We start from the raw sequence: 72,089 nt of genomic DNA, 5'->3' as shown, positions 1-72,089 counted from the left end.
CAATTTACTATGATTCATCATAACCCATAACCCAACTTCTGCTAAACTTCAGTCACAATTATTCCTCATTTTGGGAAGCTCTGGAATTCATTTTTCCTTCAGTAATGGCTGTTTCAGCTCCTTCATACATCCTTCACAGTTAGTATATCGTTTTTATGTCAGCAAATTGTGTGCTCTTTAAATCGAACATGCTGCTTAATGTTCTTCCCGAACAATTCAGCTTTTGTTTGATCAGTCCTTTATTACATTTTTCCAGCAGTTCTGCAGATTGTAAAGGTACATTTTTTTGGCTGTTTTTTTTTTTCTTTTAAGAGCATAAACTTGCGTTCAAATACTTTCATCCAGTAGACTTACTGTATGATGAGTTCGGTTTTGGCATTTTCTTGTGGGTTCTTCTTCCCCGCCGAGAGTTTTCAATCTATTAAACCATTTACAGCACGTGGACTTGGTGGTGTGGTCGTCCTTCCCAAACTTATGTGGATCAAATAGTCTTCCTCCTTCTTGTGAGGCGTAGTTCACATCAACAGCTACTTCATGTGAACAGCAAACTTTACTTTATTTTACCAATCAAAGCAGCTCTAAACAACACCTTGAAAATATTTCAAGGTGTGTACACCTGAACTCCAGGTGTTTAAACTGCTGACTCCAATTGGCTTTAATTGGACTTCCAATTAGTCAATGGCTTCACTTACTTTATCCTCCGACACTGGCCATGTTCAATGAGTGTATCTCCACAAAGACCCAAGACATATTTTTTTTAATGTGTTATCATCCTAAGCACATTGTATTTTTCTTTTACTGTGACTTAGATAAAGATAAGCTCACATTTTATGCCAAATATTAGCAGAGACCCAGTTAATTACAGATGAGTCTTTGTGTCATCTTTTCACTGTACGCTACAGTCAAAACACTCCCATTCACCCACAAACTGCTGCACGGAGAAAGTGTTACTGTCAGCCCGACCGTCGATAGACTGTGTTTTCTTTCAGAGACTTGCGTCCTTCTATTGTATTGTTCACTTTAAGAGTTTTTACCAAAATTTCCTGGCATGTTTACCATGTTTACTCTACTTTCATCCCGCTGCGATCAGGATGTGACACTGCCATGACTCTGTTTCAAGACGTCTCCTCAGCTTGAAACCATCATGGTTGTCAAACCCTGGCGATCTGTCTCTCAGCTGCTTGCACACAAAGCTTGAAGATATTCTCTTCAGAGAGATGCATGTCTGTGTCTGTGTGTGTGTGTGTGTGTGTGTTGGTGGATATATGTGTGTCTCTGAGAGACAGAAAAGGGGGTGCTGGGATATGAAGTGGAAGAGCTTTTATCAGCCTCTGAGATGGAAGTCTTTGAGGGCCTTCTCAGAAGCTCAGCATTTCTTCCATTGTTCTATTTCCATCTCTCGCTTCACTCCTGTCACATGTAAAATTATAAAAGGCCCCCATACCCCACCACCCCCACTTACACTGTTCCCCTTGCCTCGTATCCCACCCCTTTCCCCATGTTCCAACGTCAGAGGCACATAACCCACTTAGATTATTCTCAAAATACTTCACAACTTTACAGTTTCCCTACCGCAAATTGGAGTTCAGGCAAAGAAGTGGAACTAGAAAGCCCAGGTTGTGAACTTCTGTTGTTTTGAAGCGTAAAACAGATCTCCTAATTTAACCCCAGCCATTCCCTCATACAGAAGACAGCAACACTCCTTTGTACTGTAGTTACACTGTGCCACACACTGCACACACGATAACAGTTTAATAGGAGGTTTTCTCTTCTTCTCACCTTGAACCCCCTCCCGCCTTTAAGTCAGTTATTGTAAATATGACAGATAGACCTCACAAACTAAAAGTCTAACCTGAGAAAAAGGGGTTGGAGGGTGGGGGAGTCTTCCAGGTGTCAGAACATCATCCTCCGGCAATATGGGGTATTCAGCAGGTATGGTACGGTGAAATCCTATCACAATGTGAGCAGACTTCCATCTTTCCCTCACAAACGAGCACAGACTCACACACTGATACCTGAGACCTTGAACACTCTGCCTGCAGGCCTGCAGCCGTTAACAGGTGGTGCCGTTGTGACATCTCAGCCACACAATCTCCTTCCAATGCTCTCCCTTCCCTTTTTAGTCTCATCTCGGCTGCATTCTTTTCTTTTGCTTTTTGCATCCATTCTTTTTTTTCCCTTCTGTCCTTGCCGTCACCCTCCATTTGTGTGCCCCGAGGTCTGCTCCAACATCAGGTTTCTGTGGTAGATGAAGGAAGTAAAGGATTAGCTGCCCATTTCCCTAAACATAAACTGCAGCAGGTGTATTGGAAATCCCCAGGTCTTGCTTTTGTGCAGCAGAGATCACCTTTGATTTTTGAGACGCATGGCCTGAGACCAAATGCATTTCTTACATTGCTGCACGTTAGACATCAACATCGCCAGAGGTGCGGTACCTCAAGAGTTCGCCCCCCGTTCCTCCCTCCCTCAACGAATCCACTGTAATCAAATATGACACCAGCTTGTGCAAACAACAACTCAGCCATGTAATCTGTGCCATTTCCCTCCCCTCTCTCCCCCTGCTCACCCAGCTACTTTTACTTCTCCATTCCTTCACTGGAGATAACGAGAGGCGGTTTCAAACCATCCACATTCAGTTGTTGCCGGGGAGCTCGTTCCTCTGCATGTCAGCGTGTGTTGCGAGAGCTCACGTGTGTGTATGTGTGTAAGGTGAATAAAGGTATCATTGTTGGTGGCAGGTGTGTGCTTGTGCCAGGCAGGCTTCAGTTAAGGTTCCTGAGAACAATGGCTCTCTGTTGGAGAACACACCTGAGTCAGAGCGGGGAGGTGAGAGGGCCCGATCGCTGGAAGATTGCACAAGAGCAGAGTTCATTAAACCTGAGGGGTGGGGGGGGGCGGGGGGTGGCAACAAAGGGATGGAGGGAGGGGGGAGAGATAAAAGTGTTCAGGAACGTAGACGGAGGAATGAGAAGAGAGAAGAACAAAAAGGGAGGGACAGAATGTGGAAAATGGGGAAAAGAGCTTGAAGTGGGCTGAACGTTGAAAGAAAGCTAATGTAAGAGTCTGCAGATGGTGTGGTCAAGGTTACGATGGATCCACAAAAGGTGCAAGTTAACATGGCAAGCATTGTTCCTCTGTTTACTTTCTGCAGGAAGAAAGTAGCTTTGTGCACCGGAGCACCCTGACATAAAAGTAGGATTTGAATTTAACCCAGGACTCCAGGCCATGGAAGTCCTGCACATGAAAACCAAGTAACTCCTTGTACTGTGGTGTCCAAACCCTCATTCTGCAATGATTTTACAATCCAACATAGGCATAAGGTAACAACGCATATGTACTGTAGTTGTTCATAAACATGGAGTGGTCTTTTTGTATTTTCCAATTCGGGAGTTGATCTGATTGAAAATGTTCCATCATTTTGGATATTTGTACGGTATTTATAGTGTGAGGTTAGCTCTGCCATAATAAAATCCTGTTTCGTTGGTATGTTACACAAAATGTAGTGGAAATGATGCTCCCTTTAAATGACCGGTGTGATGGAAATCTGTTATTGCAGCTATTCTGTAATTCTTTTCCTTCATGAGTTCTTGTGTGAACACACAATGAACACAGGACACAATACTGGTCTGAACTGTCTTACACAGCTGCAAGGAGGGTGACTTGAGAACTAAACGTTACTTTGTATAAAACCACCTCGCACCCACCTCGTAAAACTTTTGTCGTTGGTTTCCCAGTGTCCATTTCTTCATCAAACCGCGAGATTAATGTTTTGACCCCTTTGCATGCAAATAATAATTAAAACCTAATGAAATTTATATTGCGATTGATTGCACAGCATGCACTGTGTAGTCGTTCACAAGTGTCCTGGCAGCCGCTGTTCACACTGCTTCTCTAAAAATATGCTCCAAGTTTATCTTGACGCTCAATCGCTGGTGAACCGCGTCGATTTACACTCAGTAGATCAAGCTGTACGGAAGTCAGTCATCCGAAGAGCATAGAGATTGGTGAATTTTTAAAATAAACACCATGAGTAGGGTGTCGACAGACATACACAGGCATTACATTATGATGGGGAGGCTGAAGTTAAACAATTCATAGGGTTTTAGTAAGGATTTGAACCACATATGAGAAGAAGATGAGTTTAGAAGTCGAAAAGCTAATTTCTTTTGACACCATCTTTAAGCTGATCTGATCTTTAAGCTAAAACTAACTGAGGAGGCAGCGCTAGTAAGCGCCCCACTTTTGAAATGCTCCCTGTGGGTCTTTGGTCGTGGACGGAGACGGAGCAAAACCACTGAAATACCGGACCATCCTTTCCACTCCCTGTGGGACCCTGCCCAAAGTCTCCTCTCCGTTTAGTTCAGTGCTAATTCGCAACCAACAGGGATCTCAAGGCACGTTGCAAAATAAATCCAACAACTCTGTTTCAGCAAGCATTTGGGGGCAGTGGGGATTAAAATGCCCCGCAGAACCAGACAATAAAGGTGGCAAAAGACAGATACTCTGTTCAGAAAGAGGAAAGAATCCACCAATATTACACTAAAGGGCTTTATCTGAATGTGTACTGAATGTTACGGGGGCACAGCTCACAACACGGCAACGCCTGCGGTGAAGCGTCAAAGGTTGGAAAACACCCAACTGTTGACAGAAGTAACAATCCCTTTGCAACGTACAGAATGCACAATTCATTTCAGCAGCACTTGAACCTCTTCAAAGTGAGTGAATGACATTCTTCAAGACGCTCAAGGCACATACGTGTGATAAAGACATAGAGAACACCCCCCTATAGATACTGTAGATATACAGTACAGAGACAGCACTTTGATGTGTAAAGGAACTGTGCTGTCTATAATTAGCATTATAACTTTAGCGTACATAAAAGATATTAGCATAATTTGGAACCAATAGTTTAGCATCCTTATCAGTCCAGAAGAAACATTCCCAGTACACTTTATATTTCATCCCTGTATTGGGTAGGCATTGTCTTTATTGGGGAAGATCGATGTTGACTCTTGGTTAGCCTCTTTTTAATCATTCTTTCTCTTCATCTCCAGATGTGTGGGTTTTTTTTGTTTTGTTGTTTTTGACAGGAGAAGATGGTGGCGGTTGTGAGGCAGTCGATTTGCCCGTAGTGTTTGTGCATTATTTACAGTGCGCTGTGACTGAGGTCATATCCTATACAATCTGACAGCAACTTGATAACTCAGTTGGTCTCTCAACCACTTTCATAAACAAACATATGCCGGAAATGAGGCGTAACCGCACGCGTAACATGATATGATGTTTATCTTTAAATGGATTGAAGGAAGAAACAGCGGTGCGAGATGTTTGTGCTATGATTTGTTCACTACACGGAATGAAAACACAAAAGGCTGCAAATGTGTGTAAAGGGTTAGCACATGTGGGCAACAGACTGTCCTTCAGGGAACAGGTTGAGTTGAAATTGTTTGGAATGAATGAAGTAGTTACATACCTGAATTCTGCTAGGATATCTTGTGTCATTAAGTTCAAGGTCCCTTCCTCGCTCCCTGCGATTCCCTGTCTCGTGGTGATATACCACCCATTCCCTGCTCTTTCATTGGTTGTAGTTCATATGGGGATTCTCTAATAGCTCCAGATACTTGGCATGCTGGGATATCCCTTGGCAGTCAGAGATGGGTCTGTGAGATACTGATGAGTTGTTCAAACTTAACAATCAAGTACTGACGGGTACTTGCCAACTACTTACTCATCTGCCCTGCGGCTACTCTATGAATTCAACCTAAATTATCTCTGCAGTTGGTTCTTTGAACATGATTGACCTGGAAGGAGAGTCCTGCATGTTTTAGATGTTTCCCTGCTTACACACACCCTAATACAAACGGCTGTGTAATTTACAGGCTTGTGGAGACCTTGATGACAAGCCGACGACGAGCATTAGCTTGAATCAGGTGTGCTAAAGCAGGGAAACATCTGATACATGCATCACAGGGGCTCCCGAGGACCAGGATGGAGAAACACTGCTCTCGAGCTGTCTGTTTGATATTAATGTGTGAGTCGTGGTCGGCATTTTAATGGATTTAAAGGTCTGTTTGAGCTGGAATATCTTCTCTCTTTTGCTGTAATACAAAAAAAGGTGTTTGTCTGAAAGCAAAAAGAGAAGACAACAAATATTGGGTTAGACGGCCAAGTAAACACAGATTTGAAACGTGCAGCTCCACAGGTTTATAGTTGTTTATAGTTTTATTTGGATCCCCATTAGCTGCAGCAAAACTGCAGCTATTCTTCCTGGGGTCCGACACATAATATACAATACAAGACAAAAATTAAAAGCAAACCTAAAGAGGTTGTAGAAGAAAAAGAAAAGAAACATAGAAAAGAACAAAAGTAAAAAAAAAGGAAATTCTACTACAAAATATATTCTAGATTTCTGTCAAATAAGACCAGTGCTCCTTTTGAGACTCACATTAAGGTTACAGTCATTCCGAAACATTTAGATATAATGCATTTACAATACAAAATCCTACCTTCTTTAAATAGCATCAACCAATTCAAACAATGTATAGTCATCGACAATGCGTTTAAGTTATAATCACTTATCGTAACTTGAACCCATGACCATTTTTAGTAAACCAATAACCAATAGGTTACAACCAGAATGCATGATGGAGTGAAACCCAAACAATTACCATGCATCAGTATCTTCACAATCTTCAGACCCCCCGTTAATGTTCCCCACATAAAGCTTTCACATAACCCATAAGAAGCATGGTATGCCTGTCAGGAGGGAGTCGTTTTACCACTTCATCCATCAAGGAAAGTTTAAAGGAGAGACAGTGCGGCGCCACCTAGTCAGCTGTTTATAGTAGTTTAACGCAGGACTGAAGGAAACTGCTGTGCAACTGTCTGAGTTCAGCTGAGGGAATCTTGTTCCTGCTAATGTTATCTCACACGTTAGTCAGAAAAGATACCAGCTAATGTGTCTTTTGGCATGTCAAGCATATAACGAAGTAAGAGACATGAAAAATAGTCAGCTCCGTTGAATTGCAGTCAGATATTACAGAAAAACAGAGGGAATCTTATTCAAAGGCTTTTGTCGTTAATTTATGAGATTTTCACTCTAAAGTTGGATAAGGAGGAGGAGAAGCGCGACGAGATGACAAAAGAAAATTGTACCGGAAAACTTTGAGAGTCATTTGAGTTCTCGTCTTTCTCCCTCTTCCATCCTTCCATATTTCTCCCTGCAAGTTCAGAAAGTCAAAACATCCCACTTTCACAAAGGATGAACGCTGATTCTGTCTGAACTCCTCAAACATGAAACGCAAATGGTATGTAAATGTCCTCTTTGATTCTGTTTAATGTATCCAGGGTACAGGGGGCAAAAGAATAAAAGAGCTGTCTCCTCTCTGCCTATAAAGCATTGCCATACACCTTAACAGGACAGTGGACTCCCTGCTGTGAGGATAATAGGAAGAAATTGTTTTGCAATGAGATGAAGTGATAAAGGGAAAAGTATGATTTTTCAAAGACTTTTCAAAAACCCTCCATGTGCTACTTTTGTAGTGCACAAGAGGAAAGATGGTCTGGCGCTAATTGAGCGATAGCTGATTGCTGAAGTGTTCATCTTTGATGTTTTTCTCTTTTTTCTGTCAATATAAATGAAACATCAAAACGTGGCAAATGTTTTCCAAAGAATTGGGTTGAAGCTGGAATTTGAAGGGGGATGTTTGCTTTTATGCATGTGTATGTCCGTGGCTGTGTGTGTCTGAGTGTGTGTTTTTATCAAATGAGGTGGGGACACAAAAGACAACTGTGTAAACGACGATGCATTAGTTGACCCATTTCGCATAAAAAACTTACTAAAACAAACTAACTGAAGTATTATTAGCAGTTGTTTTTTGGTAAATAACCCTGAGAAACTGTCTACATACCTAAATCACCTAAAGACTGTATTTCTGAGGGTTTTCATCAAATGTTTTCATCAAATGTTTTCAGTTGGTTAAAGGTAAAGTTGATCTATAAATGACTGAATGTGGTTTAGCATTGTCTTGTTGAAAGCTGTAATGCCTTCCCTAAGGAAGACATTGTCTGCATGCAAGTATGTTGCTCTGAAACCTGATTCCTGATTTTTGATTTTGAAACACCAATGCAGCCGCCATCAGAAATACAGGGTTTTACAACTGATGTTTTTTGACCACAGGACTGTTTTTTACGACGGAGTATTAGGGCCAAACTAAGACAAAAAAAATAATTGGAAATTACGAGAATAAAGTAATAATATAATGAGAATAAAGTCGTAAAATTACGAGAATAAAGTCGTAATATTATGAGAATAAAGTCGTAATATTAAATATATTATAAATATATAACATAACACAAGATGCTCAATATTCCTAATTTTAAAACAGGGAGAAGACTGCTCTTCCTGTTAGAGTTCTCATAAATTACCACTTTATTCTCATAAATTACCACTTTATTCTCATAAATTACCACTTTATTCTCATAAATTACCACTTTATTCTTGTAATTTTACGACTTTATTCTCATAAATTACCACTTTATTCTTGTAATGTTACCACTTTATTCTCATAATATTACCACTTTATTCTTGTAATATTACCAATTTATTCTCATAAATTACCACTTTATTCCTGTAATTTTACGACTTTATTCTCATAATATTACGACTTTATTCTCATAATATTACGACTTTATACCCACAACATTATGACTTTATTCTTGTAATTTTACGACTTTATTCTCATTATATTATGACTTTATTCTCGTAATTTCTTTTTGTCTTTTTGTCTTAGTTTGGCCCTAATACTCCGTCGTAGTTTTTCACTTCACATCAGTCTAGTTTTAAAGGGCCTTTGGCCAGGAGATGGCAGCAACATTTGTGGATCAGGTTCCCATATGGCATGACACAAGTTGAACCTGCATTTGTGTATGGCACGAGGAACTGTGTTCTTAGACTGTGATTTCTGGATTGGTCCCTGAACTCATGTAGAGATTTCCCTTACAGGATCACGTCTGATTTTCAGACAGTGCTGCCTGAGGGCGCCAAGATCATGGGCATCCAGACGTATGATAGACATGGAGTTTCTACAAGTTATAAACACAGGTTAATTTGTAATGTGAGGAAAGAAAGCAGAGTGCACTTGCATTTATACATTTTATACATTTACAATGTGTATTTTAAAGGTTTAAACCAAACAACCTTTTGAAGATGATCAACAAATAGGTGGATGAGACTGTAGTATTACTCTTATATTTGCTTCTATGTCACAAGTTTATACCTGATGGTTGTTAGCCCAATTAACATTCTTATAATTATTCTGAACATTAAAAAAATGGAAGTCCTAATTCTAGTTCTCATCCAAATAACATATTTGTGGATGTGTTACATACTTATATAATGATGGAGGTGGCTGACTGTGACGGAAAGGGATAGAGGGCAATAGAAACACACATTGGTGGAAAAAAATGTTCAAAAGCATTATCTAATGTTTTGTTATTAACTCCAAAATATATCAAATCAGTGCAAACAACTGATTAAGTAGTACTATGTGATTTTCTTTCTTCCTTTTTTTTGTTGTTCCATGTTAAAACCACTCTAGGTAGCAATGCCACTTCTGACCACATGGGGACTGCATATCACATGAACATTCATGTGTCAGCCACTGGTCTAAATAAGCATAAAGAAGGCATAAAGAGGTCCACCTATAGTGGAACCAAGCACCAACCCTCTCACATCTGGGGCGATGCTCACGCGTGACTACGTTTCATTGCAGTTCCTCAACTGGCCGATAGAGGCTTCAAAAACAAGTCAATCTCCACTGACTCCCACGTTAAGATGTCTAACTTTAGAGCAGAAATAAATATATTTACAACCGGGTTAAGATAAAATCTATTTCTGTCTCAATCATTCGGTTTCACGTCCATGACCACACCAGGAGAGTTTATGGAAAGCATTACATTTATTTCTAATATGACTGACTGACAGTAGGCTCAGCCAATTACCAGTCAGCGCTTCCTCATCTATAATCTTCATGGTGAGCAAAGCAAGCAGCTGTTTCTATGAACCCAGTATTGGGATTTTCGATGTCGCCACCGGGGAACGTGTTGAACGGCATTTTCTGTTGTACCGTGACTGTACAGACCTCCCAATATTCAAATCCATCCATCCATTATCTATACCCGCTTTATCCTTTGCAGGGTCACGGGGGTCTGCTGGAGCCTTTCCCAGCTATTTTCACTCACACTCACACCTACGGGCAATTTAGAATCATCAATTAACCTAGCATGCATGTTTTTGGACTGTGGGAGGAAACCGGAGTACCCGGAGGAAACCCACGCAAGCACGCAAATCCCATCTCAAAACTCACCTTTACAGAACTGCTTAATATGTGATCAATGTCCTGTGTCATGTTGTCCTCATGTACTGTCCATGTAATTGTCCTATGTGTATTGCTTTTATGATTTTGACTAATATAAAGCGTCTTTAAGTGCCTTGAAAAGCGCTATACAAATAAAATGTATTATTATTAGGGCCCGAGCACTTAAAGTGCAAAGGCCCTATTGTATCTGTAGGAATTTTTTTTCTTTATTTTATTTCAGACGAAAGGAGGGCCTTTTTGCCCCCCTAAACGTCCCCAAAAAGTCACCAAATTTTGCACGCAAGCCAGGCCTGGCGAAAAATTTTATATTTAATGGTTTGCATGAATGGGCGTGGCAAAATGGCTCAACAGCGCCCCCTTGAAAACTTTGTGCCTCAAGCCCCACAATACGGTTTGACGTACATGCACGAAAATCGGTACACACCTGTATCATGTCACAACTTAAAGAAAAGTCTCTTGGCGCCATGGCCGAAACTTAATGTTTGACATAGAGAGTCGTGGGTGGTGTCATCGGACGCTGTATTGAGTCCTTGACCTCCTTTGGCCTGAATTAGTCCCGCCCCTTCTTCTGATTGGTTGGCCCTATTTTCTGCTATAACTTTTGACTGATTTGACATAGGAAGTCATGGGCATGGGCCTACTGTCATGTCTGATATGCTTATGGTGGACGGTCACCATGAGTGCGAGGGCCCGTTCATCGCTGTTTGCAGCTTTAATTATTATTATTATTATTATTACAGATCTGCACGGGTGGGGATCTGCTGACGGAGCTGGTAGCTACAGCTAACTTTGACTGACATGCCTCTTCCAGTCAGCTTCCCGAGCAACAAGGCTGAAAAAGGGTTTCAAAACCACTCTTTTATAACCAATGTGTCATGTGACCTCATGCTTGGAACATTATTTTTTACAGTCTATGGTCCTGTTCCCTCCTCACTCAGCATGATATTGTCAGTGGCTCTTTTGTTCCGTGGCCAGAAGTAGCATTACTACATAGACTGCCTTTAAACGTTGAGTATAAGATTTTACTTTAGTTGACCGACATCCTGCAGAAGGCTTAGGGTAAATGGATTCTGTTTTAGTTATGTGACTCTTCATTAAATTCAGTTCAAACCTGATTTGTGTTATACTTTCTATGCAGACAGAGCATAAGCAGTAGCTTATTCCCCGTCAATAAAAACCACATAGCCTTTTAATGATCTAAATGCATGGAAAAGGAGAATGAAATCGCACCTTCACTCAGTCACAATCATTTTGCCATAGTATATGAGTTACAAAACACCTAGGAAAAGACATGAGTTTTGAGGATTTACCGTCGGTGGTTTAGCGCTGCTTGTTTCCAACACCAACAAAGACTGCATGTGACGAGTCTGGCAGGCCTGATCCAGCTGGGCTTGACAGCAGAGCACACTTGAAAGAAAGGGATGGAGGGATAGAGTGGCGAGTACAGGGAGAAAAGGGAGGGATGAACAGAATCACACACTGGGATCCTGCTGTTCACAGCAGCAGGTGCAAGGGGAGGAGGGGGGGAGATATCGGTTGGGGGTGCTGGGGAGTAGCGGTGTTTTTGTCAAAAGCCAAAAAAAAAAGAAGGATGGAGGGAGTGGCAGGTGTGTGTGTGTGTGTGTGTGTGTGTGTGTGTGTGTGTGTGTGTGTGTGTGTGTGTGTGTGTGTGTGTGTGTGTGTGTGTGTGTGTGTGTGTGTGTGTGTGTGTGTGTGTGTGTGTGTTGGGGACATAATGCTGTATGGTTAACGTATGAGAATCTAACTTACTATGAGGGGTGGAAGTAACAAAAATCAAAAGATAAAAATGCATGTTAATCGAAGAAATGAGCGATAAATTGTCGTGACTGGAGTCCTTTAATAATCAGTGAATTAATAATCAATGAATTTCATTCATTTTCCATCTAACAATCATCAAACACGACACAAAGTAGTTGCTGATCATTTTAAGAAAGAGGCCTCAATGGTGAAAGTTAAAGAAAGTGACAAAAATGTTGGTCATACAAATATGTGAATTGATAAACGAACAAATTGTCCACTCATTGGATCGACTACACTGACATTTTAATAGAAACTGTCGTTCTGATAATCAACACTATACCATTTATAGTTGAAAACATGTCATATTTATTACTTCTGCCCAAATAAAACGTAGCGATCACTTACCAGAGCCTGGCTCTCAACTTTAGTCCCTCTCACACGAGGTCCTCCCAACAGAGGGAGCCGAGTGCCGCATCGGCATGTGATTACCACGCCTCACAATCAGAGAGAGGAGCATCTGCGTGTTCTGTGGTACCAGCTCGTCTCTACACAGCAGACTGGACAACAATCCCCCTTATACTGCAAATCGTCTCTGACAGCCGGCCTGAACGCCTCTAAAGACAGCTGTCAATCACCACCAACTGATTTGAACCTATGACCTATGACCTATGACCTATGACCGTTACACCACTGCATGCACGTCACGGTGCACAGCAGGGCGGAGTAAAGGTGTGCAGGGTGGAGCAAACTGGCCCACTAAATTAGGCTTTTGTGTTGTGAAATATGACTATAAGACAGGACAATGCTAAAATGTTGCTCCGTTTCTGTAACATCAATGCTGTTTTAATCATATTAGTTTTAAGGTAACTTGATTGCTGGAAATGTTCATCTATTTTTAGTTCACCTATATTTTTAAATGTTCTCTTTTTAATAATTTTTATCACCTCAGTTTGTGTAATTTAATTATTGTTTTGTTGACTCCACATCACAGTGAAGTTTGTTGTGACGACAATTCTAATGATGCTCTCAGCTTGACAGGCTCATCTGTTTTTCATGAAAAATGAAAAAGTGGTTATATTTAAAAAAAAAATGTTTTAAATCGGCTGCAGTTAAAATATCTAATGGCCATTTTCTTCACTGATTATTATATTTTATTGCGTGATAAAAGAAGACGACTGACAGAGTGAACTGCTGTCGACATCCTCGCTTCTGCTCGCTTGCGCCCTAACAAGAATTTTTCAAGCAAATGAAACTCAAGAAGTAGGGGAGATGGTGGGGGTTATACCAGATTATAGTACATCAGTCTGGAGGAGAAGCGTCTGTCTTGAAGACTGGGCGTTGACAGACAACAAGAGAACAGGCAGAGGAGGATAGCTGCAGATATCTGGCTTTGATGAGACATAACAATATCCAAATCCCAGGCTGCCTTTTATTTAAGTTACTGAGGACTCTAAAAAAAGGGAAGTTCTTCCAAAGTCGCTCAGAAGCTTGTGCACTTTAGGTGAAGGGAGGGAATGGAGGGAGCAAGAAGAAGGATGGGGGGGAAAGAAGATAATGTTTATGCATTAGATTTTCAAAGAGCTTTTTTTTCTGCAAGGAAATTCAGATTCAAAGGTGTACTTCCTGCAGGAAGATCTAAAGGATTATTTCTCCCTGTTATTGCTTGAGTGACAAAGTCTCTCTAGCTTAGCCAACACTGTATGCACAAGGAGAAGGCCTTACATAGCTACAGTATATCCAGCTTGGGAATTGCGTAAGGTGCTCCTGTACACTTTTATGTGAAATATTGTCCACACTCAAACTACATATCAAACATCAAAGAGAAAAGTAATTAAAGTAACACCTCATCTACGCAATCAAATGCTACTCAACTCAACCGAAGCTCTCTGCCGCCCACCAGCCACGCCACTGTGCTTACAGAGGAGTGTGAATTGTTTGCGCGTACGTATTGCTTCCTATGCAAACTCAAAGGAGCGACCTAAGAACCGAAACTTTTTCTAAACGGAAGTTTAAACTCAAAAAACTTTGGAGGCAGTAGCTTCTTAAGGAGCCGAGATGAGAGGGTGTGTGTGTGCGCGCTCGCATCGGATAGTTGCTGAGCACAGCACTCGCACATACGTGTGATTAAAAATTCAAATGAGCGCCTTTAGAATCAATGGAAGGCTTTGAGCCTCCGTAATGAGGCTGATATATGAAGTTTAAACATTCGAAGCTTCTGGAAGTGCCACCGCAGAAAAAGAGAGACATAGAAAGGGGAGGGAAGCAAAGAAAAAGGGAAAGATTTGTGGCTTTGATGCATCAATATCACCGTGGGGCATGGCTGGTTTAGCTGGGGCTGGCTGGTAATGGGATCCGGAGCGCCTTCAGAACGTTTGTAACGTTCCCCAAGACGCCGTTTCCAGCAATCCCTCGCCAACAGTCCAAGACAAACTGGGAGGAAAGAGGGAGCCGGGCGGAAGGGAAATCACAGTGAGACTGGATGGAGGAAAGCAGCGATCGCATGGGTGGAAGGGATGAACGATGTGGGGGACAAAGAGGTGCCGGGGTGATCCTCCCGGTGCACACCTGTCAGTCACCAGCACACTTTTACACTCATGCACATGCAGCACGCACAAGAGGAACCGGTGTGAACAAATGGACAGAGGTATTAGTTCTCACACTGTGTGTGTGTGTGTGTGAGAGAGAACATACAGATGCGGTCACACACTCACACACACACCCCGCTCTACTTGTATCTGTGGAAGCAGCGGGAGTCTAGTGCCACTTTGAACTCGCCTACCATTAAAAGCCTGACAGAGTTTTGAAGAGGACTATTGAAAGGGAACCTGTGCATTTATGATGTAAATGTATTTTTTTTCAACCCTTTCTTCTTCTCCCCCTTTTCATTTTTTTTTTTTACTTTTTTTTATTTTGACAGCCTTTGAAATTTGTCATATGCACATCCAATTTAACAGTCAGAAAATACTTTTTCAGTCCTTTTTTTTTCTTTTTCGCGACAATCCATTTTCATATGTATAGGAAATGGATAAGACTTCCTTGTCATGGCAAACACAGAGTTGTACAGCACAGCCAGCTTTAGCTTTTACAGCTGTGTATTATTCATATACGTATGAATATATGTCCATGTGAAAGGAACTGGCTGATTTTCTTGGATGTTATCATTGCTGTTTCAATTCTCAAGGAGTTGTAATTATATTTTCTTAGCTGGATAATTTATCCTTTGGACTAATTATCTTAACTAGTTCTTCAGAGTGAGAAAACAAGCAGTTTTTCAAAAAAGAAAAGGCCCATGTGTCCCCTCTAAACTGTCTCTTGTAACCTTTTTTTCCCACTACAATCCAGAATAAATGAAATAAATAAAAGGATTCCTTTAAACCCTGTTTTTCCAGGATAAATAAAATAATATCTCCAGGAGGTTTTTTTTTCATTTACTTGTCTTTTTTTATATTTGCTCAGAGGTCATGTTCTGGGTTTCTGAAAAGCTCTCTGCAAAAACGTGTATTGTACCAGACGCTGGTTATAAAACAGCCAAGAACGTGTTTCTCTCTTCTTTGTTCAGTGTAACCTGTGTGCTGACACTGACTTTGTTCATCCTCGATGACGCTGGAACATTACAGAGTAATTATGGACGGGAACGTAGCAAACTGTACAGCACGGAGCAAATTTTAGCATTGTAAAGTACAGTAGGTAGAATCACAAGCTGCATAGTTAAACCGGACCATTGAACAATTTCAACACTCTGCTGTCACATTGTGTTGGGTCACCTGGGTCCCGACACCTGTCCTTCAGCGAGCCGTTTGGATTTGCTGGATACTGTGACATCACAGACCAAGATAAAAGTAGGACTTTCCAGATAACCTAACTTTATCTTCTCCCACATGTACATCTTTCTGCATTTAGTACCTTTCAAGTAGGTAGAACCATGCTTAATGACCACAAAGCACCAGGGAAGAAAGGAGTCGAGTCAAGCTGAGATGTTAATTCCACCATCATTCAAAAATGATCGTCATTAATATACATGTACTTCTGTATTGTATACTCGTGATGTATTTAAGAAAACATACTTTTCACTAAGGCCTCATAATGGCCTCATAATGCAAAATAAAAGAAAGATGTTATGGTTTAGTTCATTAATAATAGTTTCCAAGTGTTTTCTGTGCAGCCCTTCTCCTTTGATTGTTGCCACCTGTGTCTTCTTCTACCCATACAATACCAGTTTCCGTTTCCTGTTTCACAGTCCAAGTTCCTGGTCTGTGTTGCACTACTTGTCTCATGCTTGTGTCTGTGTTTCCACCTGTGCTTATTCTGCCTCCTGTTTTATGCATTTAAGCTCTTTCCAGCTTCACTTTGTGACAAGATACAGCATCTGTTGTTTCAACCATGCATTTCCAACTCCGATTAAAGCAGGTGATTTTAGGGAACGGAGTTAGATGCTCCACTTTACCTTCTCTCTTTTGTAACTATTTTGAAATCATTGTTAAAACTTTACAACCTATAAAACCTATACAGCCCACAGACTGTAAACCTCTGTTCCAAACCTTTTCTGAGGTAAAGTAAATGCCGGATGATAACTTGTGTAGCGATAAGTGGATAATTCTACCCCGATCTGGGTCTGTGATGTCAGAATATGATACAAATTTGAATAGCACACTGAAAGTTATCTTTTCATAACTACTCCTGGACATGGAGGGGAATGGCCGTGCTGCTGCGCCTGTCGCTGGAAATCCCAGGCATTCTTGTCAAAGCGAGTGGTCCCACCCGACGTTGTGGTCCAATGAAAATTTTATACCTATTCAATGTGCAGCAATAAAAAAGGGAGCCCCACCCGCCACAGTCGACTTCCTAATCTGATGTCATAGCGGCATGTTTGGCTGAGTGGATGAAAAGGAAGCAACTCCCTCATTGTCAGCATCCTCTGAGAAGAGACTGGGGAACAAATATTGGACAGGTGAAAGACTAAATGCAACGGAGATGCCGGCGAACAGCACCTGTAAAGCACTGGCTGATGCTAGAAGTTGCTAAATGACGCCATCACCTAATTTCATTAATTTGCCATTTTCATGTAATTGTAATGGATTCTATAAGAGAAAGGGATAAAGGGAGAGTGGGAAAGATAAAAAGGGACTAGAAAAAGCGTTGTGTATGTTGAGAACAACTATTTAACTTTTTTTGTCAATCCTTTTTTTTATGTCAAAATTCCAAACCTCTTCCTTTATTCTGACTGTAGGCTAGTGCGCTATCATTGAATAATCATTAAAATAATGACATTAATTAGAATGATATATATTAATGATATCCTGTTGTAAATGAACTTCTGCTTATTCACAATAATATTGATTATATCTGTGAAACTCTACTATCTAACTATCTGTGGTCATTGTGATGATTATAACGTGTAAAACAGGTCTCTCTTGAAAATGAGATCTCCTGTCCCGATGAGACTAACCTGCATGGACAGAATCAGAGAGCGGTGGCTTTTGCAGGAGATTGCCAGATGAACGTCTCCCGCTCTGACTGGAGCAGGAAGAGCTGGGCTGCCTTCAGATCATAGTTGAGATGAAGTGCTCTGGCCAGGGGGAGCGGCCCGTGATGCACTGGCTCCCCGTTGAGAAAAAAGTCACCACAAGTCTCCAAAGGCCAGAAAAAGTAGCCCAGATTTGCTGCTAATCACTTTTTAAAGAAAAAGTCGCTAGAGAAGCCTGAAAATGTATGAAATGACTGATACGAAGTCGTTATGTTGGCAACACTGATTCTAAAGGCGAATAATTTAACAGAAACTAACAAAATTAACAGTAGGCTATGTTTGTTTGCCCAGACATTACCTGCCCTACTCTGAGGCAAGTCTGGAAACTCAGACTAATGTTTGTTAGGTTCCAGTTCCTACATCCAAATAAACCAGAGCTAAATGTCTGTTTTGGGTTAAGCTGCCAACTTCATGTCCAGAGGATCAAAAAGCACGTCCACATTTATTCTAAGGTAAATGAAAGCAACAACTTTTAACTCAGCTAACATTAGCTAAAGTTATTTCATCACAACCATTATGTAGCAACACAGCCTTGGATAAGTTAGCTTGCTAAAGCTAAAGTTAATTGCCACTATTGTTGTTAGTTTACCTCAGATAATGGAGATACCAGAGGCAAAGTTTTAACTTAGCAGCACTCTGAGAAACATGCGAGTGTTCAGTAGCTAGCTGCATCAAATACAGTAGCTCGGTGTTGTGATCGATGACCAGTTGTCCTTCTCCAAACATGTTGCTCCTGTATCTCAGACTCGCTGCTTTGCATTACATAACATAAGGAGAATCAGGCTGTACTTATCTCAACCTGCCACGCACCTCTCGGTTCAGGCCATGGTTATCCCTCACCTCGATTACGTCAATACTTTTCTCACGACTCTGCCAGCATGCACGTTTCAACCTCTGCAAATGATCCAGAATGCAGTGGTGCATTTGGTGTTCAACCAACCAAACAGGGATCACGTCACCGTTTCCAGCTGAGCTCCCCTGGCTGCTTGAATAAAGTTCAAGTCACTAATGCTTATTTACAAAGTGACCAGACTGTTCCCATTTGTGGTTCCACGGAGAGAAAGGGTTGTTCCTCTTTTCTTTATCTACAGGTCTACCTTGCACTTTGTCATTCTTTGGCACCTGACATGTTTGTCCTTTCATTTTTATTCAAATTGACATGCCACTTACTCCCAGGCTCTGTAACTGAACTCTAGCCTGATTGTTGTTTTCACTTTAAGTTACTTTAGATAAAACTGTTAAATTCTATAGCGCAGTAGACCCAAACTTATGGCTTTCCAAAATAAACTAACTGGCAGTAAATTCATTTCAACGTACCTGTGTACCATGTACCATGTGTTGATCCTGAATGCTGTTCTCTTTGATAGTGACAACAATGAGATGAGGATCCTCCCACTTGCATTGTACTCCATATCTATTTTTAGATTTAGTTAATATCCTTTTGTGTTAAAAATGTGATCTGCCCATTACTCTGCACAGTCTTATTTGTTTATTTTGTTGCCAGGTATGGCCCTAAAATACAGCAGAGAATTAGGGCCAAACTAAGACAAAACAATTACGAGAATAAAGTCATAATATAACGAGAATAGAGTCGTAATATTTTGAGAATAAAGTCGTAATATTACGAGAATAAAGTTGTGATATATTATAAATATATAAATATAACTTCACAAGATGCTCAATATTCCTCATTTTAACACAGGGAGAAGACTGCTCTTCCTGTTAGAGTTCTCATAAATTAACACTTTATTTTCATAATATTAGGACTTTATTCTCATAAATTACCACTTTATTCTCGTAATATTACGACTTTATTCTCGTAATGTTACGACTTTATTCTCGGAATTTTACAACTTTATTCTCGTAATATTACAACTTTATTCTCGTAATATTACGACTTTATTCTCGTACTTTTACCACTTTATTCTCGTAATATTACGACTTTATTCTCGTACTTTTACCACTTTATTCTCGTAATATTACGACTTTATTCTCGTACTTTTACCACTTTATTCTCGTAATTTTACCACTTTATTCTCGTAATATTACGACTATTTTCTCATAATATTACGACTTTATTCTATTACGACTTTATTCTTGCAACATTACAACTTTATTCTTGTAATTTTTACGACTTTATTCTCATTATATTATGACTTTATTCTCGTAATTTCCAATTTTTTTTTGTCTTAGTTTGGCCCTAAAACTCTGTTGTACTAAAAAGCATTTTTTGCTACTTGGATAGTTATTATTGTTGGTTTTCTAAACACTAATGTTCATTACCCTAAGCTTTTTTGCAACATCATAGCAGTGTTTCTTTGTTTCCCATCCCCCATAACCTTTATCATCAGAAAATATTACTAAATGACTTAAAGGAGCACTCATTGTGTCTTGTATTATCAGCCTGATTTGACAAATCCTGGATCATTTTTCTCTCCTGGAGAAAAAAGTTTATTTTCCAACTTAGAACAACACAAAGTTTCACAACTTTTATTTGTGGCTTCAAGATGAGGAAAAACAAATCTTGAAATCAGTCACAAACAACAAAAAGCAAAAAAAAAAAAAAAGAATATCAATCTGATGGATACCAAGTCCCTCATATATCTATACACAGATCAAAGCCCGGCATTGGCATATATTGTATTGCATTTGTCCATCTGTGGTGTGCATCTGTGCTGGAGCTGTTCAATGTGGCAACGTGGTTCAAACAAGTACAGCAACACTTTTAGACACGAGATACCTATTAGAGCTGATGTGAAACTTACTTCACTGGGAGACCACCTGCAGCCTGAGAGAGATTCTTTGTGCTTTTTCCCTCACTTATTCATTGGCGCACACCTGTATGTTGGGTTGTTGTGCCAATGCCTGGTGGCTGAGTCTTAATAAAGCCTAATCCCTGCCGCGCGTCCTCTCTCTGTTCCACAGCTCCCGCTGCTCGTCTGTCTCAAGAGTGCCGTAATTTACTGTCACGCAACTCCTCAAACCGGCCACCACACAGTGCTCGGAGGGGGACGGGGGACTAGGTAACACAGATCACCGTCACAAAGGAGGAAAAGAATCTACACCAACTTCCCCTTCTGGAAAAAATAGAATAAAGTCTTAAAAAATAATAGATTGGAGTGAAGAAGCTGTTTTTCACACATTCAGACACATCAGTTCACTTCGCTTTGTTTCGGTTTCTTCTAATTATTATAATGTTTTTTTTGTTTGTTTTTATAAAGTAGACAAAAGCACAGGGTGGGGTAGGGAAATGTCTACATGGTTCTCAAGAGTCCAAGCTACAGCCGCATCTGGCATTATGGCAGTCTTTGATCACTTTGACACTGGATTAAAGTGAGGAATGAGGCAACATGGGGGAGGAGGATGAGAAAGAGCAATAATGTTAAAAAAAAAGACGGACAGAGAGGACAACTTGCCTGAACTGTAGCCCTGTCTCTCTGGTGCGTTTAATGCGGCATGCCCCATCCTGTTGACTGTAATTACACTTAGTGTCATTCGGTGAATTTGTCTCAAGCCAACCAACTCGAAGGGTGTACCGCATTTTGAGCAAGCATTCACGTTCATTTCCCTTCCCTTTTTTACAAAGGAAGAAAAAACACAAAAATCATTGTGCTAGTGTGGATTAATGCACATTGTTGCTGTCCATTTCCATTTTCTGTGACATCCTGCATGACTTTTACTATAATGTATTTCAGGAGCAGCTTTTTTTTCTGCAGTGTTTTTCTGCAATTGGGACTCCTGACTTGATAAGAGAGTGACATCTGGTGGCACAAATGGAAAATTGCATCCAAATAATAATAATAATAATAATGATAATACCGTAATAAATAAATAAGTGAGATGGAAAGGGGAAGAAAAAAACTTGTGGATTCCTCAAAGGAGCATTTTGAAGTGTCTGTTTTTAACTAATATATGATTTTGTGAAAGCAGCCGCATGACATTTACATGTCACATTTACATGAAATATTTAAGCTGCAACATATCAGTATATGAAATTACAGTCGTCTCATCATATTAAACTATATTTGTTGTGTCAAGTTCACTTTAAAGTTATGTATTGGGTGGGGTTAAACCATTTTTTTCCACCTTCTCTTATATAGTTGCAATGACTCCCTTGTGTTTTGTTGCTGATGATGGCCGCACACTGATGCCTGGCTGTTGGACCGTAAAGCAGCAGTTAACTCTCTTTCCAACATGCCAGGACATCTAAATTAAACTGTTAGTGTTATGGAGTTAACACCTACCATGGGAGTCCATCGTTTTGGATGGTGGGAGCGTCCTTGGGTGAAGCACCAGGAATTCTCTGCATTTGACAGCTGGCTCTCACGTACGCTGTTGACTGAGCATGTGCTAATGCTGTCAGAGATTTTAGGAAGAGGCACGCTAATCTCTGCTATGTTTACCACAAGGCTAAGAGGTGCTGTCCGTGGCATGCACGGGGAGGTGTTGACAGTCGCGCTACCAGTTGCTGAGTCCTGCACACGGGGAGATGAAAGGCACCAGAGATTTCCCAGGTTCTCATGGAAAACCACAGCAACTGCTTGTGTGGGAGGAGTGTTAGTTATGGCAGCTGCTTTGACTGTGATATCATGATCGGGGTCTCCCAGTGTAGGAACGTAAGCTACACTAACAAAGTCATATCCAAATATACTGCAGCTCAATTCATGAGCATTTCCGTGTAACACAAGTCCTGTTCCTGTCGTCGTCAGTAACGTTCTTTAAGACTTTAACTGACATTATGATAAAGTGAGAATTTAATCTCTAAGCCTCCTGCTTACACAACTGAAATACAGGATACCTTCACACCTACAGGTGAGTACATGGGGAGAGGAGAAGTTTAACTTAGATCTTGAGAATCACATTTTATTTCACACTTCTTTCATAAAGATAGTAACAGAACGGACAAGACCTGGCAACAAATATCTACAGTTTTTAACATGGAAGATAATGACATCTTTAAAAGAACACACCGCATGATCTTCAATTGATCTCAAAACTCTGGGGTTAATTTGTAATCTCACAAATCCAACCGAACAAGCAGCGCTTGGAAAAGCTCCACCTCTGAAATGTTTCTGTTGAGACCTGAGGTCATGCTGAGGACAGAGCCGGGCCGCGGGGCCTCCAGCAAGAGCAAGCAAATCCTTCTAATATATATTATTTCATGGAACATGCTTTAATAACATTTGAACATATCATGCATATTCATTTTCGTGTCTACTTTCAAGATGCTAAAAAGCAGCACGTATGCAATACTATTTTACAGTACAGACTGCATTTCAGATCTGACCAGCAACCAGGACAGATGGAAAGTAGCGCTTTTTATACCCCATCACTGGTCTACGTGATTGGACATTTCCACACACAGGTTATTTTACCAACTACTATCTTATGGCTAATAACCACAGTCAATGTAATCAGCTTGTCATGAACATGAGGTTTTATCTTTACTACTGTATTGCTATCAAATCCCTCAAAAGAAACAAAAACCTAAAACCACACATATATAGATACACACCAAATACTAAATCCCCCCTCTACCTATCCTGTCACTTGGTCTCTCCTGGAACCTTTAAAATTGATGCTCGTCCCCCCAGGGACTCTTTTGGCCGAACACCCTGGAGAAGACAAAGGACCATGGATCTAGAATATTAACTGGATGGAACATCGAAAATGGCCGCCCATTCATTTCAATGTAAATTGCTCACCTAGCGCATACGCCGAAAAAATTTCTGACTTCCGGGTTTACTTCCGCGTTATGCGGCCCATAGAGCATGCGCAGTTGAGTCACCTCCCATGATGCCCTGCGGCCTCCCATGATGCTCTGGGGCAACATCAATGGCACCGACACGGCCGTGACGTCACGCCCAGAAAGAGACTTTTCTTTGACTTTTCTGGCCGTTATAAAACATTTTTGACGGATATAAAGTCCATAACTTCAAAATATAGAATACAAAGATTAGTAATAGCCGGTGATTACAGCTGGAGGTGTCCTGTGAACAGTTTTAGAGGCTTCTCTTTTACTATTGTGGTCTATGGGAAAAAAGCTTTCTGGGCCTCATGGGATTTTCTGTTGCAGTACCGCGGCTGAACACTGGGAAAAATCGGCGTGCCTTCTGAGTGGGAGACCCGGGGGCTGCAAAGGACCAGCCTTTGTGAATCTTTGTATTCTATATTTTTAAGTCATGGACTTTATATCCGTCAAAAATGTTTTATAACGGCTAGAAAAGTCAAAGAAAAGTCTCTTTCTGGGCGTGACGTCACGGCTGACGTCACAGCCGTGTCCGTGCATTCCACGGATGTATTATATTAATATATATTATGTAATTATATTATATTAATACATTAATAATATATGTAATACTATACATGTAATAATATACATGAATTAATATATTATATTAATACATATTATAGCATCATGGGAGGTGACTCAACTGCGCATGCTCTATGGGCCGCACAACGCGGAAGTAAACCCGGTAGTCAGGAACTTTTTCGGCGTATGCGCTAGGTGAGCAATTTACATTGAAATGAATGGGCGGCCATTTTCCTGTCTACTATCCAGTTATTAATAGATCCATGCAAAGGACAGGTAAGAACAAAGCCATTTAACACATGCATAGCAACTTTCACAATGTCGTCATAATGTCATCACACTTTTTTTCACCCTCAGGTAAAGCAGATCAACCATTACCGCCCCTGGCAGAAGACAACACACATCGCAATTGTTTAAACTGTTCAATCTTCATTCCATAAAGGGGTTTATGCAAATATGCCCTGTACAAACTCTGCCAATAAAGTGCCATTTCAATGAAAGTGGCATTGTTATTAGAGTGCTGAATCAAATGTTTTATAAAGCGACATTACACAGACCCAGTTGCCGTATTTACACGGCCAAAGCCATCAGTCAATAGTAAGGAAGAGCTCTTCGTTACAGTTTCAGACAGGAGTTGAACCAGCTTCTTCACACTGAAAACCCAGAGTTGAACCTGAACTCATCTCGCTAAGTCCCTAATCCTGCTTCCAAGTAGAGGCTCTTGGTTCTCAAGGACACGACTCGGTCTTTACTTTCTCATGAAAAACAAGTGTTAGATTCCCAGCTAAATAACCTACTGTTACGAAACCTTGAGGTCATGTGAACCCACAATCATGTGTGCAGCAGTTTCGTGTCGAACAGTAATGCAGGAGAGAGAAACAAACAAGCAGAGGGACTATTTTCTTCTTGGTAACAGCGCACCTTCCGATGCTCAGCCAATGAGGAGCCGCCGTGCAGACAGCCAGAATGAACTTGTCTTCTCTCAGTCATATGAACAGATTTCCTCAGTGTGTGTTTGTTTTTTGGTTTCTTTTCTATTTTGAAAACTTTTGCAGCCCGGTGTCTCAACTCCACCAGCACTTCACTTTTCCCATCTGTGTTTATTTATAAGTACACAAACCAAAGTGTATATAAAGTAAATGGAACATTGTCGACCTGTTTAACCTGGGAACAAGTCAATCGGTGCGTCCGAAATGCCATACTAAAAAGTATATACTAAAAAGTATACTTAAATTTGGCACACTTTTTAGTAAATATCAGTAGTATGCATTAATTCGGACGTACTATTAAAAGCGCACACGGCACTTCCTGCCATAGGGAGGGGGGGGGGGGGGGGGGGGGGTTGTTACCATGGTAACCTGTCACAGCAGCGGTAGCAGCGCTCTGCTCTTTCCCGTTTATTCTGGCCGAAACAAGGTGACATTATATAATATTAAATATGAATATTATAATATTATATAATAATAATATTATTATATTTAATATTATACTTATGACATATACGTATCACTTAGCAACCAAACGCTGCTGCGTTGCATTGTGGGAAGTTTCTGCTCGGCTAGTGTCCATCAATCCACACTAAAAAAAAATCTCCGGAATGAGTATGCATGGTGCATACTATTGAGTACGTTCTAATGTTTCGGACGCACTAAAAAATCTTGCATACTCATTTTACATACTCATTAGGTTGGAAGTATGCAATTTCGGACGCAGCTAATGTCTCATTTGAGGAGGGGACTTGAAACGAATAGGGGGCATCTCTGGAGCCCAGTCTAGGCAAAGTTGAATACATTGAATTGATGTCAACGGTTTAATTTGAAAGGAAGATGTAATCCTTTTTTTCTGTGCACTAGAGCATATATTTTGGTGAACTAAGTGACTTCCAAATCTAACATTTCAGCATCATACAAGCCATTGACTTATGTCTGAAAGTATTTCATTCAGTGAGCCGTTCAGATTTGCAGACCAGCGTAACATCACAGGCCCACTTCAGAGTAAAGCTTTGTAGTCTCCGATAATTTGCATCCACCCAATTTCACATCATGCTGTGTATTCTGTACCTGGATGGCATACGCTCACCACTTTATTAGGCATACCAGCTGTTTGTCAGTCTGTCCAGTTCTCTGTTGTCGAAATGTTCTGCCACCTTCTAAATCCACGTATGTTGTGACAAGAAAGAAGTCCAATTAAGCTAATGTGGACTCCGTTATGTTGTGGGGAAGAGATGAGACAAAAAACAAAGCTCCTTGTTTAGCTCAGTCTATATCTGTACATGAACACAATTAACAGGGCACGCAGACAAATTATGTGTGTATATGTTATATATACCTCCAAATACATGTATCAGAAATTAATATCCAACTTGTATATAGATGACAAGACCAAAAAAAATCTTATGTGCAGTATTTCATCACCACTGCAGGATCTTCTCAATAGTTTTGTGTGTTCTGCTGTTAAATTCACTAATTCTTTAAGCTCTCTGGTGTTTTGCTTCTTTGACACACAGCACAAGCCCATAGGAGACTGACATGTATGAGGACACGTGTCCAGAAGCAGCAGTGACCCCGAACCACACGGAGAGAGAAATCACCAGACGGTCAGACTTGTGGACATGCAAAAGTCGGAATGGGAGTTAAATAACCTTTTTTTTCCCATTAGTTTATAAATGACAGCTGATTGATTGTTCTATCTCTGATAATATCACTGTATTTTCTGTTTGCTTACTAAAGAATATTGAAAAATACCAAAAACATGATTAAAACATCAACAAAACTTTGGCCCGGTATTCTTTTTTTACTCATTTGATAATCTATTTCTCAGAGTGGCAGCAAGATTTCTGATATTCGTATTGAAGGTTTATTGAAGCCTTCAGCGCATCATCAGACATCAGAATCCTGATCCCACTCGACCTGAGAATTGAAATGGTTCGTTCCAACCACCAGATGGCGCCAGCTGCACCACATGCATCACTGTGCCACCTGTGACATTTGTCTGGAAGATCATGGTGCCACAATGAGAGGAGGCGATGGGAATCTCCCCGGACTGTCTCACCTCTGTACCTCATGAAGGGCATCTTAACGGAAATCAACATCTCTGATGTGAATTCTCATTGGACCTGATCATTGGTGTTCTGTAACTTATCGGTATACTGCTAGAAATCTGATTCACAAACATGTGAAAAATGGTGAACGACAAACTATTAGCTGATTTATTCATTGTTGCAGAGGTTTTTGTCAAAATGAATCTCAGAAAAAGATCCCAAGGTGATGTCTTGAAAGCTATTTGTCTCCATCAACAAAAAAATATCCCAATAAATTGTTTGTATTATGTTTGTTATAATGATATTTAGTGCCTTTACTCGTAACTAAGAATAGACATACTTAACTGATTCTTGAGTCTATTTATGAATTTGAACTCTTCATTTTATTGTTTTAGTTGTGTCTACTGTCTTGACTTTTTACCCTTCTTGTATACTTTTGTCCTTAATTTTCTGCTAATCTTGCACTAGCAAGACATGAGTCTGGCATTTTCTACGTGGACGTGTGAATGAGGCGGTGTACCTCGGCATATCTGATGTCTGTACCGGACCGACTTGCTGGCCCCTTCAAGGAACCGATAATGTCCTCTGGTTCGGATCCTGGTTCTAAATCCAAATGGCAGCTGGTAAGGAAAACTGGACTCTCTCTCTCTCTCTGAACCCCAGCCGTCTCTATTCACTGCACCATCATTCAGCTAAAACTGTCTCACTGCAGAGTTCAAAACGTCCACACACCCTGATGCACACACACACACACAGAGCTCAGTCTGGTAACAGGGGCAATACTCCCTTACAACAGGGGCAAAGCTACTTTCCTCTGGACCCAAACCACTTTAGTTAATTCATTCCTCATGTTTGAAACCTCTTTATCCTCACAAAGCATGTCACATGGAGACCACAACAACAGGCCGCGAGCACCAAGCATCCAGCCTGCAGTACAAAGGCATTGTTAGAATTCACTTGAGAATAACAAAATATCTTCTGAACACAATCCATCCTTTCACTGCAGTGCAGTCACTCACATGCTCCGGTGGGAGATGAGAAGAAACCGACGTCTCTGTCCTTATGAAGTCATAGGAGTTCATATAGATTTGGATTTGAAAACACTCCACTTCTTTGAGCTTTTCTGTTACTTGCCTGCGTGCATTGTGGTGTTGACAGACTGTGGGAAGCCCACAGTGAACCTGTAAGCACTTGGCCTATCTGCAGTAATCTTATTGTTGGAGTGCCAGTGGGATTCTACCTTAAGAACAGGTGCAAATACTTGTATATTGTTCATGTTTGTGTTTTTGTGTGTGTGTGCGTGTGCACTTGCGTGCATATTTAGTGTTGCAGGGGTGTGGCAGCCTCTAAAAGGCCTTTCCACTTCGCTCTGGTTGCATGGGAACCGGTGTGCAGCTAATCCTCCTTTTGGTCGGAGAGGGCTTCTCCAAACAAATCATCCAGTTCTAAGACCCGCTGCTCCTCAAGTGGGCTCCTGGCTCTCTTTGCCAAGTCCCACCATAAAAACAAAAAGGAAAAAAGAAACCCTCCCTTTTTCATTTGGTACACATAAAACAGCTACCTACCGTGAGGCAAATCCCTCGTCTCTGTCTCTTTTCTTCCAAGAGCAAGGGAAGCAGAAAGGAATGGGGTGTGGATAAGCCAAAGCAGCAGGAGACTGTCAAACTGAAGGTCTAAGATGACCTGTTTTAGAAGCAGGGCTGAGTTTGAATAATGGCTGCTCATGAAGGGGTCATTGTTTGATAGCAGGCTCAAGGAAAGTGAGGATAAAAGCCTGGATCTCAGCACTTTGATGTGGCTCCTTCTGCTTTTCTTCATTGTGTGTATACAGACTCCAGTGTTTATTTACAGTATCGATCCGTATCTGACTCATTTCCTCTCATGGCTCCGCTGGTTTCATATCACGACATCTCGGGGAGAATCGCAGCATCAGTCACGGAGCATCTGCCCCATGAAGATCCAGTCATTTCACTCCTATGTTTTAACTTTTCATTTTCCTCCAAATCTAACAAACTATTTCCTCTAAACAGTTTAGATTACAAGCAACGGGAAAATAAATGATGGAAAAGGTCAAGGAGAGCGGAAATCAGGAAGTCATATAGTATACAGTACATTCACATGTATTTTTGGTTCTGTTACATTTTAGCGCATCGTCCCATTTCTGTGTAAGTCGCCACACCCAGCGCTTATTAACGGCGATGTTGGTGAACGTGTGAGGGGAAAGTCACAAGCACTCTCCCTTCTGTCACATCTCACACACATTTGTAAAATCACCTCCCAAAGAACTGTGAAAAGCTTTCACACAGAACTTTCTCAAGTCAGTGTTTAAGGCCCCGTTTACACATAGCCGGGTATTTACAAAAACGGATATTTCCCCCTCTACGTTTTGAAAAATTCCATCGTTTACACGAGATCGTTTTCAAAATCTCTTCGTTTACACGGATCCGCATGAATACGCTGTTAACGTCATGCCAGCCAATCAGAATCCTGGATAAAACATCAACAAATGACACGTGTAACTTCCAGTTAAGGCTGATTTATGGTTCCGCGTTCCGCGGCGTAGGGTACGCGGCGACGCACACCGTACGGCGCCCGTCGCCGCGTACCCTACGCCGTAGGATCTGCGTCGATTTAACACGGGACCATAATTCAGGCTTTACTTCCAAGACGGAACGAGAGTCTTTCGTTTGGAGTGACAGAGAAGTGGAGTTACTTTTAAGTGTGACTTTAGAATATAAAACAGGTAAAATACAAGAAAATATTGACGGTGGCCAAACTAATTGTAAACACAGGTCGCACACATGACGCTGGTGACGTTTCTGTCGCATAATGTGACGTTCTGAAGCCTAAATCTCTGTTTCCCTCTGTTTAGACGCAAACGTGACCACAGAGTTTTTGAAAATCTCCACTTTGGCCGGAGTTTTCAGAAATGATCGTTTTTGGTGACTTTGAGCTGCGTTTTCGTGTAAACGAACGGCCAAAACGCATGAAAACGCCTCCGTTTTTGCTCCGTGTAAACGGGGCCTAAAAGTGCTGCATGTTGTTCCCGACAGCTTTAATTTGAATAGTGTCACTGTCACGTTGAAATAGACTATTTTTCTTTATTTTAAAGTCAACCGCGGGTTTCCAGCCTGTATAAAATGATGCTGTTGTAGAATAAGACGTGCAAAACGTATAAAGTATGTGGCGCGTGCACGCACACAAATACACCCACAAAACCAGAGCTCCCATACTGGGAGGCAACAAACCTGCCATCCCACATTGTTTCTCTTAAAATGAAGGTTTGGTTATAGGATAATCAAAAAATGTTTCACTGTTATGTTGTAAATATGTTCCCATACCATAACAGCAGCTCTCGTAAGTACTTGGCAGGGAAATGCGATCGCGCATGCTGAAACCAATCCAACCTCATAAAGGTTAATCTGGCTTAAAGGTTGAAAAAAAGGAGGAATGTAAGAATATACTTAGCATTTATGGCAGATTATTTTAGGAGAATTTTCACATTTTAATTTAGGACCATATTGAGTTCATGACTTTTATTTTTTCCATTCGTTAAAACGCTTCATCTGAAGCCACAGGAGGTGTTCATGCTCATTTTCACAGGCTGACTATCCTCCGAGAGAAAGGTGAGGTAGCCCAGGATGTTTTTGAGGGGTTTTAAAATATTCTAACAGGATAAATAACATATACAGCACATCCATCCATCCTTCCTTCCTTCCTTCCATCCATCCATCCATCCATCCATCCATCCATCCATCCATCCATCCATCCATTAATTTTCAGTTTAAATCTGTGTAGGGTTACGGGGTCATTGGGTCAAAGGTGGGGTAAACCCAAGACGGGTCGCCCATCCGCTGCAGGGCCACATAAAAATAAATAATAATATGTATCACTCACATTTACAACTTAAATCAATTTAGAGTGAACAGTCGGTCTAAAAAGTGTGTTTTCGGACTGTGGGAGGAAGCTGCAGGAAACCTGCACGACTGCTGCAAACCCTCGTATTTATGAACACAAATCAGAAAGCGTTGGGTGATATGCGCCATTTCCAAGGGTAACAATGTAGTAATTCTTACTTTTGCTTTCATGTTTTTGCTCAAAGCCTATAATGTTTTATGTATGAACCCAAGATATTTTAAGTTTTTCCCTCATTGTTTATTTTTTGCATTTCAAGCCTGCAACACATTTTGAAAAAGTTCAAAGTGAACCTTTTACCACACTACTGTTACCGTTCCTTCTTACACTAGAAAAATGTTGTGGCATTGCAGATATCAGGAAATGAAGATTTCCACTTGAGATTTAGGCTCATTTTCCCAGAAAATGTCGGAGTATGGGGTTGTTGTCGCATGAACCGTTTCAAAATTCACCACACCTTCTCTGTGGAAAGCAGTCCAGTACCTCCAACCTCGCCATCGTCAGCCTTAGTAACGCGTGCAGAATGTGGCTTTGCCTTGTTGAAAGAATGCAGAGGTCCCCGGAAAAGATGAGGCCCTGAAGGCAACATGTGCTGCTCCGAAACCATTGTCGTGCATTAATGCATAAAACGCAACTCAGCATTAAGATCTGACCACTCAGATCCCCGTCTCTGCACAGCCTAAAGTCCCCAAACAAGCACAAACTCCAAGGAAGCAGCCAAGAAAATGGGAATATTTAAAAGCTAGGAAGAGGCAAGGATTAGACCAGTTGACTGTATGGAAAGAAAAAACTTGAGAGCAGAGCTCAGGCAGTTTTCTATTCTGGGGGAAGGATCACAAAGTCGACACAGGTGTGGAGGAATCATCGTAATGAGGCAGGAACAAAATAAAAGGACAGGAAGTAAAATGTGGAGCAACACGCTTAAGGATTCCATTGTATGTATCTGAAATACTCCGCACCCTCCTGGATGCCTCATACATCTGCTGCATCTGGAGAAGACCCAAACCTTTCTGGGCCCTTTGGTGTATAAGAACATTTTTACCCCTAATGCATTTTTTCAAAAAATGCCTCTCTGTGCAAAATGTGTTTAAAAATATGAACAACTCCTCGTCAAACAAGCCCCGTTAAAAAGAGTCTCTTGGGGCCCCCGGAAAAAATCCACAGGGGGCCCCTCTAGCTAATCACTCAACCTTATACAGTAAATAATCTGACTCTAAAGAAAAATGTGACAGAAAAACACGTTTTTTGTATTGTTTCAAAATAAAATATAAACTCCACCGGCACACAAAGCGCAATTATTTCCATCCAGGCACCTTAGTAACGCATTATCTAACATTGTTGCCCATGACTTATAACTTATCTATCTATAACTTATCATTCTCAGTTTGACGGTTCTGATTAGCTGGATACAGCTTTGAGTTAATAACTGAAAGTGAGTTATGAGAGCTATTTATTTTTGTTAGAGTCCAGCCGTCTTTACGGTGATGCTGAAAATCAGCAGGACAGAGTGAGCTGCCCTGAGCTAAATTAGCTTGTGTATTATTTGCACTACTTACCACTTTCCTGATTCTTTTTCTTTTGTTCTTCTTCCCCCTGTTTTTTTGCCTTTCATTTCTTACTGGTAGATGGATACTGTAGCTTTCATTTTGATAGACCTGCTCTCTTCATGTTTGTTTACGTAAGTCATGCCCCCCCCCCCTTCAATAGTTCTCCCACGGTAGACCTCTGTCATTGCAAATTCTCCTTTGAATCGCAGAAGTTGTTCGGCCCTAGGGGCGCCCCCCTTCCGGCTGGGGCCCCAAGCATTTGTCTGGTATGCCAGTTGGCATGCAACGCCTCTGATTATGCTATCTGTGTCCAAGCATTCATTTTTTTCATTCATTCATACTGCCCCCCCTTGCAACGCAGTTCTAAGGTAACGCTGCAGACGCTCACATGGAGCATGGAAGTGAGGGGAGTCTCCGCCTGCAGGCGGTCAAATAACTTCTCATTGTGAGTCCACTCACAATCATCTCCACTTTATCATAAATCTTTCAGTTCTTCATAACTTTACGCCACTTTCGTGTCACAGCTGTACTAATCAAAGCTGAATGAAATATTTGTTAGATGACTGTGGTAAATACGAGCGAGCTGAGTCGGAAACACGATGCAGTCTGAATGTGCAGAATCCTGATGTTTCTCTTTGTTTCCCAGCGTCGCCCACTATGTGAAACAGACTCCTTGTTTATGTAACTACATTTAAAGGACTGATATCTTAACACAAACTTACTTTAGATTCAACCTGAGATGCATGCGAAAGCGTTTCTCAAGAGTCAAGTTTACTTGTAAAGCACATTATATTCGCAAAGTACTTTGCATACTGTAGAGATGCAAACGAAAAGAAATAGTTTTCTATGGGAGACAATAATAAAAGACTCAATGGATTCTTCTGCATTCTCTTCAGTCACAGGGACACAAAGTTAATAGATAAACAATCAGACGTGAACGACTGAAACCTACCAGCTCTGCCTGTAACAGCGCGTGAGATCCTTTAGGTTTAGAGAAGACAACACATGTGTAAACTATTCGGTGCTGCAGGGGATCTGTCAGGAATCTTTGACTGAAGTGGTCGACAACTCCTGGATCTTAAGAAGATAAATAATACATTTGTTTATAAACTGGGCACAGCTTTCTGGAAGTCCAGAATAGAATAGACTTTACTGTCATTGCACAAGATGAACAGTGACATTTACTGTACCGTCTCTGGATTCAAATGCACCTTAACATTTTTTATATTTTTTATATTACTTATATTTCTTGTATTTCTTATTGTTTTGCACTACTGCTATTTATCTTGCACTGGAGAGGTGATGCTACCTCTAATCTCACAGTACCCAGGTACATTGATAATAAAGTATTCTGATTCTGATTCTGATTCTGATAAAGTAGAAATGAATAAATACATTTAAATTAAAGAAAAATCACACATACGGACATACTTGAGCTTAATCATCCTGATCAGAAGTAGGATACCAATTGTGCCATGGACAGTATTGCACAAATTGTGCCATTTTACTTGAATGTTTCATCACGCGATGGGGAGGCAGAGGTTAATTTTGTTCGGATCATTCATGGATCTTGGATAAAGCTGTTGTTGAGTGTGCTGGTGCCAGGTCGGAGTGCTCTAAAAGCGCTCTGCCTTTTTACACATTTCTGCTCTGAGAATTACTAATATCTACTAATTTGGAGTCAAATTAGATAAAAAAAACGTGTTTTCTGTTGAACATGGTGAACATTTAATTGAATGTGGCTGCTGGCAGCTGCACATTAAACGTGCTAGACAGTCCTCATCATGCCCAAGCACAGTTTACCCCTAAAAGGCTGGTGTTTGACGAGTGTTGGTGCTCAGCTCCGTCCTCAACCACTCCTGGGTGTGTTTGGGCAAGACGTGGTTGCATGGAAATATGGAGCAGGGCATACAACATAACATTTCCCCATCACAGTCGTTTATCAACATCTGTGTATTCCAGAAATCCTTGGTAATCATACTGCATCAGCTAAAGTTACATAAATCCTCAAATTTATGTTTGAACCTTTGATTGGTAGCTGGCACAGCTACCGGCTAGCCGTCATCACCTTTGGTCTCTGACTTATCGGACTTATCAGAGAATAATCACTCACATTTTAAAGAAAACACTTTTTCTTGTGTTGTTAATTTTACTAACAGACTGCAGTGACTGGCTGCGGGTCGGCCTGCAAGGGTCAGTGGGTGAAGCTTAGCCAAGAGCATGCACGTTGTGCTAATGTCGACGAAACGCAGCAAACATTTCATATTTTTTTTCATATATTTATCACGGAGAACTCCATGAAGCTCTTCAACATATGCCCAATAATAAAGCTCCGGGCCCAGATGGTTTCCCAGCTGAATTTTATAAGGAATTCTGGAGCATATTAGCACCAACATTTTATAAAATGATTCTAAATATTAGGGAAAATAAAAGCTTACCCTTAAATATGAACTCTGCTAATATTAGTCTTTTATTAAAACCGGATAAAGATCCCTTGCTCCCATCGAGCTACCGCCCAATTTCATTAATAAATGTAGACCTTAAAATAATTAGCAAGGCCCTTACTGAACGTCTGAAAAGAGTCACCCCTTCTATTATACATCCGGATCAAACAGGCTTTATTAAAGGTAGACATTCCTCTACTAATATTCGCAGATTATTAAATATTATAGATTATTCCAGTATCAATAAACAGGAAACTACTATTATATCCTTAGACGCGGAAAAAGCATTCGATAAGGTAAATTGGAAGTTTCTATTGGCAACCTTACATAAATTTGGATTTGGTGAATCTTTCATTGACTGGGTAAAAATATTATACAGCTCTCCCAAGGCACGTGTAAGGACAAATGATCAAATCTCTACAAGTTTTACCTTGCAAAGAGGCACTAGACAGGGTTGCCCTCCATCTCCCTCATTATTTGCAATATTTATCGAACCTTTAGCAGCAGCTATTAGACAAAATCAAAATATTAAAGGTATACAATGCAAAATAGTAGAGCACAAAATAAGTCTTTATGCGGATGACGTACTCCTCTTCCTCCAGAACTCACGATCTTCACTATCACAGACAATTGCACTTATAGAGGGATTTTCATCTCTGTCTGATTATTCTATTAATTGGTCTAAATCCACCGTTTTGTGCGTGAACTGCAATTTTAGGAATATATCCAATACTCAATTACAATCAGGGAACATTAGATATTTAGGCATAAACATCTCCCCATGGCTGTCAGAGTTAATAAAATTAAATTACGTTCAGCTTATAAAGAAAATAGAAGATGATCTTTCCAGATGGAGCTCTCTCCCCATTTCACTCATGGGTAGAATAGCCACCATTAAAATGATGGTTTTACCAAAAGTAAATTATTTTTTCTCAATGATACCATTCAAACCCCCTATTTCCTGGTTTAAATCGCTGGACTCAGGTGTTTCAAAATTTCTGTGGAAAAATAAAACTCCACGCATTAGTTTAAAGACATTGCAGAAATCTAAAGAATATGGAGGTTTAGAGCTACCTAATTTTCAGTATTACTTCCTTGCCAATAAATTACAGTATATTGTAAAATGGTCAAAGGATCATCCTTTAGATAGTCAATGGCTGGACTCAGAGCAAGTGTTTTGCAACGAACTAGAAATCTCAGAGTTACCATTTATTAGTCAAAGTATCAAACGTCATCAATGTTTCAAAAGCATTAATATTAGCACAACTTTATCAGCTTGGTGGGAATTTCTTAAAGTAGCTAAAATTTCACTTTTTCCATGTGACCGTACACCCATATGGAACAACCCAGACATCGTGAAAAATGATAAAAAGATGGTTAACTTCGTTCAATGGAGAGATCAAGGAATACGGTACTTACAGCACGTAATTGTAGGAGGACAGTTTGTACCTTTCAATACACTTATGGTTCAATATGGAGTTAGCAGGAGTAAATTTTTAGAGTATCAACAACTCAAGGCCATAATAAATAAAACATACAAAATTAGACAATTAGACTTACAACTTCCCGCTAAGATAATAGATGTATTAAATCTAAGCAATTTAAAGTTGTTATCAAAACTTTACAGGTTAGTGTCTAAACTGGACGAGTCAGTCTCTCTCCCGATCTCCAAGTGGGAGGCGGATCTCTCTCTGAATACCGACCAGCTTTCTTGGTCACAAATATGCTTAAATACGTTTACTATGACTAAAAACCCAAACTTACAACTTATACAGTATAAAGTTCTTCATAGAATACATTATACTGGACAAAGGATGTTCCAGATGGGCTTTGTCACCTCTAATATCTGTTCACAGTGCACAGAGAACACCCCAGATAATTATATGCATGCTTTATGGTTCTGTACACCGGTACAGAGGTTCTGGAAGGAGATTTGTGAGGATTTATCCACATGGATCGACCACAGAATCCCAGTGTGCCCCACGGTGTGTATATTAGGTCACCTGGGAGACACTCAAATAGATCCTAATTGGACACACCGGGTTCTCACTGCCTTATGTATCGCAAAGAAAACCATTCTAGTAAATTGGAAAAAAAAATCCAGTTTATGTATTAACCATTTTAGGAATCTTTTATCAGATCATATTAGTAGTGAGATAATGTCTGCCTCCACTGAACAACACTCGGCCGAATTGCACTCTCTGTGGTCCCCGATTATTGGCTTCGTTACCTAGTGGGGGCGGGGGGGGGGGGTGATCTCGTAGCCCTTGGGGTTGGGGGTCGGCTTGGGGGGTCTGGGGCGCGGGCCTCTGGTGGCCCCTGGGGGGCGGTGGGTGGGGCCGCGGGGTCCTGTCCCTGGCCGGTGGGGGCCTTGGGGGCCTGTGGGGGGGGGTACCTCATGGCGGTGGGGGGGGGTGGCTGGGGAGGGCTCGGGCGGGGGGCGGTGGCTTGGGCGTCTCCGGGCCTCCTGGGGGGGGCTGGGCCGTGGACGTGGGGGTCCCACCCGGAGGGCCCGGTCCTGCCTGGGTGGGGGGTGGCTGTCTGCGCTGGGGGGGCATTGCTGCCTTGGTCCTCCGTCGCTGGGCGGGGGCCAAGTGCCCCTGCGGATGTGGGGACTCCGTGACCCTTGGGGTGTCCGCCGGGGTGGCCTCGGGGGGGGGTGGGGCCGGGTCCGGAGATCGGGCCTCCCCTGACCGGGGGGTGCACGGGCGGGCGCGGCGGCGGGGTGGCGCCATTCCCAGGTATCTATGTCTTATGTTGTCAGTATGAATGGGAGGATGTTGGACCGTTTCCCCCTCCGTCTGGGGGCTCCGGCGGCTCCGGGGGCGCCCGTGGAGGTACGGTGGGGCCCTGGCCCGGCTCGGGGGGCCGGCCCCCGTCTGCTGGATGGCCGGTGGGGGGACGCGGGTGTCTTATCAGGGCCAGCTTTGCTGGTCCTGCCTCCTGGCTTCGGCCTCCGCTCCCCCTCTTGCCCCCCCTACACGATTCATACGCACATAGGCGAAAGGCGGGGGGTCCGGGTCGTGGGGGGCACTGTCCCGCGTGGCCCGGCACTCCCCGCCTCACGGTTTTAACAGCAAACTAGACACTGCACATTCAACACTTTATAAATACACTTGACAAGGACACGTAGTTCGGGAGGGGGGGGGGGTCGGTGTCAATCGATACTTGGCCCTCCCTCCTCCCTGTTTTTATGGCATTAATCACATGCACTCAACACAAGGGGCGGGAGGGGGTCCCACATCACCCGCGTTCCCTCACCGGCCTGGGCCTCGGACGGGTGGGTCGGGTTACCCGGGCCTGGCGGGGCCCGCCGTGCAGCCTGGGGTGCCTTCTGGCGGTGCTGGACCCCCCCGGGGAGGGGGAAACGGTGCGTGATTGTATGTCTGTGTCGGTGAGAATGCGGTATGGAAGGGTCCTGCCATGGAGGATTTGAGCCTCCATTGGCAGGACATCAAAAACTTAATAATTTATCAATATTATATTATACAAAGATGGTTATTATTATTATTATTATTATTATTATTATTAGTATTATTATTATTATTATTATGTATAGTATATTATATTATTATTAGTATAGGTATCGGATAGGTGAATGGATGAATGAATGGGATGCCTGGGTCTGGGGCCCTCCGTTGTCGGGCCTGCGCGGGTGTCGCCTTGTTGGGGGGTTCCCTCTCTCCGGGCCCGTCTCCGGTCCCCCCCGCTGCCTCTACGGCGGGGCGCCCCTCTGGTCTTGGAGGGCCACTTTCGTGGGGGACGGGTGCGCCTGCCCGCGTCGGCGGCCGGGGCGGCTCTGCCTCTCCGGGCAGGCTGGCCCCCTGCCGGGTGGGGGTCGTTGGCCTGAAGGGTGAGGGCCTCCTGGCCGCGTGTCCGGCCCGGACCGGGTGGCCGGGGATTGCCTGGGTCGCGGTCCGCCGCCGCGGGATCCCTGGCTGCTTCTTTCCGCGCCGTGGGGGCCCCGCCCGCGGGCCCCCTCGGCCGCCGCCGGGCGGGGGGGGGGCCTCGCAGGCGGTGGGTTGCCTCCCTCCTACTTCTCCCCTCTGTGGGGTTTGCCGGTGGCCTGGGTTCTGGGCTCTTCCTTGTCGGCCTCTGGTCTCGCGGGTGGCGGGGTCGCTCCCCCCCCTCCCCCACTATAGATACACTTCAGGTGGAGCTTTGTTTGGTTTATTACACACACACACACACACACACACACACACACACACACACACACACACACACACACACACACACATACACACATATAGTCACTTAGTCACATGCACACACACACACGCACACACACACACACACACACACACACACACACACACACACACGCATGATCATATACATACACACACACACACACATAGACATACACACTGGCTTGTTCACCTGCATGCTGGCTCTCTAGTTTTTGGGGTTAGGTAGCGGTAGCGATAGCTTAGCTCAGACTGCGATCAGATCTCAAGATTTAGGTCGATTGCTGTTCGTGTTTTGGATGGCTCCGTGCCGGTTTCGTGCTTTGTTTGTGGTTTTTTGTTGCAGATTTCCAGTGCTTGACGTGTGCCTCCGTGTGTTCCTGCTTCCTGGATTGGCAGTGGATGTCGTCACCCCCCCCCCCCCCCACCCCCTCCCCCCCCCCAAAAAAAAAAAAAAAAAAAACACTGGGTTTGTATGTGTATATTTATGTATGTGTACGCATATGTGTGCGTATATATATGTATATATTACATATAGTAATAATGCACATATATACACTTTTGGTTTCTACCGTCATGGTATCAATCAATAATATGTGTGCAGACAAGGTGAAAAAAAAAAAAAAAAAAAAAAAAAAAAAAAAACATTTCATATTTTGCCACCAAAACAACATTTGAAACACCAGCTCCAGCACTTGTTTCAGATGTCATTTTGGTAGAAACACCAGAAAAGATAATGTACAGATTTGATAAGAATTAATGTAAAGTAATATTAATTAGCACTATATATTAGCATAACCTAAGTTAGGCAAGCCAAAATGTAACTACTAACTGTAACTGACATAAGGTGGGCATGTTCCAGTTGAGTTTCCAGGCCCATTTGCAACATGGTGCTGCACAGCACAGTACAAGGAAAAAGAGTCATTAAAAGAACTTGTGAGTGACGTCACAAGAGGTTTGTGCAGTTCTTCTTATACTGTTGCCCTTTTCAGCAGACTTAACTTCAGTCTGATTTACGATCCAAAAAAAACACAAAAGATGGGACCCAATTCAGGGTTGGGCTGAAAAGGTTCATTAGATTTATTTCTGTACTTGTTTAGTTATGTACTTTGCTCTTCCCCAACTGCTGGCTCATTATTTCAATTATTTATTTCTTATAATTTTTTTCTGAGACATTTCCACAATAAAAACATAATTTCTTCTTTTGACATTAATACAGTGTGACTCAATTCAATTTAGTTTAATATCCCGCAATATTTTGACTCCTAGCTGAGCTCTGGCTGTTTTTGCAGGAGACACTTGTGTAGGCTTGAAACCGACACACTGTTCCCAGAAACCCCCACCAGGAGGCGCCGCAGCCCCTGACAGCACCATACTCACCACGCTAGGGGGGAAGCTCAGTTGTGCTTCTGATACCAGACTAATGTGAGATCAGGCCAGCGGGGGAATCAAAAGGGCGAGTGAGTCGTACCTGGGCCGAACAAGGCACTAGTGAAACTCTGCCCCTCGTGCGTTGAATAAGTCACTTGCACTAGAAATCCTTGTCTTAAATTTTTAAAGAGGAAGTTCCAACTTTTTTATCTTAGAGTGTCAGTTATTAACACGAAATGCAGCTCATTCATGAGCATATTCAAGGTTTAGGGTGTAAAAACCATTCTTAATGTAATTAAAAATAAAATCACACAGAAATGAGTGTGGTCTTTGTTTGTGTTTTATTGGCAGCTTTTTTTGGCATACATGGTACAGAGAGAGGAGCATGAACACAGAAACAGCAATGCCTTTTTTAAAAACATCAGCTAAAAATATTTACCGTTTGAGTTTTTTTTGCACACAAAATTCAAAATAAGGATTCAGAAGCAAAAGCAGAAAGCTCCGGTCATTAAAAATGTAAATTGTATGAACAGATTTACAACTCTTTCATCGTTCCACCTTTGGCCATGTCATTTCTCTGACTTTCCAAAAGCAGCCAGCTCCTGTTGTGGAAGACTTCGGTCCAAACGGGGCTGGCAGGGGTCGGGACGTAATCCTGACACTGCAGGCCTCCCAGACTCGGCGCACACTCCACCGAGTATGAAAAGAAGAAGGTGCCGTGTGTGAACATGCAGCTGTCCGTCACATTTCCGCTACGCAGACTGACTGAACACCGGCCGAGTTGGTCGCTATTCCAGTATGTGTCCTGGTCATAAACGCTGAAGAGGAGCTGCTTCTTCCTGCTTATTTTGATGGGCCCAAACTCAAACACTTCTGACCACTTAGGGTTGTCATTATTTGGTATGATGGCAGTGCACTTTACCTGGTTATCAAGTTTAACCACCACGGACCCATCCGTCTGGGTCAACCTGTCACCGTAAAGACTCTTTGCATAAAGTCCAAACACTTTCAGTGTTGCAAGACGTCTGCCAGCAGGGCAGCAGTTGGACTTCACCATCTGGTTACTATTGCAGACGCAAGCGCAGGCATCTCTCTTTCCGGTCCTGCGCCCAATCGAGCAGGGCTTTGAGCAGTTTTGCCACAATGCGTTTCGTTCGATGTACTTCTCCACCTCTCGTTTCAGTCCGACCCTGGCGCTATGACTGCTTGGAAGGATGGAGTGCAGGGCTTTTAGGCTGTATTGTACCACACCAGGTGTCCTCTTCAGAGAATCAATCCACCTGCGATAAACAGATGGATTTGACTGTCCCTGAAAGAGGATATCAACACCATCAATGGTTCCACCACTGACATCTGTGCTGCGCTCATTAAACGCGCCGCTGAAACTCGGGATGGAGGCCTTCTTTCTCTTTTCCTTACAGTGCCCCATCATTGCCTTAATACTGTTAGGATGCACAAAGCTGGAGGAGGCTTCAACTGCCAAACAGTCACTGATTTCTGTTGCCGACAGGCCTTTAATCGCTGCTTCACAGATCCTGATAGCAGTGATGGCCTTCAAGCCCCCTCCCAGAGTCACTTGTGTGATGTAATGTGTACCATAGGTGTCAATCAGTCGGCGATATGATTCTTCTGTTTTCTCTGAGTAGGAAGGAAGGGAGTCCACAGCTGACTGAAATTCTTGACTCAGTGGAGGTTTTGTAGCCAGTCTGTAACTGTGGAAAACAGGAGCCGTGTAGAGAAGTTACACTTTACTTTCATTTACTTGTTGATAATATTAAACAATCTGCATTTACAATAAATGATCTGCAGGTACCGATTTACAGAACAGATTTACCCAGAATTAATGATAAGAGGATAAGCACATGGCCACACACTCACCGGTAGAAGTTACAGGAGACAGAATGGTGGATGAAGGCATAGCGGTCTCCTTTCAGCTTTTCCATGGCAAAGGTGAAGTCTTTGCAGCGGGAACCACCATAAATGGGGCCGTGCATGACTTCTGCATCAACAGATAGATTGAGGCCGGCCTTCCAGTCGTTGGACACCGATGATGTGGAATCCTTGACAAGAGTTTCAACCGAATCATAGACAGTGCTGTAAACCTTCAAGCTGCACTTGGGGAGGGTTCTCCAGTCCACCACGGCAACTGGGACCTTCTGCTTCTGCCTTTTCATGTTGCTGTTGGTGTACATCCTGCAAGTGCCGTTTGCCAGCTTCCATGATTCAGTGTCTATGACAGAAGCCACTTTCTTCTCCATCGTGACGACGTCGAAGCCCTCTCCGCCCAGATTGTAACCAGGGACAAAATGAGCTTTCTCGCACTCCTTTGGCGAACCGATGAAGCTCACCCTGGATGAGAGACACAGAGGAGACCATGCCCAGCACAGGAGCGTGAACTGCCACAGCCCCGCCATCTGAATGGGGAAATAGCAAGTACAGGATGTCAAACAAATGCAACATAGCAAACCTGAGGTGTTTTTTTTAAACAAATTAGCAAACAGTTTGAACGACAATAAAGAAGATGAAGCCAATCCTCGGTACAAACCACCAAGTCTTACCTTTATTGTGGAGACCACACTGAGCTTTTCAAAGTTTGACTTATATTCTGGTCGTGGAGGCAGAGGTTTGACTTCAGATCTGTCCTAAGAGCGTTTACCCAGCCATGTGATTAACACTTGTTACGTACTTCCCACCACACGAACATGAGGAAACAGAGAAGGGTGCCTCATGTATTAGACTGCTTAATGAAACACTTGAACCATGTCAATACGGACTGAAGCACCTTTGGTGTCAGTTGTCTAGCGTATGTTCAGACACATTGTCTTTAGCACGACTTTACAAAGTCATGCATGAAACCAGGACATGTCTGTAGAAAATGACTCAGTATACAGTTGATTGCTCATTTCTAAGGATGTCAAAACAAAGAGATGTTTTGTTTGATCTGTTAAGATGTGTTGCTCAGTGGGTATTCAGCCTTTTCTGTGTCCAGATGGGAAAAAGTTAGCAAATGAGAAAATTATAATAATAATCCTATTAACTTGATCTCAGACTGTGAAACACCTCTGGTAGCACATAATTGCTGTGGCAATGTGAAGCTTGTATACAGTCACTTAAATTGTCTTTTGCATTCAGACACTAATAATAAGGCGAACCTCAATGTTGCTTGTTAGTTTTGTCGCAGTAAACTTCTTTGCTTGTTGAACATGCAGCTGCAGTGCCTTCGGAAAGCCTCAAAGAGCCGTAGCTTAAGAGATTTCATTTTGGTTCATAGAGACTCTATTTTCTACCACCATCATTATTTTTGTGTGACTTCAAACCATAATTTCGTGGAAACTCAAGTTTTTAAAGAAAGCAAGAATTTTATTTTGGAGTAACCTGGTGAAAACACCAGGCTGATTCTTACATTTCTTTTAGTTACCTTAATTTTTAACTTAAACAAAAGTTATTTCAGATTTATTTTAATCTACATGACTTTTTTGTGACAAACACTTGAAACAGTGTAACCCGATTGGAATAAACTTATTTTGAAACTCTTATTTTGAAAGACTTTTATTTTGGTACGTTTGCCGGACGTCATTGCGTCACGCCGTCAACTTCCGTCAATACCTGTTTAAGCCGTGTGACGGGTGCGGGAGGGGGAGAGGCGCACGCTGAGGAATTGTTTGTTTGGAGCGGGGAGAGAAACACGTTGAAGATTTGGTTGCTGAAGCGCTTAGATGTCGACTGTTGCTGATTTAAAATCCTGAAATTGGTGAGTTGAGCCAAACCTGTTTTTTATAGCTTAACCTAACCGGTACCTCTCAAAACTCATGCGATCACGGTTCTAAACATAGGAGCCGACTGCCGGAGCCACGGAGCGGGTGAATGCCGAACCGTATCACTGATTTAAAACCCAGAATTGGTGAGTTAAACTAATATTGTTTGTGCAGCTTAAGCATACTGCCAAGTCTTTTGATGTGTCCTTCCACATGAAATACAAACTATTTAAAAGTTTTTCTTTTGTTAATGTCTTATTTTCAGTGCATTTCCATGCAGTCCAGGTAATCATCTGTACAATCCTGCAGATTGATTCTGGATGTTTGTGATGCTGTGATGACTGAAGAATAATTTAATATAACTAATATTGTGTTAATTATTCATATTAATTTATGTCAAGATTATGAACATACTGTACAGCATTTGAATATACCGGTACATTGATATTTATTTTTACAATGTATTATTAGAAATTTGATTTGTGTGTGCACACTAGATATTTAATTGGTCCTGTTTTTATTCAGGCCAGGTTGATGGTGAGCTAAAGCCCTAGCCTGGGCACAAAGCCTGAGGACTGAGGAACCTACTGAACCTCCACTGCTCTGGTCGGGCTGGTAGGAGGCTCCATTTTGCAGCCGTTTTTTTTCCCCTAACTCTTGCCACACCTGCACGACCTACACCTTCATTTTTTGCATACTCATTTCCCAACACGGACTTCTATTTTTTTCCCCCCCCGTTGGACATTCAATTATTGGGTCGTTGCACTGTGTACAAGCCTCACTAGTATCAGTGAGTGAATTTTTCCTTTATGGAAATGGATGGAACTAGGCGCTGCAAACATTGAGGGGAACTGTATATATTGTGAACGCATTTTTGTGAATGGCCATTTGTATTTTCTATTTTTTGCATTTATATAAATTTTGGTTTACTAAACTAGAGCTGCATTCAGTGTCTTACTCTCCACTCCCGAGTTTACCTGGGCCTTCTGATTCTAGCCAAGGGATAATTTTGCCGAGCATTAACTGGACCTACCTTTAAACAGGGTAGTGCACTTGTTACATTTAGTGGTGAGCTAGCCAGGAGTGGAGAAAGGCCTGAATATTTTTTTTTTTTTTGGTATTCATGTGGTTGTGGAAAAATGGACATATTCGAGAAACTTGGTATTAAGATTTCTAACGCAGTTTTGATAAAGGAAGCGACAAAAACTGAAACAGATGATGAGATAATTGAGTTCTTACAGCAGTACGGTTCTGTTTCGAAGTTTGAGTGTATTGATGCACCCAATTCCGTTTTCCACCAGTCAATCGTGGTTGAATATGAATCAGGTGCTGCGTTAGCTGCGTTACGTCCAACCTTGCCGTATATATACAAGTGTGATGGCGTTGAGGTTAGCTACCAGATTTTAGATTTATCTACCGTCTGCGCGGATGAGGTAGGGAGGTCGCAAACTGAGAACTATCTTGCTGAATTACAAAAAGTCGCGAAGTTGACCGGCCAAGATTTTGCGGTTGTCCTTAAGGGGGGGATGTCCCTGCTTGGTCAGTCAGTCTCTCGGCTCCATCCCATTGCAACAGATGCTGAGTCTCCTCTGGACCCACACCTGATGTCTACTGCTTCAGGTCGGAGCACTGAACCATGGGCAAAGGTCCAGCCAGATATCACAGATCAACCCACCTCAAGACCCCCTTTTCCAGCCATGTCACAAGCCAACCTCAACCCACCTGAAATGCAACGCTACGTGGTCGAGCATATTGTCAAGAATGATGATAGTACTATGCATTCCACACAGCGTCTCAGATCCTTCTCTGGGAGATTACCAAGACCTCAGAACGAGTCGGATTATGACATATGGCGTTCTGGAGTTGAGTTGCTCTTACAGGATCCTGCAGTGTCTGATCTACAGCGCTCACGTAAGATCTTTGACAGCTTGTTACCACCTGCTGCGGATGTGGTTAAGCACCTGAGGTCCGGCACTCCACCAACGGTGTATCTACAGACACTTGACTCAGCATATGGCACGGTGCAGGATGGTGATGAGCTATACGCCAAGTTTATGGACACATTCCAGGATGCTGGGGAGAAGCCGTCCCACTACTTGCAACGTCTGCAGGTGGCGCTGAATCAGGCTGTAAAACGAGGTGGTGTTTTGAACAGAGATTTTGGTCGACACCTACTGACTCAGTTTTGCCGTGGCTGTTGGGACAATTCTCTTATCACAGAACTCCAATTAAAACAACGGAAACATAATCCCCCATCGTTTGCTGAATTTCTGCTCCTTCTGCGAACTGAGGAAGATCGTGAAGCTGCAAAAACTATCCGCATGAAGCAACATCTTGGCTCATCCCGCCCCAGAGCCGCGGCCCATGCACAGTATGCATACACAGACAGTACAGAGAAAGGAGAAATTGCTGCACTCACCAACATCACGCAGCAGCTTGCTCAACAACTGGCTGATGTACAGAAGCAGCTTGCGATTCTCACTGCATCCCAGTCAAGCCCTAGTCAATCCGCTTTAAAGTCCACATCTGGCTGTAAGTTGGGTGAGGGGCAGAGGGCGGGCAAGCCATCAAAGAACCTGCCTTCTGTTCCCAAGCCCGGCTACTGCTATCGGTGTGGTGAAGATGGGCACATCAAGCCGCAATGTGACAATCCCCCGAACTCTGCACTTGTTGCCACAAAGAGGAAGCAGTTCACTGAAAAGCAGAAAAGATGGCAGCAGTCAGACAGTCCTTCAAGACATCATTTAAACTAGAGTCGGTTCCAGTAGTGGGGCGAACTGGAACTGTTGTGGACCCACATTGTCCCAACCAAAGAAACCAAGTGAAATGTCATGAAGTAACCCAGATCACTCCCTCTGTTCCAGCCAGGTTACCCACGGGCTTGGTTGGATCTCGCTGCACAGCCAACATCAAAATTGCTGGTGAAGAACTTGATTGTCTGTTGGATACCGGGTCGCAAGTCACTACGATCCCAGTGTCATTCTATAACCAGCATTTTGCAGACCAACCAGTGAAATCCTTGTGTGATCTACTGCAAGTCGAAGGAGCCGCAGGACAAGCAGTTCCTTATATTGGATATGTGGAGATGGTGGTCACATTCCCCAGTGAATTCCTGGGAGCAGAGTTGGATATTTCTACACTGGCGCTTGTTGTTCCTGATGTCGGAGCCCATCAGTCCCCAGTGTTAATTGGCATGAACACCTTAGAACCGCTATACAGTCAGTATATGGGGGGTGAATGCGCCAACTTCCAGCCGACTGCCCATGGCTACAAAGCAGTGCTCAAACTGCTGCAGATCCGCCACCAGCAACACCAGATGGGCACCGATGGAGTGATTAAGTTGGCCAGCAAATCACCAGTTCTCATCCCTGCTGGTCATACCACCCTCATAGATGGTTCCATCCACTCCAGTATGCCGTCACCCGGTCAATGGCTGCTTGTGGAGCATCCAGCTTCACCACTGCCAGGTGGGCTGTGTGTCAAGAACTCTGTGATCATGTTCCCAAGCCAGGGCCACAAGAAGATCCCAGTCATCCTTAGCAATGAGTCAAACCAGGATGTGACCATTCCACCTCTCTCCACCATCGCTGAATTGGCAGTCTCACCCCAGATCTTATCACACACTGTGTCAACAAGCCAGTCACCATCAGAAACTTCCCCTGCTCTGACGTTGGATTTTGGAGAATCACCTATCCCGCCGGAGTGGAAGAGGAGAATTACTGAGAAGCTCAACGAGATTCCGCATGTCTTTGCACGCAGTGACATGGACTTTGGATGCACAGACAAGGTGAAACATCACATAAAGTTGCATGACGAAACTCCATTCAAGCACAGAGCCAGACCCATCCACCCTCAGGACATTGAAGCAGTCCGACAGCATCTAAGGGACCTGCTGGAGGCTGGTGTCATCCGTGAATCTGAGTCATCATTTTCATCACCAATTGTCGTGGTGCGCAAGAAGAACGGTGACATACGCTTATGCATTGACTATAGAAGACTGAACCTACAGACTGTTAAGGATGCTTATCCCCTGCCAAATCTGGAGGAGTCACTATCAGCTTTGTCCGGGTCCAAATGGTTCAGTGTTCTCGACCTAAAGTCTGGGTATTATCAGATTGGAATGAATGAAGAAGACAAAGCTAAGACGGCTTTTGTGACACCCATTGGATTTTGGGAATTCAATCGGATGCCCCAAGGGGTAACAAACGCTCCATCCACGTTCCAGAGGTTAATGGAGAAGAGCATGGGAGATCTCCATTTGAAAGAAGTTTTGGTTTTCCTCGATGATCTCATTGTTTTCTCAGACACACTGGAGGAACATGAGCGCAGGTTGCTGAGGGTATTGCATCGCTTAGGAGAATATGGTCTGAAGCTTTCTCTTGAGAAATGTAAATTCTTCCAGGTGTCTGTTAAATACTTGGGACACATTGTTTCAGAGAAGGGGGTCGAGACTGATCCAGATAAGATCATTGCTCTAAAATCCTGGCCAATTCCAAGAACCCTGAAGGAGCTCAAGTCATTCTTAGGTTTCGCTGGATACTACCGGAGGTTCATAAAAGGGTATTCCACCATTGCAAAACCTCTCAATGATCTGACACGGGGCTATGCACCTACCTCCAAGGCCCAGAAAAGGTCTAGTCCAGTAGGAATCCAGGATCCAAAACAGCCGTTTGGGGAGAGGTGGTCCCCCACCTGTCAGAGTGCATTTGAAATGCTTATTGAGAAGTTGACTAGTGCCCCAGTTCTTGGCTTTGCTGACCCAAAGCTGCAGTATATTTTACATACCGACGCCAGCACCACCGGACTCGGAGCAGCTTTATACCAGGAGCAGGACGGTCAGCTGAGAGTAATCGCCTATGCCAGCCGGGGTCTGTCAGTGAGCGAGTCAAGGTATCCTGCACATAAGTTGGAATTTCTTGCACTGAAGTGGAGTGTGTGTGAAAAGTTCCATGACTACCTGTACGGAGCCAGCTTTGTGGTAGTGACTGATAACAATCCACTCACTTACCTGTTAACAACCGCAAAGTTGGATGCTGCTGGTCACAGGTGGCTTGCCGCCCTGTCCACCTACACTTTCAAGCTGCAGTACAGGGCGGGGAAGCAGAACTTTGACGCTGACGCTCTATCCCGCCGCCCTCACAGCCATTCTGCTGACCTGATACAACAGAAAGATCGGGACCTGATTAAGAAGTTCACTGCAGAACATGTCATTTCACCTGGTGAATTGGAAGAACTCGACACAGACATCGTCTCCGCCGTTTGCCATCGCTGTCTTGTCATGGGCAGCTCGGCGGGGAGTCCTTTCACCCTGGTCGAGTCTCTGAGCCTGTCGGCTAAAGCTGTCCCTGACTGTTATGCCAGCGAGGACCTCCATGGCTTACCAGTTGTTCCCTCCGTGTCACACCTGGACCTCAAGGAAAAGCAGCGTGCTGATCCAGTCATAAGAGAGGTTATCCACCAGATGGAGACGGGAGAGAAGATTCCCCCAACAGCAAGGCAAGAACTTCCAGACCTGGGGCTGTTGCTGAGGGAGCTGAACCGCCTCGAGTTGCAAGAGGACATCTTGTACCGAAAGAGGCGAGATGGAGAGCAAGTCGTGTTTCAGCTGGTATTACCGGAGGAGCTGAGGTCATTAGTGGTTAAAAACTTGCATGATGACATGGGGCACATGGGCATCGAGCGGACCTTGGACCTTGCACGCTCCCGGTTCTTTTGGCCTCGCATGGCAGCAGACATTGAAACCACGATCAAGTCCTGTAACCGGTGTGTGAGACGCAAGGCACTCCCAGAAAGATCAGCACCACTTGTTAACATCCGGACTACTCGTCCCTTAGAGTTACTCTGTATGGACTACCTATCACTTGAACCCGATCAAAGCAATACAAAGGATATTCTTGTCTTCACTGATCATTTTACAAAGTTTGCAATAGCCATTCCTACAGCAAACCAAAAGGCGAAGACAGTGGCCAAATGCCTATGGGAAAACTTCATAGTGTGCTATGGGATACCAGAACGCCTCCACACGGACCAAGGGCCTGACTTTGAGTCAAAGCTGATCAAGGAGCTTTGCCAACTCGCTGGGATTGAGAAAACCCGAACAACCCCTTACCATCCTCGGGGAAACCCAGTTGAGAGATTCAACAGGACTCTGCTTAGCATGCTCGGGACACTGGAGCGCAAGCAGAAAACTAGATGGAAAGACTATGTGAAACCGTTAGTGCACGCTTACAACTGTACACGGAACGATGTCACTGGCTTTACACCATACGAGCTGATGTTCGGCCGTTCACCACGTCTCCCAGTGGATCTAGCTTTTGGCTTGCCTGTGCGGGAGCATCCATCTGCTTCTCATTCTCAGTACGTTGAGAACCTGCGGTCCAGACTTGAGGAAAGCTTTCAGCTAGCTTCAAAAAATGCTATAAAGTCAGGCGAACGGAATAAAGCCCGCTTTGACCAGCGAGTCACTCCGTCAAGTCTGGAGGAAGGGGACCGAGTTTTGGTGCGAAATGTCAGACTGCGTGGCAAGCACAAGCTCGAGGACAAATGGGAGCGGGATGTGTACGTCGTTGTGAAACGTGCTGGAGATTTGCCTGTGTACACAGTGCGGCCTGAGAGCTGGGTGGATGGACCAACTCGTACATTACACCGAGATTTACTCCTTCCCTGTCCCTTCCTACTACCGTGTGGTGACGCACTTCCAGAACCAGTTACACCCCCTCGTCGTCATCAAACTCGGAGCCAGAAACCAGCCAGGTTGGATGATATTGGAGACCCAGTTGAGGAGGAAGATGAGTGGAATGTGCCTGAAATCCGGATTCAGCCAGCCACATTTCAATTTCCCGGTCTATCTGTTGACCCCTCTTCTGGATGTAGTTCTCGGCCTTTAGCCAGGGCTGTTGGTCCACCTGTGTCGTCGGAGGAGCCTGTGGTCTCTGTTCCGGAAACCGTGCACTTACCTGCTGATGGGGAGTCCTCTGATGAGCCTGACACTTCTCTGCCTGTGGAAGAAGAGGAGTTGGAGTCTGGTGGAGACTTAACTGAAACTGAAGGAATACCACCTGCCGGTGTTCATGGGGATCTGCCTGATGAAGAACCAGTGCTACCCGGCCAAGCAGGGACACCCAGCCAAAGTGAACAGTTGTTCGATCCACCTCCAACATTGGTTGATGCTCCAAACTCACCCGATCCGGTCGTCGAACCTGTCATCAAACGTTCTGTTCGGCAGCGTCAACCTCCTGATCGCCTTCAGTATGGTTCATTAGGCAATCCGCTTATTTCGGTTGTACAGGCACTATTTCATGGCTTTATTGACGTTTATAACGAAGCACTTCGTACCAGTGCAGTAACTGACGTGCAATCTCGAGTTTACAACGTCTAACATGCATCAGGGGTTGCATGGTCTAAAGGGGGGAGGATGTAACCCGATTGGAATAAACTTATTTTGAAACTCTTATTTTGAAAGACTTTTATTTTGGTACGTTTGCCGGACGTCATTGCGTCACGCCGTCAACTTCCGTCAATACCTGTTTAAGCCGTGTGACGGGTGCGGGAGGGGGAGAGGCGCACGCTGAGGAATTGTTTGTTTGGAGCGGGGAGAGAAACACGTTGAAGATTTGGTTGCTGAAGCGCTTAGATGTCGACTGTTGCTGATTTAAAATCCTGAAATTGGTGAGTTGAGCCAAACCTGTTTTTTATAGCTTAACCTAACCGGTACCTCTCAAAACTCATGCGATCACGGTTCTAAACATAGGAGCCGACTGCCGGAGCCACGGAGCGGGTGAATGCCGAACCGTATCACTGATTTAAAACCCAGAATTGGTGAGTTAAACTAATATTGTTTGTGCAGCTTAAGCATACTGCCAAGTCTTTTGATGTGTCCTTCCACATGAAATACAAACTATTTAAAAGTTTTTCTTTTGTTAATGTCTTATTTTCAGTGCATTTCCATGCAGTCCAGGTAATCATCTGTACAATCCTGCAGATTGATTCTGGATGTTTGTGATGCTGTGATGACTGAAGAATAATTTAATATAACTAATATTGTGTTAATTATTCATATTAATTTATGTCAAGATTATGAACATACTGTACAGCATTTGAATATACCGGTACATTGATATTTATTTTTACAATGTATTATTAGAAATTTGATTTGTGTGTGCACACTAGATATTTAATTGGTCCTGTTTTTATTCAGGCCAGGTTGATGGTGAGCTAAAGCCCTAGCCTGGGCACAAAGCCTGAGGACTGAGGAACCTACTGAACCTCCACTGCTCTGGTCGGGCTGGTAGGAGGCTCCATTTTGCAGCCGTTTTTTTTCCCCTAACTCTTGCCACACCTGCACGACCTACACCTTCATTTTTTGCATACTCATCTCCCAACACGGACTTCTATTTTTTTTCCCCCCCGTTGGACATTCAATTATTGGGTCGTTGCACTGTGTACAAGCCTCACTAGTATCAGTGAGTGAATTTTTCCTTTATGGAAATGGATGGAACTAGGCGCTGCAAACATTGAGGGGAACTGTATATATTGTGAACGCATTTTTGTGAATGGCCATTTGTATTTTCTATTTTTTGCATTTATATAAATTTTGGTTTACTAAACTAGAGCTGCATTCAGTGTCTTACTCTCCACTCCCGAGTTTACCTGGGCCTTCTGATTCTAGCCAAGGGATAATTTTGCCGAGCATTAACTGGACCTACCTTTAAACAGGGTAGTGCACTTGTTACAACAGCCTCTGAATATGTTTCCTCTGATGGTATTAGAACATGTTGACTACTGGATTAAGCATGTCTTATAACCAACCTGTTGTCGGTTGTAAGGCCCAAATGCAGACGAAACAGTGGGGGCGGGGGGGTCTATTTTCTCACCACAGGGGACTTCAGGTTGTTTTTTTTTAGACATTTGAGCACTCAACAAACCAACAAACATCTGTTTTCAAAAGTTTGCAAACCAAAAAGACAAATAAATCTGAGGAAAGAAATGTTTTGATGTCAAAAATAGTGAGAATTTGTTTTCCAATGCAGAGTATTTTATGACTGTTTTAAAGTCAGATGTGTACATAAACTAATTTGACTATAACCTGACATAAATTGTAGAATTCCACATGTTTTGGCATTTGAAACCCCTGAAAGAGTACCTCACATCATTTGAAGACACTCGAGGTACACCTGTGGATACATTTCTATACACAGGGACTTCCAAAATCCAAAGAAGTCAATCAACATGTTAAGAGGAAAGTCCTTTTTTAGAATTTCCAGATGCTTAATTGCCCTGCAGTCATCATCTGTTCCAATAACATGTTGATATGAACAGCGTGTGAGCTATTGTAACTACATGTGATAAAGGAGTTGGATTTTAAGATCCATGGATGAAGGTGCTTTGTTGTGAAATGTGCACATGGAACCCAGAAGAAGAGAGGGCATTTATTCACAATAAATCACCCTTTGTGCCAACATGAGCTGAAAAGTCACAGTGTGACAGAACCCCTGCTCCAAAACCATCACGGTTTTGGGTTTATGTCACGGTTTTGTCTTTATGTCCTTGTGAGGAACCAGAGCGGCCTCCCCACGTAAAAGGGGACAAGGCAAAACTGGAGCTGGATGATGAGGTGTAAAAAGAACCTTGCAGAGCGTAGAATGCCAAAAAATAAGGCTTTTTATTGTGTGCCAAAAAGCACAAAAACATACAAGCGAAGGCAAAAACAATATTCTAACAAGAATGGCACAAAGGGGCATAGCCTCACAACAAGCTTCCTTCAGCAGCCTCCTCTTCCGGTATGCAGCTGCTGTTTATAAACCCTGGCAGGGAGGAGAGGTTGATTGGACACAGGTGGGCTCCAATTAGCAGAAGCAGGCACACCTGTGTGCTGCTCCCCCGCAGACCACGCCCAATCCTCCACTCTGCCACACACATTAATAAAAACAAGTCAGGTGAGAAGGGGAGGGGTTGCTCACTTTCTCACACTTCCCTCCCCCTCTGGAGTCTCGCCAACCCCGTTGCGAGACAGGAAAACGGCCATTTCCTCCGGTTGCCGGCCGCTTCCTCCCGGTATCCGAGGACGCCTCCTCCCGGTATCCGAGGACGCCTCCTCCCGGTATCCGAGGACGCCTCCTCCCGGTATCCGAGGACGCCTCCTCCCGGTATCCGAGGACGCCTCCTCCCGGTATCCGAGGACGCCTCCTCCCGGTCACCGGGTCTCCCAGACTCCTGCCGGTCACCGGGTCTCCCAGACTCCTGCCGGTCACCGGGTCTCCCAGACTCCTGCCGGTCACCGGGTCTCCCAGACTCCTGCCGGTCACCGGGTCTCCCAGACTCCTGCTGGTCACCGGGTCTCCCAGACTCCTGCTGGTCACCGGGTCTCCCAGACTCCTCCTTTCGGGTCAGCCTGGGGCGTTCCATCCTTCCCCAGACTCCGCCAAACCCACGGCCTCGCTTCCCACCTCTTCTCTCCAGTTTTTCCAGGTGGCGCCAAAGATCCCACCACTGCCACCAAATGTGAGGAACCAGAGCGGCCTCCCCACGTAAAAGGGGACAAGGCAAAACTGGAGCTGGATGATGAGGTGTAAAAAGAACCTTGCAGAGCGTAGAATGCCAAAAAATAAGGCTTTTTATTGTGTGCCAAAAAGCACAAAAACATACAAGCGAAGGCAAAAACAATATTCTAACAAGAATGGCACAAAGGGGCATAGCCTCACAACAAGCTTCCTTCAGCAGCCTCCTCTTCCGGTATGCAGCTGCTGTTTATAAACCCTGGCAGGGAGGAGAGGTTGATTGGACACAGGTGGGCTCCAATTAGCAGAAGCAGGCACACCTGTGTGCTGCTCCCCCGCAGACCACGCCCAATCCTCCACTCTGCCACACACATTAATAAAAACAAGTCAGGTGAGAAGGGGAGGGGTTGCTCACTTTCTCACAGTCCTGTTGTTAAACTGTGTCCTTGTGTCGAAAAATACCATCATTTACACGAAGCTGCATATGTACCCTGTTAAGGGGTGCTATGAGCAGCCAAACCTACAGGTGGCAGTGTAACGAGAAGCAAAAAAAACATCAACAAATGACACGAATAACTACAGTGGCCAAACAAATTTTACACACGCATAATGTGACGTTGTGAAGCCTAAATATCCATTTCCCTCTGTTTAAAAGCAAACGTGAAGACATTGTTTTTGCAAATCTCCACTTTGGCCGGAGTTTCCAGAAATTATTGTTTTTGGTGACTTTGAGCTTTGTTTTCGTGTAAACGAACGACCGAAACGCATGAAAACACCACCGTTTTTGCTACGTGTAAACGGGGCCTTCGTGCAGTCCTGACTTCCCTTGTTCCCATCTGCCCTGATCGTTTGCACCTGTGTCTCATCAAGCTTTCTGTGCATATATTGTCTGGTGTTTCCCTTGCTCCCTGCCTGTCTGTGTACTGTTCTCTCTGCCAGGTTGTGTCGTCTGTCCAGTTTAGGCTCTTGTTTTTTTTGCAATCCTGCTGAGCAGCAGTTTGTTGTTTTTTTTTTTTAAGTTAATAAACATTTTTTGGAATCCTGCCGCCTCCCTCTCCCGCATCTGGGTCCTGCTATTCCAAACCCTGGCAAACACCACCGTAAAAAAGCCAGATTACAGTTTGCAGCTGCACAGGGGGATGAATGTCTTCATGTTTCAGGTTGTGTCTCGTGGTCTAAAGACTACAATTAAATTGGTTTGTCATAATAATTGTTATATTTGAAGGAAAAAAAACCTGTCAAGCTTGCTGGCATCAGAAAACCAAGGTGACAGGGAGGTATGGAGGTGGCAGCATCATGTTGTGGGGCTGCATTACTTCAGGATGAGCCGGTGCATGTCACCAGTAGTTGGCATGTTGAGGAAGGAAAAGTCTGAGGATATATCTTAAATCATCAATCAATCTACAAATGAATTATCCTAATGACAGGTGAATGAAGGTATTGCAGTGCCCATAAAAAAGCCTTGGCCTGAATGCTGAATGCCCACAAACTGGACTCAGCAGTGCTGTCGGGAGGAATTGACAAGACATGGTAAGAAGTCTTATGGGAGTTTAAACTAATTTACACTATGTAAAGTTAATTCTACCAATACATAATCAAGAGTAGGTTGAGTTTTGTCTTTGAAGAATCCTTTCTGCTCTAAAACAGGAAAGGTCTCCTCAACTTTACTGTTAAACATTCAAGCAAAACTGTGCATTAGCGGCGTCAGACTGCATTTCACTGCAGACGACATAATAAACAAGTTAGTCAAAAGGCTGGTTGCCTCTGAATTTAACTGTTAATATTATTTCTATTATTACTATTTCTGTCATTTAGCAGAGGCTTTTAATCAAAAAGACCTCCAGACCCAGCTCCACCTCTGTACCCACTAGACACTCTCAGGCATTTAACTGTTAATAATGCATTCCCTGCCACTAAACAGCTAAAGAAAAACTGGTTTGTCTCCATGGCTCCTGGTTTGTCAACGTCATTATCTTTGCATGTTCTCTTGGGCCAGAAATAACAAGGTGGCGAGCCAGATTTAGCCCACGGACCTCCAGTTTGTCTACTGTGCATGGCGCGTCTTTGTGCACCATGCAAGCTAGATTCCAGCACTGTATCGTAAAATAAATGATTTGGTTAATTTTAACATAATGGTGAAAACTCTGCAGAACCTTAATCATGAATATGTTTTTCACTTGTTGGGTAGTGACTTTTCAAATAAGCATGAGCTGCAACAGAAGTGGGAGCGCTTCTCACTTTTCATTCACAAGTTCACCAACTTCTCCACTAAGCAGCGCAGGGTGCGGCCCTGCTGGCGACTTACACAAAAATGTGATAATAAACTTGTTGCAAAATGTAACAGAAAAAACATTAACTGCAAACATGCAAACACTAACGTGTTAATTCGAGAACTCTATTCCTGCTCATATCATAAGATAAGATAAGATAAGAAATCCTTTAATAGTCCCCCAGAGGGGAAATTTCCAAATACCCTAACCCTATCATCAAGTAATCCACACTTACCCTACCCTTAATACTGTACTCTCATGTATTTTTCTTCATACATGTCCTGATAATACCACGTATAATGCAACGCCTATTCTGATCATTGATGCTTGGCATTTTTTTCTTTGTCTCTCCCATGAAGCTTTCGGAGATTCTTGCTTCATGTTGATTTAAAATCTTCCTCCTTCTCTACCTGTTCAACCAGCTCAAACCAGTGACCTCCTAATGTTCCAGTCTCCATTTAGTTCATGAAAATGTTATCAGTAACTCTTCAGTTTTGGCTTTGCCAGTAACCGACCACTTTTATAGGTACACCTTGCTGGTACCGGGTTGGACCACCTTTTGCCTTCAGAACGGCCTTAATCCTTCGTGGCATAGATTCAACAAGGTACCGGAAACATTTCTCAGAGAATATGGTCCATATTGACATGATAGTATGATTTGTCGGCTGCACATCCATGATGAGAATCTCTCCGTTCCACCACATCCCAAAGGTGCTCTACTGGACTGAGATGTGGTGAACTCATTGTCATTTATATTCGCGCTTTATGACATGGTGCGTTATCCTGCTGGAAGTATCCATCAGAAGATGGTACACTGTGGTCATAAAGGGATGGACATGGTCAGCAACAATACTAGGCTGTGGTGTTGACATGATGCTCAGTTGGTACTAGGAAAATACCCCCCACACCATTACACCACCACTACCATCCGAACGTCGCAGCAGAAATCGAGGCTCATCAGACCAGGCAACGTTTTTCTAATCTTCTGTTGTCCAATTTGGTGAATCTGTGTGAATTGTAGCCTCAGTTTCCTGTTCTTAGCTGACAGTAGTGGCACCCAGTGTGGTCTTCTGCTGCTGTAGCCCATCCACCTCAAGATTGGACGTATTGTGCATTCAGAGATGTTCTTCTGCAAACCTCGGTTGTAACGAGTGGTTACTTGAGTTACTGTTGCCTTTCTATCAGCTCAAACCTCGCTTCCACAGGCTTTGTCATAATTTGCTTAATCACATATATACATATCATCACATTATAGCTGTTTTTTTATTTTTCATAAAGTTTGAGAACACTGTCAACAACTGTGGTTGCTCAGGTTTCAAAACAAATACAGAATGAGCATGTTAACATTTCCTGATGTAAAAACTTTCCATCTGGACGGAGCTGGATTGCCTGATTTTAGCAGTCGTCTTATTGCTCCAAGCGCCAACCATCTAACTTCTGGGTTGACGCTCATGTGAAACTAAGTTTCATTGCAGTTCTTCAACCGGCTTTTAGAGCTGGCTGAAAAAGTTAGTCAATCTCCACTGACTGCAATGATAAAATGTCCAACTTTACGACTACTACTACTGTCAACTTTAAAGCAAAAGTAAAGATATTTACAGCCGGTTAAAAAAATAAGTTTTTGGTTACAATCATTTGATTTCACACCCATGACAGATCTTGGGAGTGATATTGATGGTCTACCACAAATATCACATTTTTATACAAAGCAATTCATTCATGTCTAAAGGCCGGGACACGCCACCCCGATGACCGACCATCGGCAGAAAAGCAGTCGGGCTGAAAGTCGCCTCCAGTCTCTCCGAGTCAGTCAAAAAAATACTCCCGAACACATCAATCCGACGCCAACTGGAGTGCACGTTCTGCGTGTGAGTGAGGCGTAATAACTGCAACTGCGCTAATCTGTGATGTCGCCCAGAAAGAAAAGGAAAGAAGAACAACCGGAAATGACGGATCGCTCTAGTCTAGAGTTCTGAACAGACTGTCATTAGTCAGTGTTTTCACTTCTGATAAAAGTCCAGAAGGATCGAAAATACGATGCTAATAATGAAAATATAACACAATAAAACACAATCCAAATCCAGACCGATGCCATGATAGAGTGTAGTGCAGCGTCTGTGCCATTGGTGTTTATCTAGTAAGTTTACCATCATCATTTCTAGGTTAACTCTGATTCGCTAGTCAAGGGCTAGCGCTCCACCAATCAGATTGATCATAGAGGCCAATGGCTAGTGACTGATTCTACATGTCTAATCGGCCAAAATTCCCATCGACAGAAATGCCAACGGACGACTGCACGGGACACACCAACCGGACTAAAGTCACCAACCTCGCCCGACTGCCCAACGGTGTCCGACGGCCGATTATCGGGTTGGTGTGTCCCGGTCTTAATATGATTGGTCGACAGTGGGCTCAACCAATGGTTCGCTGTTATCAGTCCCTCATCCACAATTACAATTTCCTAATTGCAGTTAGCAACAAGCTGCAGTTTAACATTGTATTGTCTAAGCCACATGTCATGTTTAACCTGCAGCTTAGCTCAACGTTGAACGTGAACTCACACGGGTTTTCCTGGTTTGCGGGTAAACAACCTGGAAACCAGGAGTCTACTACTGTACAATGTCAACTTCAACCCTATAATGCTGGATGTATCATCTTTAATACGTGAATGTCTAAGACTTTTGTAGTAATCTCTTTAATCAAAAAAGGAAAAAAGTTTCATACGAACCAAAACTTCATAAAATATCAAACAAAATAAAATATACGTAAATGTACTGTATTATTAATGATAAGGAACATAATTATTTTGAAATTATTTTGATACAAATTTTGAAGTGTTTTTGATTCCAATATACAACTGATACTTCAATTTTTTTTTTTTCAGTGATATTTAATATGTCGGACTTTAATGGGGTTAACTTTTTAAAGTTAATACAGCCTAAATGAGATAAATTGCTTTTAGTGGGCCGTAACTTTGTTGTTTCTTAAAAATATTTATGGAATTGAATAAATGAATGACTTCTACTGAATCCTATGTTCTTTACATTTTTAGCTAATATTTTTTCAGTGAAAGATTTTCTAAGGTTTGGATGCTGTACTGCGTGAGGCACCTCTGTCACCTACACGGGCACATTGTAACATCTATTCTAACGAGTAACCATGACAACAGGAGAGATATGTTCCCAGAGAGAGTTCACCTGTGGAACCAGCTCATCCCACATGTGACTTCATCAGCTGCCAGGCTAAAAATAAAACCACTAAATGCTCTCAGACAGAGCCCTGGAGGTTCAAACATTCATCTTTCTCTCGGCTACTACTCTCAACTTTCCAACACCTTCAATCACTTATTTTTCTATATATTTATTCCCAATTTATACTGCAGTAATATAACTTCCCTTTGAGGTTAAATACAGACTGTTCCATTGAAATATGGTGGCAGCTGACCAAAGCAGAAGTAAAGTCTGAAATAATACCTGAACTCCAGCTGCGCTGAGGTGGAGGGACATTGAGGATGTAAGGGAGGAACAAAGAGGGAAAGATGAATGTTTAAATCGTTCCTTTTTTTAGTTGCCATGGCGAAAGTCAGATAAGTGGCAAATAAAATACTCACACTTGGAGCACTGAGAAGAATGCAAAATTGAATTTCCATGAATGCTGTTTTACTTGCAGATGTTGTACGTGCCGTCGTAAGCTCAGTTGTCATCACACAAACAAATTCACAACGCAGACGCTTTCATTTCGAGCTCTGAAGATTTCATCCACACCTCTCTGCTACACTTCCAACTTCAGGATAGTTTGTTTTAACTGATTATTTTGATTCTTACTTCTTTAGTTACGCACTCATTTACTTGTCCTATTACTATTGGGATTAATGAATTGATAAGTTCATAAGCACTCATAATGTATGAGCAAGTCCAAATTACAATATTAATGAATTATATCTTGAATACCAAATGAGTAGATTCTACCTCATAGTGGAAAGAAAAAAAAAATTAAACTGATGATAAATTGCGGTGCAGTATTGCATCGTCAGCAGGAACAATAATCAAACCAGCGCAGCACCAAAACAGATGTGTACGTTTGAAAACTGATGCACTGAAACTGTTTGTATCTATTGATTAATGTACATGTTTAGCGATTTATTTATGTCCTTATTGAATTGATTTGTAATATATTTTGTGTGCGTATACATTTTTTTCTCCTTTGCTCCTTTGATACTCTGCCAACACATTGTATGTCTTCAGATCTTCCAGACATTGTAAGTATGTCTCTGCTTTCAGGCATCTTTCCTTCAGTTCTGCAGCTTCTGTTGTTTAACATCTACAGTATATGCTCCCACTTCCTCAAATGATGAAAAAGAACGAAATGTGTTACCATAACTACGCAGATGACACACAAGTCTATATAGCCATCTCACCAGAAGACTATAATCCAATTCAAACACTGATCAATTCAATTCAATTTTATTTATATAGTGTCTATTACAACAGAAGTTGTCTCTATGACGCTTGAGGGAAGAAACCTGGATCAGGACCTGGATCATAAGGGGGGGGGGACACTCCTGCTGGAGGCCAGACTGGGCTGAGTGGGAAATGAAATGATCAAATGCATTGGACAAATTAAAGAATGGATGTGTCAGAATTTTCTTCAGTTAAATGAGGACAACACAGAAACAATAGTCATTTGAGCCAATGAAGAAAGATTAAAAGTCAGCACTAAGCTTCAAGCAGTAACGCTACAAACAAATAGCCAGAAATCTGGGAGTGGTTCTGGACTCAGACCAGAATTTTAACAGCCACATTAAGACAGTAGTGAAGTCATCCTGTTATTGCCTAAAGAACATATGGGGGATTAAACAACTGATGTCTCTGAAGGACTTAGAAGACGTGGTCCGGCTTTTATCTTCAGTAGACTGGACTACTGTAACGCTGTTCTCACGGGTCTCCCTAAAACATCCATCAAACAGCTGCAGTTAGTCCAGAACGCTGCTGTCACAGTCCTCACTAAGACCAGGAGAGTCAACCTCATAACTCCAGCTCTTAGATCTTTACACTGCCTTCCTGTCTGTCCCAGAATAGATGTTAAAATCCTGCTGCTAGTTTATACGTTTCTAATCCGTCTCGGGTCAAAATACATCTCTGATCTCCTGGTCCATTATGAACCAACCAGAACCCTCAGGTCGTCAGGGTCACATGTACTTTCTGTACCCAGAGTTAGAACCAAGGCAGCAATCTTTTATGCTCCTCACCTGTGGAACAAACTCCCAGAATGCATCAGGGCTGCTGAAACTCTCAGTTGCTCAGGGGACCTACAGGACTGTCTCAGAAAATTAGAATATTGTGATTTTCTGTAATGCAATTACAAAAACACAAATGTCATACATTCTGGATTCATTACAAATCAACTGAAATATTGCAAGCCTTTTATTATTTTAATATTGCTGATCATGGTTTACAGCTTAAGAAAACTCAAATATCCTATCTCAAAAAATTTGAATATTCTGGGAATCTTAATCTTAAACTGTAAGCCATAATCAGCAATATTAAAATAATAAAAGGCTTGCAATATTTCAGTTGATTTGTAATGAATCCAGAATGTATGACATTTTTGCATTACAGAAAATAAAGAACTTTATCACAATATTCAATTTTCTGAGACAGTCCTGTATTATGGCATCTAATACCTATTTTAAACAGGCCTTGAATGTCTTAAAAACAAGCTTTTGATTTTTTTTTGCTAAATAAATTAGAAATTCAGCCTCTAAACCAGGGGTTCTTAACCTTTCTGACCTCGAGGCCCAATTTTTTCAGTACAGAGCGGCCCAGGGCCCAAGTAAAAACCTTGTCAAATAAAATGATCATCACAGACTTTTATGAAACATGTCAATGTTAACATGCACACGTCAAGCTTGATTTATACTAGGACAAATCAATCAGTTCAGGCTTATTAATAAAAGATCAATAATTAGATTTTACTTAAATAAAAAAGGAAGGACTCAGAATAAAAAATATATATACATATAAATCAATCAATGGATGGCAGTAGAGCGGGTCGTCCAATGATCGGAAGGTCGGCAGTTCGAATCCCGCTACGTCCCAGTTGCTGTCGTGTCCTTGGGCAAGTGTTTGAATGTTTGGTGGTGGTCGGAGGGGCCGACTGACGCTTCTGTCAGTCTGCAGGGCAGCTGTGGCTACAAACGTAGCAGCTTTGGCTACAAACGTAGCTACCACCACCGGTGAGAATGGGTAGGAATGAATAATGGTCTCTGTAAAAAGCGCTCTGGGTGCCTTGAAGGGCGCTATATAAAACCAAGCCATTATTATTAATAAAAAGTAAAATAAATACATTCAAAATAATGTTAAATTAAATAAACTGTAAATAAAATTGAAATAAAGTGCAAATGAAACTATATTTGTGCATAGCAGAACCAGAAGAATCTTTATTTTCTTTCATATACATATAAAAAAAAAATACAATTTCCTTTTTATCTGCAGCTCTTAATGAGACACTTGGGCCTCTGAGACACAATCAGGTCCAGTCTGGGTGGAATGGGGGAAAGGCTCACTCTCAGAGTAGCATGCAGCGTTGCTCTGAGTCTGTTTCGGGCTTAGTTGTGGCCACGATGGAGAATATAAAAATAAAGGATCACGCCGCGCTTGCTCTCCCCGTTGCTGGGCGCAGACCAAGTAATCAATCCCTGATACTGGCGGATCCAAGCCGACTCTGAGCGCAGACCAAGTAAACGATCCCTTATCCTGGCGGATTTAAACCTATTTTGTGCAAAACAAAGGATTTTCTCTGTAAATACGGGCCTTAATAGTACACGTGCAGCTAGATGAGTGTCCGAGGTAAATGGAACGTGCCGCGGCATTATTCTCCTCTTTTATAGAGCTCCCCCGCTTCTTCCTCTTGGTTCCCTCCTCCACCGGCTGGCAGTCAGTAACAACTGACTAACGCATTAGCGCCACCACATGGTCGGGATGCAGTCCCGCGGCCCCCGCGGCCCAAACGTACAAAACAGAATTTTTTTCGCGGCCCACTAGGGGGCGCTCGCGGCCCAAGTGTGGGCCGCGGCCCTATGGTTAAGAATCACTGCTCTAAACCATGTCTTTATCTTCCCATTCTCTAACCTCATTCTCTATGCAGGATTCTGAGTGGGCGGGGCTATGATAATGAGGCTCTGTGCTGATTGGCTGCCTGAATGACACGATACACCGCTACGAAAAAATGGCAGAGGCTCCGGCAGGCGGAGTTAGTTGTGGGCGTGGTTTCACGCATCGGAGGCCAACCTATGTAAGAATCTGAACAGCTCGTAGATCCACATCACACTGGACGGCTGAGGGGAGACCATTTTATATATGTTAAAGCAAGAAAAAAAGTGTTTTTCATAATAGGTCCCCTTTAAATCAAGTTTGAAAACCTTTTTATTTACTGCTGCATTTCAGTAATCTCCCACAATGCACCAGTCCAGTAGATTTTGTTGGGTTAAAGTCCCTCTGTCATGGTTTGCTGCAAATACCTGACCGACATGCAAAACACTTTCAGGAGGCAAAGCTTTTTAAGGAGTTTATTTCTGAAGATATGAATGATTGTGCTGGGTCGGTGTGTTCTCTGGAATCAGGGGGTTTCGGGAGCTTGTGGAGATGATGAAAATTTGCAAGGGAGGGTTGAATGGGATCAGGGAGGAAGAGTCCAGGTGGAGGTAAGCCAAGAGGAGTGTTGAGTTAAGGGAGACAGCTGAATCCTGAACTCAAGGTGAGTTGGAGTGCTGACAGGTTATGCTGTAGCTGAGGGGCGGAAGGAAGAGGAGCCTTGTGAAGCCAGCCGTGGGTGCCAGAGTCTCCATGGAAGGTTTGCAGTTGGTCAAACCGAAGCCAGGAAGGTGCAAAGATGAGGTGCAGGATGCAGGTCGAGGTAACCAAATTATGATAAGACTCTGGCAGCGAAGGGCTGGCAACAGCCTCCTCTTATCCTCAGCCTGACACAGCTTGATGATCTGCAGGTGCACAGTGCACGTGATCTCTGGTTGTTTACACCAGCCTCTGATTTACTGCTGACCTGACCAGAGTGTTCCCCTGCTTTTTGGAGACATGGGACAGGCTCCAGCAGACCTTTGTGACCCGGGATGGAAAGAAACTTTTACAAGATAGATAGATAGAAAGTTGTCTCAGCTGATGTTTCACAGCAAGTTAAACTCAGATTCTTTACCTCAAAGATATATTTACTGAACAATCAGAAGTATTTGTTCCTTGGATTTCATAGTATGCCAAACTTAAAGTTGAAAGATAATTTATGAACATATTATACATAGTTGGCACAAAATATACTTTAAAAACTTGGATGCTTAAGTCAGCCTAAAAACTTAAAACTTCATACTGCAGGGCTTAGTAGAGTTAATTACATAAAAGATATCGTTGAGTCTGTCCCTCATGAACATACTATCCTAAAATGATTGGGTACAAGGTACTTTGCATTTTTGTGTAGTTGTTAATAATACTTTTATTTAAGTAAAAACAAAAATTTTTGTCAACAAACATATGACACATTAATATTCCATGAATTATATATTTTACTGATAATGACTCAATATGAATATTTGTATATAAATCATGAATTAAGAAATATTCATGTGTTTCTGTAACCAAGCGTATATTTGCACAGCGAAACAAGACATTTCTAATGGCAGTGAGTATTCGATAAATACATGATTACACAATTAGATTCCAGTAAATTTGATTACATATGAAATCCTGTTCGGGAACACTGTGACTTTATAGTGAAGAGAAAATCCGAAGTGCTCAGGGAATTGTTCAGAAATAATCTAGAAGGTGCTCTTTGGTGTTGGGGAAAACTTCACCCTGAAGAAGGCTTGCGCCGAAACGCGTGGGTCTCTGCTCCCATGTTTTTATACTAATAGCCATGTTCTAATAAAGGCTTTTTATATTTTTCCACAAGAAGAGTGCCTTGGACTCCCTTTTTTTGATTAGATACTGTGACTTTATAGTTCTTACAATCTATTGTGTGTGAACTAATCAACTAAAAAGGCTTTTTTCATGGTATTCAGATACACAGACACTTATGTTGCAGTTTTTATTATTATTTTAAATGGAAGTTTTACAAGCATAATTGTTACATTTGAAAAAAATTATTACATGAGAAGAAATGTTTTCAAAGTAATGGAAGAAAAACAAATTGCATCGTAAAATAAAAAGTAACATGATTAAGCAACAGCAAAATGCACAACATGAAGTTGAATCAGCACAGGATTTCACATCGCCAGCTGGTCTCAGGTGTCCCCAACCAATACCCCGTTTCTGGTGTAGAAGAGCCGAGCTGCGGACGAGCTCATGGGGGAGGGAATATACTCCTGACACCGGCTACCACCAAGACTTGGTGCACACTCAACTTTGTATGAGAAGAAGAAGGTGCCGTGGTCAAACATGCAGCTGTCTCGCACGTAACCCTTACGAAGCTTAACAGAACAACGACCCAGGCGATCGCTGTTCCAGTATGAATCTTCATCATAAACAGTGGATCTCAGCCGGTTTACCATGTTGATTACAATGGGCCCAAATTCAAACACTTCTGACCAGCGAGGATTGTCATTATTTGCTATAATAGCAGTGCGCTTCCTCTGGTAACCATACTTAACCAACACCGACCCATCTGTCTGGGTGGTCCTGTCACCATAGAGACCGCGTGCATAAAGTCCAAACACCTTTAATGTTGCAAGACCTTTGCCAGCAGGACAGCAGTTTGACCTGATCATCTGGTTGCCGTTGCAGACACAAGCACAGGGATCTCTTCCACTGGATCTGTGTCCAATCGGACAAGACTCGGAGCACTGTTTCTGCACTGCGTTCTTCTTGATGTACTTCTCTACCTCTTGCTTTAGTCCAAACCTGCCACGGTGATTGACTGGAAGAATGGTGTGCAGGGGCTTTAAGTTGTATTGGACCACATCAGGGATGCTTTTCAGGGATTTGATCCACCTTTTATAGAGAGAAGGAACTGGTTTTCCCTGAAAAAGGATATCAGCTCCATTAAGGTTTCCACCAGTAACTTCGGTCTTTCTCTCCCTAAACGTGCTGCTGAAGCTTTGACCGTGGTTCAGTTTTTTTTTTTGTCCTTACAGTGTTAGAACATGGAGTTGATGGAGACAGGGCTTCCAAAGCTTGCTGAGGCCTCCAAAGAAAGACAATCTTTGACTTCTGTTCCAGACACTCCGCTCATGGTTGCCTGACATGTCTTGATAGAAGTGACAGCCTTCATTTCCCCTCCGAGACTCACCTGTGTGACGTAGTGTGTACCATATGTGTCTATCAAATTCCGGTATTGTGCCTGGCTCATACGTGTATAAGGAGGAAGGGAATCCACAGCTGATCCAAACTCATGACTCAGTGAAGGTTTTGCAACCAGCCTGTAGCTGTGAAAGGATCAAATAAAACATATTGCAGCCAATTAAAGTGTTTGCTCATCTTCTGAGCGACTTAAACTGGCTTTAGTTCAGTATATGCTCACATACTCACCTATAGAAGCTACAACGGACTGAATGACGGAAGAAGGTGTAACGATCTTTTCTAGACTTCTGCATGCCAAAGATTGATGCCTTGGAGTGGGAACCGCCAAAAATAACCCCAACGGAGCTTGAAGGGATATCAAGACCAAGTTTCCAGTTGTTGGACACAGATGATGTGGAGTCGTTGACGAGACTTTCAACAGAATCAAAGAGTTTACCGGAGACAGCAAACTGGCACTTGGGAAGTGGTCTCCAGTCCACGGCGGACACCGGGACCTTCTGCTTCTGGCCATTCATGTAGCTGTTTCTGTACATCCTGCATGTGCCGTTTCCAAGGTCCCACGTTTCAGTGTCGATGACGTAGGCACCTTTCCTCTCCATTGTAACGATGTCGAAGCCTTCTCCACCCAGGTTGTAACCAGGGACAAAGCGAGCCGTTTTACACTCCTGAGGTGAACCGATGAAGCTGACTCTGGATGAGAGACAGAGAGGAGACCATGCCCAGCACACGAGCAACAGGTGCCACAGCCTCGCCATCTGTAACCGACAAATGTAACATGAAAGACAGGAAAAATGGCATGTGGTCACAAATTCAGTCGTAAAAGGTCAACATTTTTTTCTTGTAACTGGTTTATTTTAAGTTCAACAGGCATGAAACAGTTTGAGTTATGAATGACATAAAGTTTTCACAAACAGCATGAAGATCAGAATAGCAGCGTGAGGTGTGTTACGTCACCTTTACCGTCGGCAGCTAATGTTGTTCGGTGTTCGGAGTCCAAGGTGAAATACTGAATTTAGGAGGAGGAGTTTTGAGAGCTCCTCCTCCTAAATTCAGCTGTATTAAGCTTTATTCGGTTCTCACGAGTTATTTTGCTCACATCTTTACCCACTCTACACCCTGAATGAGGAAGCAGGGCGTTCACAGCACATTGTGCGAAGAGCTTAAAGAAGCAGCTCAGCAACGTTTGACAATGTGAAATGTGTTAAAATCTCTCAACAAAGATGGTGACAAATGTTCTATGAAGTTACCGTAAGTGTGTTATATTCACAATTACAAGATCATCCATCCATCTTTTCTTCAGAATTCATCTTGTCTTGGGAGAAAATTCTGAACAGGTTGCTGTCCTTTTATCGGGCGTCTCCAACTCTGGCATTAATGCGCGACCACAAACAAAATGTAGTAAAAGGGAAATTATATTGTTGTAGTTTAAATTATTTTGGATATATGTCCTGAAGTTAATGAAAGACACAGGTCTTCATGGAAATTCAACAAAGAGTACGATGGAGAACATACTTCAGGAAATTGGTTGCTCACCAAGCTTGGATACGTTACAAATTCATGGTGAAGAGTTTGAACAGCTTTTTTTAAACATTCAGTGTAAAAATTTTTTTACACCTTCAAAAACTCTTTAAAAACTATATTTGACCTATAAAATGAATGGCAGTAGTATTAAAATATTGGAATGTGAAAGAATGTGCCTTTAATGACTAGGATATTTCACCACTACACCCGTCCATCACAAGTCTAACAAAACGACAACCACATAAACGCACACATTCACCCTCAGTTAACTTAAAGGGGACCTATTATTATAAACACATTTTCTCTTGCTTTAGCATATATAAAGTGGTCTCCCCTCAGCCTGCAAACAGCACACAAACCTAATTTAATTATTGGATTGTAAAAAAGAAAACTGCAAGTTGAAATGCACACTTTTATGTAACCGTGTATAACTGCTGTACAAAACAGTGGCTCACTGGATTGTCTCATTCTTTGTCTTTCGCTGTTCAGCAGCAGGGACTCGGCTGGATGGATGGATGGATGCTTGAAGTTATAACAGGCCCAATTATACATTTCCCCAGACTGCAATGCTTCTAAAAATCACAGACTGTAAAGAGTTATGACTGATCAGAAACATCTTGTTTGTGTTCTGAATCCATGAGCAATGCATTTTACAGAATGCATATTTTCTGGAAACCTGTAGAAAGATCAACCTTCCTGTCAGGAAAACCACTGCTTGTCGTGACAAGTGGCTACATCCACCTTTCCAGGTCTAATGAGAACCAGAAGTGAACTCAATCGCAGTTCTTCCACTGACCACAAGGGGTTGGCTCCAACAGTGAGTCAATCTTCGTGACTCCCATGTTAAATGTACAACTGTGGAACTTTGGAACGCCGTTTCATGCTAAATTAAATAAATTAATGAATACTTGAATTATAAAATATTCAATTAAATAAATTAAGGATAATGAAATAAATACAAAATTAATCAATAAACAAAAATATGTCATAATTATATCTTTATTTATTTCATGCCACTTTTATTTCATGGCTATTTTAGATTTCATGTTCTTATATTCAAATGAAGGGTCATGGTTTTATTTATTTATGTGGATGTGGCCAATCGTGAGAGACAGGAAACCTGGAAGAAAACAGAAAACCGATGAAAACATCAACGAAAGTTGTTTGTTTCAGATCGGAATACTGTAAAATACCTGAGAGCAAAATCAGCTCAGATGGATCAAAAAAGGCTACCACCCACATACACCAGCCTCACCCACATACACCAGCCTCACCCACATACACCAGCCTAGACCTCCTACACCAGCCTCACCGGGCCCCAGAATCCATTTTATAATTATTAACTGAATTGTTGAATATTATTGTTCAGTAGCGCTGGGCCAGTGCAGGATCAACCAACAGTGTGATTCAATTGTGGTCGAGATGCGGAGCGGTGGTGAAGATATCCTCATCCGTCTGGAGCTGGGAGCGGCTGCTTCATGAAGACTGGCCGGCTGAGAGCGCCCTGGGACGGGGAGGAAGCCATGGCAGGACCCGCTGCTGCTCGCCGGGAAGAATGATACATGCTTTCACATTTGCGTCTCCTAAAGTCTTCAATAGTACCCGAAATGTTGGTGAGCCTGTGCGAATTGTAGCCTCAGTTTCCTGTTCTTGGCTGACAGGAGTAGCATCCGATGTGGTCTTCTGCTGCTGTAGCTCATCCAGCTCGAGGTTGGACGTGATGTGTGTTCAGAGATGCTCTTCTGCAAACCTCGGTTGTAACGAGTGGCTATTAGAGTTACTGTTGCCTTTCTATCAGCTCCAACCAGTCTGGCCATTCTCCTCTGACCTCTGGCATCAACAAGGCCTTTGCACCCACAGAACTGCTGCTCACTGGATATTTTCTCTTTTTCGGACCATTCTCTGTAAACCCTAGAGATGGTTGTGGGTGAAAATCCCAGTTGATCAGCAGTTTCTGAAATACTCAGTCCAGCACATCTGGCACCAACAACAATGCCACGTTCAAAGTCACTTAAATCACCTTTTCTTCCCAATTCTGATGCTCGGTCTGAACTGCAGCAGATCGTCTTGACCACGTCAACATGCTTAAATGCATTGAGTTGCTGCCATGTGATTGGCTGATTAGAAATTTGCGCTCACGAGCAGTTGGATAGGTGTACCTAATAAAGTGGACATGAGTGTATGTTCACTTCATGTTTATGTGCAAGTTTCAAAATGTGCAAAATTTACGAGCTTCTACCACACTGGTACTTTAACCAGTTAGACGGTTATCATAAATGCTCATAGTGTTAAAACTAACACATTTATACTGGCAGATTATTTCAATGAGATTATAAATTAGTTTCAAGAACATTATTTCCTCTATTGTGTTTCTTTCTGTATTTATTTTTTGTGTCGACTACTCCTATGCTAATGCTGTTATTCTTTGTGAATTTTGTACGTGATGTATTTGTCTGATTTTGATAGTATTTCATTCACAAAATGTGAATTTATTGATAATATTGTGGTGGTAATTAGGGCCCGAGCACTGAAAGTGCGAGGACCCTATTGTATCTGTGATGTTTATTATTATTAGGGCCCGAGCACCTTCAGTGCGAAGGCCCTATTGTATCTGTAGGAATTTTTTTTCTTTCTTTCTTTCTTTATTTTTCTGACGAAAGGAGGGCCTTTTTGCCCCCCTAAACGTGCCCAAAAAGTCACCAAATTTTGCATGCAAGTCAGGCCTGGCGAAAAATTTGATATTTAATGATTTGCATTAATGGGCGTGTCAAAATGGCTCAACAGCGCCCCCTTGAAAACTTTGAGCCTCAAGCCCCACGATACGGTTTGACGTACATGCACGAAAATCGGTACACACCTGTATCATGACGTAACTTAAAGAAAAGTCTCTTGGCGTCATGCCCGAAACCGAACAGGAAGTCGGCCATTTTGAATTAGTCGTGTCATTTTGGCAAAATTTATGCCATTCCTTCGAAAGTTAATACGGCCCGAACCGTAACGTGCCCCCAAGTGTGTTATACATCAAAATGTACGTCTCCATCCTCCGACACCACGCATTACTTTTCTCTTTCAAAAGCGTTACCGTGGCGACGCTAGACGCCAAAAAGCGTGCCCACCCTTCATCAGATTGGTTCAGACAGAAAAAACTTTGCGCCTCAAGCCCCATAATACGGTTTGACGTACATGAACGAAAATCGGTACACACCTGTATCATGTCGCAACTTAAAGAAAAGTCTCTTGGCGCCGTGGCCGAAACCGAACA

The 72,089-nt window shown here is 42.7% G+C and overlaps 3 protein-coding genes across 3 annotated transcripts; 1 reads left to right on the top strand and 2 right to left on the bottom strand.

The window, feature by feature from the left end:
- Positions 1-41,019: 41,019 nt before the first annotated feature.
- On the bottom strand, positions 41,020-42,898 carry LOC133441843 (perforin-1-like). The gene is made up of 2 exons (XM_061719584.1): positions 42,363-42,898; positions 41,020-42,196 (listed from the first exon to the last, which is right to left on the bottom strand). The coding sequence occupies exons 1-2, from the start codon at positions 42,896-42,898 to the stop codon at positions 41,020-41,022; spliced, it is 1,713 nt and encodes a 570-aa protein (XP_061575568.1).
- Positions 42,899-45,936: 3,038 nt separating this feature from the next.
- Positions 45,937-46,992, top strand: LOC133441779 (paraneoplastic antigen Ma3 homolog). The gene has a single exon (XM_061719450.1). It carries the CDS (start codon positions 45,937-45,939, stop codon positions 46,990-46,992), a length of 1,056 nt encoding a protein of 351 aa, XP_061575434.1.
- Positions 46,993-66,291: 19,299 nt separating this feature from the next.
- LOC133453561 (perforin-1-like) lies at positions 66,292-68,061 on the bottom strand. The gene is given in 3 exon segments (XM_061733105.1): positions 66,292-67,121; positions 67,124-67,431; positions 67,535-68,061. Coding segments are annotated over 3 exon segments (1,665 nt in total).
- Between the last annotated feature and the right edge of the window lie 4,028 nt (positions 68,062-72,089).

The sequence above is a fragment of the Cololabis saira genome, chromosome 1, assembly GCF_033807715.1.
Source record: "Cololabis saira isolate AMF1-May2022 chromosome 1, fColSai1.1, whole genome shotgun sequence".
NCBI classification, from domain to species: Eukaryota; Metazoa; Chordata; class Actinopteri; order Beloniformes; family Belonidae; genus Cololabis; species Cololabis saira.
The sequence above is the reverse complement of the archived record's forward strand: the minus strand, read 5'-3'. Positions and strand labels throughout refer to the sequence as shown.

Coding starts and splice junctions, on each gene's coding strand:
- LOC133441843 (XM_061719584.1), bottom strand. CDS start 42,898: ATGGCGGGGCTGTGGCAGTTCACGCTCCTGTGCTGGGCATGGTCTCCT. Junction 42,197..42,362: donor GTCTCCTGTAACTTCTACCG/GTGAGTGTGTGG, acceptor TGTTTTCCACAG/TTACAGACTGGCTACAAAAC.
- LOC133441779 (XM_061719450.1), top strand. CDS start 45,937: ATGTCACAAGCCAACCTCAACCCACCTGAAATGCAACGCTACGTGGTC.